Here is a 58,015-nt window from a genome sequence, read left to right on the forward strand (position 1 = left end):
TTCCCCCAAAATGGGGAGGGACCTTCGACCTCCAGGCGGCGCAGGTTCACCACTACTTGCAATGTTTTGCCACATTTCGCATTTGCAGGTACAAAAAACAAGATACATCTAACAATATAAGTAGCCCGCAATGGAGTCAACCCGAAATTAGCTTTGGGGGGGGGGAGGCGGCTGAAGGAAGGATGAGATCGGGGGTCGTCTTTGTGGGCATCCCCGTTGTTTCCAGGATTTGGAGAAAGATGGTTGCCCGTTTCTCCCCTTTCCTCCTCCTCCCCGATCTCCTCCCCTCACGCCCCTTTCCTTTCCTTGTTGGCAGCCCGGATTGGCAGAGGCGGAGCTGGAAGGGGGAGGGGAGAGGATCCGGGGGGAGGGGTCTCCCTGGGGGTGGGGGGAGGTGGTGTTTGCAGTCAGAGAGTCAAAGGCAAGTGAAGGTGGAAGGAGAGACCGAGTGGCGGAGCGCGGGCAGGGAAGCCGCTGCAGAGAAGGCAGACGGAGAGACACACGGACAGAGGGTATCCCAAAACAAGGGGGTGGCAGAAAATGTGGGGGAGGGGCTGCTAGACTGCAAATGTGACTGGGTTTTTTTTTCTCCCCCCCCCTTTTCCTCGTTTGCCCGTTTCTCCCCTGATCCTTTTCGAGCACCCCGAAAAACAGGGAAGGGAAATCTGTTGCAAGGTGCGTTAAGCCTTAAGGGGCGAGCGTACTCTATGTTACAGAACCACCTCCCCACCTTTCTGCTCCAACCCCTTCCCCTCAAAATCGGGTACCTTTCGTTCCCATAGAAGGCTGCCAAAAAAAAAAAAAAAAAGTCCTCCACCACCTCTCCCCAAGTCAAAACAGCCTTCTGCTCTAGGTGGCGGCCGTGATGCCTAAAATATTAATACTGGCATTTTTCCCCCCGTTTCTCTTAAGTCTTGATGGGGGCGGCTTCCTCTTTCCCACCCGCGCCGGGAGCTGGTTCGCGTTGATATCCTGCCCCGGTTCCTCAATTCGCTCTGCAATTGACATAATCGGCAAACTCAAAATGTCAAATGGAAAAAAGAAAAAAAAAAACCAGCAACACCCCGCATGGGAGGCAGCCTTTCCCGCCCCCACCCAGACCTTGAGGGGCCAAACTGCTCGCTTGTCTGGGCGGGAGAAGAGAACCCTTTCTCCCTGAGGGTGCTGGTGGGGGGGAGAGGCTGTCAGGTGGGCGCCAGGCCGGGGGGGGGGCGGGCGGGCGAGATCCTTATCTCCTGTGAGAGAAAAAAGATGGGAGGATTAATCGGATTGCAGTAAAGGGGAGGGGGGAATGTGCGAGCTGGCTTGTCTAGGTCTCTGGGGAAGGAGGGCCTTGTAGCGAAGAGGTTAAATGCAGGTGAGTGTGCAGACGAAATGCTGCTGGATGCTAGACCAAGCTATGAGAGTTGTAAGTGCTAATAGGCAGAAGCCTGCGCTGAAGCCAAGAGTTTCACAGGTTCAAGAATCCAGATGTGTGGGAGGGGTGACAGGTGGTTTCCAAAGGAGCTGCATTTAGAGTGGTAGGATTGGGAGCAGGATAATTCCTGTAAATGGGCTGCTGGCTAATAGGGTTCATAGACACACACACACACACACACACACACCCCAGTGAGGGAGCTTGGCTCTTAGGACTTTGGAGTCCTCTCAAGGCCAACGCAGTGTATTAGAGAGCTACAAACAGCAGAGTCTACTGCTAGGTTTCTGGGAGATGGGTTGAGTTAAAGCAGGTGGATTTGGGGACTCCTGCATTCCTTGGGAGAGGGCAGCAAAAGAGCATCAAGCAGGAACTGGGGAATTGTGTGTGGGAGACTGGGGAGGGAAACTGGATTCCTTCCACTTGCAGAGGTTACAAAGAGGAAGCATGTGAAGACGGTGGGTGCTGGAGTTCCTGGCTTGTTGAGGCTAGAGATGCCACGGGGAGCAAAATCCAAGGATTTTTATTCCTGCTTCTGGGCAAGGCATAGCTGGGAGATGAGAGAGAGAACGTTCTTATCCCCTGGAGCCAGGATAAGAGAGTGTCGTGCTGCCTATTTCTGCAGCCAGAGGCTTCACATGGAGGTGCCAGGGGGTCTTGGCAGAGAGCCACTCCCTGTGCTGGAATCTGTAGGCACCTGGAAACTTTCTGGCACTGGTTGCCCTGGTGGCCTACAAGCAGTTCCTGGTCTTGTGCTGCAAATAAGGGGGATGTTCCTCACACAAGAGTGAGTTGCCTCCAGCCGTGTTTCAGAAGGCTGTGATCTGGCCTTCAGCCATCTGAAGATGTGATGTAAGGAGTCGATGCCTCACTAGCCAAAGAAAGAGGTTGTGGGAGCAAGCCAAGATGAAAGGCTGTAGCAGTGACTGATTTTAGTCTGTATACATGTGTTTGGATGTGCCCCACTTGTCACATAGTTTCACTTGTTGCCATTTTGCATTTCAATCATAGCATATTTTTGTTAAGATCAGGTCTGGCCCAGAGAGCATCTGCTGTCACTAAACCTAGATTTGGGACCAAGAATATTGGGAGTGGTCAGCAAGCATATGTAGCTTGCTACAACTCGGGTGAATCACGCAATTTGTAATTCTTAATTTCTAAGTGGATGCTAATAGGGGTCAATACCTGTCTTTGATACCATCATAGAGGTAATGTGGGCTAGAAAGATGGACTCAAATGGTGCTTTTAACATTAACCAAAGCTATGAGGTAGGAAGGTCTTTTAGGTAGGAAAGGGAAGTTTTGAAGATCCCAATGTTGAACCACAGTTCCCAGCATCATAGGGTGCACTGGGAGTTGGAAAGCAATATCTGGAAGGTTTCAAAGATTCCTTAACCTTAGTGGATAAATTATTCATCTCAGGATCAAATATAATCAGCTTCTCTGTGTGTATCTGCCTGTGTGGATATGATTGGAGGGAGAAGACAGAAGATATTCACTGCTTACCACATAAACAATACTTAATCCACATCTTACATTTTGTGCAACACTGAAGATGCTGCTCAGACTCCTTTGGCTCAGCATATAGAAACCTTCTTCCTAGCAGGGCTTCTTTTGTATTTAACTGTTCAACAGGTGGGGTTTGTCTAGCAAAGCAGCCCTAGGCTACACAAACTGCACCTGTTGGTCTTTGGCTTCTTGTTGAGCTGGTGCAAAGAAACTGGAGCCCTGCCAAACCAGATGAGAAAAGAAAGAAAAAGGCAGCAATTTTGGAAAGCATAATGGGAAAGAATGAGGCAAAGAAGCCAAGAATCCTCAATGTCAGGAGCCCAAACTTAATCTGTTGAGCTAGAAGCAGGGCTGCTTTTCCATTTGCTCCAACTCCCCTAGCCCATGCTTTCTTTTGCAACTTCTTAACCAGGAGTGGTGGAGTCCTGATTCCTGGCATTAGCCTAGTCTTCTTTGTATAGGGCTGGGGGTATCTATTAAGTATAGAGTTGCTACGTCATGGAGGCTGGAGTCATGATTTCCTTGCTCTTACAGGCCCCATTAAGGGCCCCTCAGTGGCAAGGAGCTCCTGGGGAACTGGATGGCTGCCCATGTCATGGTGATCAAAACAGCTATTTATGGCCCAGGAGGGAGATCCTTGGATGGAGCCCAGAGTGGGAAACAGACATAGTACCTGGGGGGGAGGGAGAGACAAGAGGAGAAAGCCTGAGAATGGAAGGCTGCCTGTTCTTACGGGGCCCTAGGGAGCCTACCCCAGTGCCAATGAGGGAGCAGCATCAAGGGATGGAAGAGAGGGTGGGCTTGCAGCCATGCAGAGGAAAATAGCCTAGTTGCTAAGAGTGAAGGGGGGAATGCTTAGTCATCCGCTCGCATCCCTTCGCTCCCCTCTTTCTGCATTGCAAGAAGAATGCCAATGCAAAATCTTTCCGTAGTAGCATTATAAGGCATGTAAGTGTTCTCTGAACTATGTACTAGGAACTGGGGAATAGAGATGGGGAGAGATGGTGATCCAACTGGGAACAGATAGTGCTACATGTCTCTAATTGCTCTTTGTACAGGAATGGGCAGGTCCATAGAAGAGGCCTTCCCAGGATTCAGATCTTTACAGCTATAATTCAATATACTATCCTACTAGGAGCACATGTATTTGTACCTGTCAGTTCCCTGTTGCAAGTTTCCCTTGGGGCAAGAGGAATCCCGGTTCCGTTTTTTAAGCTGAAAAGACTCACATGTCTGTGTTGGCAGAACATATGTGGACACACCTCTAGCACGGTACAGTTGATAAGTTTGTGTTCTGGGCTTGTACAGGTCCATGTTTTTTAAAAAAAGTCCTCATAACAAGGCTATAAAGTAGATGCGTAATGACTGTCCAACATTGGGTTTCAGCATCAAAAGATGATGTGCAGGTATCAGGATGTGATGGATGAAATGGTCCCCACATTCAGATGGACCTTCCGTATTGTATTTAGCAACTGCATCTTTAAGTGGAGTGCTGTCCTTTGTATGATTCATAGTTAGGATATAGTTCTAAATATTAAGGCTTCGTACACTCAGAAATTATTTGGAATAGGGCTTTGGACCTCAACCTAGAAAAAATGCATGAAAGCGTGAAAAAAAAATATGGAACTACTTTAATGCATACCAGAGAGGTGCTGTGGTCTCACACAGTCCAAAACACTTCTGAATCATTTTCAAAGCATGCGTAGCCATTATAAACATATGAATGAGAACAGTGATTCCACCACATATAACCATCAACAGTTGTGTGAGCTGATGTGAGCAGTGAGGCCCTGTGGGAACCATGCACACTTTATCCTCTCCAGATGGAGTCCACAAAATCCCAAAATTAAATTGGAAATAATTATTTTTTAAAACAAAATTAAATGACCAAAGAGCCAGTTTGGTGTAGTGGTTAAGGTGTCAGTCTAGAAACTGGGAGACTGTGAGTTCTAGTCCTGCCTTAGGCCCAATGCCAGCTGGGTGACCTTGGGCCAGTCACTCTCTCTCAGCCCTAGGAAGGAGGCAATGGCAAGCCACTTCTGAAATCTTGCCAAGAAAACTGGCAGGGACTTGTCCAGGCAGTTGCTAGGAGTCAACACTGACTCACAGGCGCACACAAAAAACAAAGACCAAAAGCTTGCAAGATTGTTAAATCTGATGAGATTTATCCACATCTTGCAAGGTTAGGTTAAAAAAGCTAAAATTCGTTAAAGTTGGTGATATTTTGGACACATATATCCTAATATGATATAATTTTTTACATTACATTAGTGCCCATACCAAAGACTAGGGCAGTACCCTGATAGATCATCAGTGATCATTGGCCTATAGGTTAGGAATCATTATTCTAGTGAAAAAGCTTCATTGGACACGGTGGGACTTGCTCCATTCATTATGTTGCATTAGCGATACATGAGCACGTATGAATCACCTCTGAAGCAAAGGTAATTTGCCCCAAACTGCCAAGTGAACAAGATGGATAGCTTTAACCAAGGTGATTTAAATATTCAAAGTTAAAAACTGATTTAATTTAAACTTCCCACTTTGAAATGCATGTTTTCTGAATAAGCCCAAGCACATTACCAGATAGCTGTAACACAATTAAAATATACCAGCTCGGTTTCACATCATGCATGTGGTGTGCTTGGTTTTAGCTTGATATATTGTTTGAACACCAGCCACTTTGGTTTGTAAACAATGGTTTGTTGCTCACCAGGCTTATGTGAGACCAGCCAATTGTCATTTTAAACTAAGCCATGGTTAAGCAAATTATGGCTTAGCACAATGTATAAGCCTAATCAGGGAGTAGGTCAATACATCATAACAAGCTAGAGCAAGCTATTGTTTGGTTTTAGCTCAGTATTTTGTGTTATGTTTATATGTAAAGCATGATTAATCAAATCATGGCTTAGCATATGTGAACCAAGTCAGTTTGCTCAAATTAATCTTATTCTCTCTTCCTGCGAGTAAAGTGGTGGGAGCTTAAAATGTGTTGCATGTAAGTATGTGTCCTCTGATTCAGCAAAGTTAACCTACCTTAGATCTATCCTGCAAATTGGCAGGATATTAAATCTACATGTTTGGAGCACATTCTGAAATATATGATTGTGTCCCCACACACCATGCAGATTCACCTATGTTAAAACACTGTCTCTTTCTTGCAAGTTAAGGATGCAGACCTCTACACATGTGTATTTAAAAGGCCAAAATAGGATTTTTCCCCCCTCCTGAGGAAGCTTTCACATTTAGAAGTTAGGCTATTGTATTAGGCAAATAACCTGAGTTGGGAAGTAAAGGGTCATCTTGTTTACTAAGCAGTTTCATAGATATTCATTGTTTAGGATCCAAACACAAGGTAGTTGGTTGCATAAAGTAGGAGACAATAACTCTTATGGTGTCCTTGGATGATTGTGGCCAGAAATTTCCTAATTGCAGGGACAGACAACCTGTGCCTTTGCATGTTTTGGACTTCAACTACTATTAGGGGCCTGGCATTATAGACCATGACATTGATTGTGGGAATGGTGATCCAAAACATCTGGAGAGCTCCAAATTATCAGCTTCTGCCCTTGCATTTATAGTAATTGGCTAATGTTTGAATCCAATAAAACATTCTAGCAGGAAACAAAATGCAGGTGAAATACATTGTATCGTAATACTTAATCTCAAAAGTCGGGTGTTTTTACTAATAGTTTTCTTTGTGAAGAAAAGAGTCTTCAGCTGAGTAGCTGTCAAGATGTGTTCCCATAATCCACAACCAGTAAATTGGCTGAGGAATTATGTGAGTTGAAAGCCACTACATCTGGAAGGCAACAAGTTGGACAAGGCTGTTTTAACTTGGCCACTCAGAAAATGGACGTGTCTTATGTCAAACAAACCTGCTTATATTTACATTTCAATCTGAATCTCTTTTATTTCAAAATGAGCAGCATTAATGGATCTGAGGTGCCTTTATCACATTAATATAAAAATTGATTTATATGCAACCTGCATGGGGAGAACTTTTCTTCTAGAAATGTAACCATCTAGAAACTGGACATATCTACTGGGAGAATGATAGAGGAAGGTTTGAGGAAAGGAGCAGGTGGAGAATCCTGAGATCTGAAGGAGGTTTCCTGAAGAAGTTTGAACCCAGCCTTCCAGCTTTATGCATCTGACCTTTTTGCTGCTATGGCTACTAAGTTCATATTAGATTGGGCTGTATAAAAAACAATGGGCTTCATGCATTATTACATGGCTAATTCCAGTGGGGTGTGAAATAAGCTGCAGAATTTTCACTTAACAAAAAGAAAGAATCAAAGAGCATCGAGGCCTCTCTTGGAATTCTCTTGTCATTACTATGCTACTGGTAAAGCACCTGTTACAGTTCTTGATCACCTGCTGCCATCCTAGCAGGAATGAACATTGCTGGTGCTGGTGTCCTTGCAAAGCGAGCCATGGCGTTCTACAGCCACAGGCCAGTTGCACTGAACAATCTGTAGGGTTCATTGGCCATTCTTGTTCAAAGCCACCAAGAACAATACGGTGCTGTTTTGGAGCACTCTCAGAGGTGCCTGATCAGAGAATTGCATCTTGAAACTTGCTAGAATATTGTAAGAGTTCTGAAGCGTGTCATTGCAGTCTTTGAAACTTAGTGACAACTAAAGGAAAACTGCAGCTCAATGGCAAAGTGCCTGTTTTGTATGTGGAAGGCTACTGATTCAATGTATGGTATCTCCAGGAAGGCCTTCAAAAAATATTTTCCATCTGTGGGTAAGGGGGAAATGGGCATACAGTTGTCAATATCAGTAGATGGACAATAGAGGACCAGCAGTTCAACTCAGTAGAAAGCAAGGGCTTATATTCCTGTGTCACTAGACTGGTGCTGGCCATGTGCCAAGGTGTGGCTGTTTATATGAAATCGTGCCTGGTTACATAAGCAGAGGGTCTAGATCTAGATGATCAGGGTTGACTTCTTCACCTCTGTTGTGGCATTCTCTCCCAGCTTTGGTACCCTATCAGCAGAAAGCAAGGTGGCTTTCTGAACTGTAATGTGGAACAGAAAACCACCCCCAACTCCACAGAGTTAAAGCCCCATTCAAATCAAGGCATGGTATCTCATAAACACCACAAAGTCACAAAACACCCAGCATATCAGCCTGTCTGCAAAACAGTCTGAAAGATTTTTTCAAACATTTGGCCCATTAAAGGCTGTTAAAAAAAGACTCTATTTTTGAGGTGATAGACTGACAATTTGTGTTATATTTTACTTCAAGTTTGTTTTGGAGAGCAGCCATCATTGGCTTTTCCCAATCAGGCACTTTTCTGATGTGCTCAGACCACAGCTTCAGAACTCCTAAGAGCTGTGCTGGTTTGGAATTCTGGGAGTTGTAGTCCCAACCCAACTGGAAGGCAGCAGGCTGGGGAAGGCTGATCTTAAAAGAGTATAAAACATATACTGGGAAAGGCTATAAAGATGATGTTTTAAAAACAAGATGAGAAACTGTCAGTTTTCACAATTAATTGGCCATTCTTTTGCATGTCTAATGCCTCACATTTACAGCAAAGATAAACGGTTTCAATGCTGATTTTTAATATGCCCTGTTATACTTTATAACATGTTCATAGGTGTGCCACAGTCCAGAAGAGGTCCATAAGCAGTTAAGTGTTGTTCATAGTAGAAAAATACATTTGATGGATGGCAGTGTCCACCTCTTTGTTAGCTTAAGGCCAAGGCAGTTGGATGGTTCACACATGCATGTTGAATTCTTGATGATCTAGTTTCTCTTCCTGAGGACGTTTCATTACCTAGCTAGGTAATCATCAGTCCAGAGCTACTAGTATTCTCCACTATGGTTATACATGCATGACCTAGCATTAACTTGCTAGTTGGCAACTGAATGAGAGAAAAGATGCCACATTGGAAAGTGCTCTATTTGGGTGCTATGGAGCCTTGTCCATATTCTGTCTGTTTGTGTTAGCTCCATTAAAAGTCAACCATATGTGCAGTCATCATTTGATGGTGTCATGATCAAGTGAGAAAAAATGCAAATGTGAAACCACCCAATCAGTGGCTCGTTCGTATATAGATTTCCCCACGTAACATATCCCCTGATGTCTTTGTCTTTTGCCCCAGGTGCCATGACAGAACTCCAGGAAGTGCAGATCACTGAGGAAAAGCCACTACTGCGAGCCCCAGGAACACCTGATCCGGGCAAGGTCAGCACAGAGGGAGGCCTCCTCTGTCTCTCCCCATCCTCTTGCTGCTGCTTTTTTCCCTTCTTACCAGCGTGCTCCCAAATTGTGTCCAGTCCCGCTTCTTTCCTTCCTTACTGGTCCTATTTCTTTCCCATGTTTGCAGAGCAGTTGCATTCATAACTGCCTTGTTCAAAGCCTATCTTATAGATTCATCAGTCTGGCAGTAGTTTTCCAGGTTTTCAGGCAGAAGTCTTTCCCATCACTTAGAGCTGCAGCCTTTTAAAATGGAGATGCCAGGGATCAATGTTTATTTGCATGCTACCCTTCATTTATTACTAGCTAAATGTGCCATCCTTTGTCAGGTTGCAACCTTTAAAGGGCAAGATCTATGGGTTGTCAAATGCAATGCCTGTCTCTTTAAAGGAAAGGTAAACAATGTGTGTTTTTCTTTAACATTGTTGAGTTGCAGTTCCCCATCATTCCTTATCATGGCCATACTGTCTGTGGCTATTTGGCAATGTTTGGAGAGCAACTTGTTGCTCATCTTTACTTTAAAAGTATTAGAGGGCCAAGATGTAACAGCTGTTATGCTCTTATTGGAGAATGATCAAACCTGTATCTAATTCCAGACCAGCAGTATGCAATAAATTATAATTAAGTATATATCTAAATATAATTCATAGCTGAGGACTAGTGAACCCATGACCTTCTTGAAGTTGCTCTACTTCAACAATCTAGAGTCCCTGCTAGCAAGGCCAGTTGGTGTGAGATGGGAGGCAGTATAGTTTAGCATATATCTGGAGGGTCACAAATTTTCCACCACCTTATAGCTACCAATATAGATGTTATGCAATCACTGGAATCCCATCAAACATGATATACTAATATTCTTAGATTCTTTTGTTGCAACATTAAAAGATTAAAAGCTACTTGGAAGTACTGTTGTTAGCTGATTAAGAGAGAAAAAAATCAGCTTGACCTATTTATGTTCCTTTAACAGCTATTTGGATATACAGAATTCAGATAAAGCTTTCCATAGCCTAGATGCATGTGCAGTGACCTGTAAATACATGCACATCATGGCTATTCAAGACACTAGTACAGAGCCTATGGAAAAACTGGCAGTTGTTCTCCAAGCAGTTGCTAAGGGCACTGCCAGGAGTAAGACTAATCAATCTGCCAGGGTCCTGCTTCCTCGAGGCCTATTTTTGACTTTCCCTGGAATTACCTCTTTTGCTACTCAAGCATTCAGACAATACTAAGGACAGAAAGTAAAATCTTCCAATTGCCTTGTGTTCTTCTAGTGGGGGTCAGCAAATAGGCAGCAATGGGGCTGGCAAAGAATTAGGCAGACCTCTTATCCAGGGGAGCCAGTAAAAGGAGGACAAGATGCTGCATTTTCCATAAAAGAGGACATTTCAGCAGTTACAAGATTTTTACATGCCAAACTTGCTGAAAGTTTCTAGCTTCTACACAACTAAGAAAAATGCAGGAACTTTTTCTTTCATATCAGAATAAATGTGCATCCTTCACTCCCCCTTGTCAAATACCATTACAATTATTGGTAATGGACGTTGAATAGATTTGATCCCTAAATTGTGGCATAAGCCTCTGTCCTTGCTACACATATGCCTACATACGGTGGTTGATTGCCGATGAACATATAGGGGCTGGGATTTTGAAGGCATGCAGTACAACTTTGCTGAGATTAAAGTTGGGGAAGGTGAAAATCCAGAACACAGGGTGTTATACACCTTGCTTTGAGGTCTCAGCATGAAATAATATAAGCAAGTAAACAAATGAGAGTGCATGCTTGCCCTTCTTGGTATGTTTTCAACAGTGGAAATTTTGCACATTTGTTATTGTAATGTTGTTGAGGAAGACCAGTAGGTGAAACATGATCAGCCTGTTGAAATCTTTTGGAGCAGCACAAACTAGGAGGAGTGGTAATTTAAACTTCTTTGGCAGACCCCTTCTTCTAAGGATTTCCTATTAAAAGATATAATTACAGTTGGTTGCTACCAATCAGGTTGAGCCCCTGACACGCCCTAATTTGTCTAGCTAGGGAGTTCTGAGTCACTTAGCTGGGTCTGTGAAAACAGAAAAAAAGGTGCTTTGAATCTTCCTGCCCAAAGTCAGTGATGCAGAATTTAAAAAACATTGTGCCAATTCTGTAACACAAGGTGTAGCTGTGTAACCATGCAGTGTTATACATGGAGAAGGTTTTAGCAAGAAATTCCCTTTTTAAGGCACTTTAAATGAAAAGAACGTTATTGGGAACAGGGAATATAGGAGAAATAAGGGAAGCTAACAATCACACATGCAGGATTCCAGAAAGAATCAATACAGCCAGCCTAACTAAATTAGTTACTATCTGCTTGTATAAGGTCTTCAGCATATGTTGGCTGTTCATTGCAGAAAAGATGGCTGGAGAGAGATCACCTGAGCCTGTTGTTTGGATGTTGTTAGGCAGGCCTTCATTACCGCTGCTTCCTTTCTCCTTCTCCATGAACACTATCTTTGGTCTTACAGAATGTCAAGGATAATTGAAAGACATCCTCTTTGGAAAGGTTGAGAGCTTTCTAAATACTCCATCTGTGATGTCATGATCTAGCCAGCAAATCAGGAAATTATAATCTGGTGCCTGAACCCATGTTCCTAACAACTCAGTGATTGGATGGCAAAGGTGCTGAATAATTTTCACAAGCTGCACAATTGTCCAAAAATAATTATATGGGAGAGGCATTTTTAAGAAAGATTAATTCTGTTTAGGCCTCTCAGTGTAGATCAATACGAGAGGTTTTATGTGTAACATCAGATGCATTTCTGTAGTATCAAAAATGAGGGGTTTGTCACACACTGCAAATCATGAGCATGATACTATATAGTATTTGATCAGGCTTAACATTATAGCATGATATCTGTATAATAAACAGCCAGGTGTTTATTTGATACACATCTAATCATTGCTTCTACATGCTGTTACAAAGGAAATCCATTTGCAGTTATTAACTCTTCATTTCTTTATTCAGCTCCAAGCCTTTTTTCAATGACAGCTATCACACCTGTGCAACTACTGAAAGGCATAGGAGGAGCCCCATTTCTGGGGAGAAGAACTACACACATGCACACAGAGACATTCTACTAATTCTAAGTATCTATTAAAGGCAATTTAGCCATTAGGAGAAATATTGCATAAGAATTAGTACCACTCACTCCCAGCAATGGTTCTTGAATCCAGGGCATCACTTTAATTAAAGCTCCAATAATAGCAGATGTTCCCAATATGTCATGGGACATGAAGCTGGGAGTACAGTTAGTGCAGACACACAGCTTGCCCAGGAAAAACAAAGACAGCTGTGTTGGTTCAAGAGAGGGGGGAAAAAAGTCCAAAATCCATACCAGAAGGGCATCAAAAACTATATAAGCTTCTGAGTTCTCCAAAACTTTAAACCAGGCAAAGTGCTACAAAAGACAACAGCTCAATGTGAAATGCATTGTATTTTTACATGCAGCTGGTCTGAAGTCATAAAAGTTTCACAAAGAATGAAAACAGGCAGGTTTTTCTCTTTGCCAGCGGCAAGCATTTGGCCTCCTCAGTTGAGTAAGTTTCCAGTTAAAAACAGACTCAAACACGTGAGTTCTTGGATTGAGATGCTGCAGCTCTACAGCACAGCCGCTCTTCCAATGAATTTATTTGCTGCTTGCCACCCATGCTGTTTTTTTTAAAGGTGCCAACCAATGACAAAAGGATTGCACTCTGCTTCTTCCCCCCTATCCTTCTCCATGACTGATTCTTCTTCCTCTTACTTGCTACCTTCTTGCCCCCTGTCTGTCTCTTCCCCTTCCCCCTTTCTTTCTCTGTGTTCTAGGATGCTGAACTGATAACAGCCAAACTTCTACAGGAATGTGGCCAGGTAATATCCCCACCTCACCCCTCTCCTCTCCATTTTACTCAAAAGGGCAGAACCCATGCCTTCCCCCTGCACCCCTTGGCCTGCAGGAACCTCTAACTTCAGAAGAGGCAAAAGGGCCCTACTGGAAACCAGTATCCATTCTTTCTGTCCTTCTTCCACAACTGAACAATAAAATGGATACATGCAGACCTAATATTATATAGCACCTGCTTTCTTAAAGGAGGAATGGCCTAAGTCCAACTTTCCCCAGCCTGGAATTTGAAGGGAAGGAGAAAATTACTGTCAGGTAGATAAGCCGTAATGGCTGATTCTTCACAGGGAGGGGGAAAGATATAACCAAAGGGTTTTTCCTCCTTATTTGTAGTGGAAGACAGAAGTGTAGTCCATCTGGGTAAACTCAGCAAAAGCAGCAACTTCTCTGTTCAACAGGAGATATTCCTGGAACAGAGATTATGAATCAGGAACATTTTTAGAGCAGTCCCTTTTTTCCTGGCAAGACACTTTTTTGCAAAAGAGCCGACGAGTTTTCTGTGTAGCTTTGTCTCCGTGCTGAGAAAATGGCTTTATGTTCAGATAAATACTCAGATCAGTATTATCTGTTCCAAAGATGGGCAAACCTTTTGGGAGGTCTGTGTTGGTCATGGCTGGCTGGGGAATTCTGGGAGTTGAAGTCCACACATCTGAAAGCTGCCAAGGTTGAGAAACACTGGTCTAGACCAAAAATGGTAACTACAGGGAAATTATCTACTGCATGCTATCATGCATCATAGACTGGGATATATGGAGTTCACAGGTTAGTTGCATTCAATCAGAAATTCTAATCTCTCCTGCTAAATCTGGCAAATGGAATTAAAGACCCAGGTCCAAAACAATTAATGAATCCTCCTGTTTTATAACTGAGGAATACGGAAGCAGATGGATAAGCAGTGAACGAGAGATTAGCTATGGCAAAGACTGTTTTTGGTTTACCATATTTCCTAGCAGGAGATCCCATTTAGGCCATTAGACCCTGGTCTTCTCTCTCTTGGCTGGGTTCAAACATTATACTTTGCCATCATGTGGTTTATTAGTTTGGGCATAGGTTGCTAAGTGAATCTAGCCATTGGGGTTTATAAATTATGATTTATGGCTTAGTGTGAGGTGTGAACCTAGCTGTTTGTGGCTTATTCAGCAAATCATGGTTTACCACACTCTATTAAACTATCCACAGACTGATAACAGCTCTCTGTGGGTTCAGATGAGGCTTTCCCATCCTGGAGATTCAAAGGACCTTCTGTAGTCATTGTGAATGCCCTGCCATGAGCTTTCCCTTTCCCCCAAATTGACCCATTATGCAATTGTTAAATATACAAGAGCCTTGCCAAACAAACAAAACTGAAGTAACAATTCTCCCTAGGAATCCTGGCTTTAAGCCAGCCTGTTCCTTGTTTGCTGTTACTACTTTGTAAGATACACAGTTCCAATAGTAGTATTCCAACCACTATACTTACTTGCCATTTGCTTATTGGCCAGAGAATTATGGCATAGGAAGTCAACTTCTTTGCTTTGTGGTATGATCTTAAATAGTTGCACAATACCATGAATTTCAACCCTAGCAGCTTCCCTCATCATTATGTGGTGGGGTTGCCAAATATTCCAAACACCCTTGCTTTTGTGCTGGTAGCAGCAGCTTAAGCTGTGGACACGAGCAAGAGACTGCTTATCACTTCACTTTATCCCTGAATACCAGGCAACTTTCAAAGGCATAGGAGCAGACTGAGCTGTTTATTTGGTCCATTCGCAATTCTGTTGCACCATCATGCACCTGTTGGAATGCCTGTCTGTCAGGCACCTAAAGAGATAATTACTTAGTCATGAACCCATTGACAGGACTATTGTGTGGCCTCTCTTTCCCCATGTTTACAATAGGAATATTTACATATAGGGTTATAGTAAGGTTAGATGACACAACAGATTTTTAAAAAGAAAGAAAAGAAAGAGAAGACCTTTTGCCTACTTTGGATACCAATTAGCGATATCTCTTTCTTGTCGCAAATGTTTTATTACATCATCTGACCTCCTGTGAGGTGAGCCCGTGCCCATGTTCCAAAGCAGAAGACTGAGCTTTAGACATTTGGCTGGCCCGGCTTTGCAAGCAAATGCCTGCTCCTTTGAAATGCTTGGCCTTCTTGCATTCACATTCCATTCAATCTCATCCCATCCCCTGAACTAGAGGGTGAATCCAGGAGACTTTGTCCCCCAACCATTACCAGCTGTTCGAGTCCTGCTCAATCAGCTACACATTTAGTTTTATTTATCATTCCCTCAGACAGTAAACGGTGCTGTTGAGGGCCAACAAAAATGGAGCGAGAGTGATTTCATCTTAGGTTTGGAAACATCAGAAACAAGCAAATAATCAGCAATCTAAGCATGGATACAAACCCTCCAAAACATCCGACCTGAGAACTTAGCATGTTTGGGAGCGACAGAATGTTAACACCTAGTTGGGAAAGAAAAATGAAGAAAGATTAGGGAGAGAAAAGAGTTTGGGGAAAGCATAACTAGGATTTGGATGGGAAGGGAGGGGGAAAGGTTAGAATATAGCACAAATTTTTGTCTATGACGGTACTGTGCAAGAAGTCAGCTTATGGCATCCTGCCAAGATGGCAGTGAAGCTTAGTGTTGGCTTTGGGTATTTACTAAGGACCAGCCTTCCATTCTGAAGAGAAGCACAGCGCCAAGCCAAGCCAAAAAGGGTTGCTGCTATGGCACTCTTTTAATTCCTCACAATGTTTCAAAGAATGTCTCTTGAAAAGGGCTCTTTTTGGAACTCAGATGCACCCTGGGTGGACAGAGGCATCCTCAAGGGAGGGGAGGCTTAAAAAAAAGTCAAAACCACACAATTGTGGCTATCATCTTGACTTTTTTGACTTGCCCTGTGGGCACCCCTGCAGGTGGAATAAAATAATTTAGGCAACTTCAGTAGTGTTTGCTAGTGAAACTGGCCGCATTCTTTTGCCTCTGCTGATGCCTATAGCAAAGGAAGGGGAAGGAAGGAGAGACCATTAGAACTGGTGGCAGACCATCCTTCGCTGTCTGGAGACAGAAGGCTTTTACTAGCCTCACCGGTCTTACCCCTATCTGGGGACTTCACTGGCTTTTCTATTTGTGGGGAAGTGGCTTCCTTGGACCTGATGAACTCACGCAGAAAGGCTGCCAAGGGCCCTGCCAAATTGGCACCAGATCTGAGGCTAGTCATCTAGAGTTGCTACAAAAGTAATAAAAACTATAAATGATAAAATGGAATGCAGGAGAGGTGATATGACAACCCAAGATTAGATTATACTTCAGTCCTATAACCGTAGCTGATGTAAAACATCCAAAGGAAGGTGGGAGAAATAACTTTGCAATTACTCATGTCAACAATACGCTGGGATATGGAATGGTTTTCACCTGCCACCTAAATGGCTGATGAGACTGAAACAAACTGCTTGAGGAGATGCAAGTTTTCATAAATGGACAAGCCATTAGCTGGGAAGGGTTCTCTTGTACTTTTTAAAAGGGACAGAATGTTAGAACTGCAACCTGTCTCACTGCTGTACATTATGGGTTCCTGTCTTTATCTTTGACCATTCTTGTACAAGCTAGTAGAATAGTTGACCCATCAAAAGGAACACTACTGTCATTTTTAAAAATTTCCATGAGGGTCTGCCTGGAACTTTACAGTCATGAATATTGTTATGTGCCCATGTGGGTTGTGTTGTAAATATAACTATACAGACTCCCCACTTTGATCTTCTCGATGTGGACAAACTGTGCTGCAGGGCACCATTAAGTGCCATACCAGAGAGTTGTCTATATAGCCAAATTAAATAAAACTGGTATTTATTACCAAGTCAAGCAGGAACTGTAGACCATTTCAGAAGTTTCAGAACATGCTTATACATCTCAACTGTTGGATAATGGGCCAGATATGCAGGGCTGAGCCAAATATGCAGATGTATGAGTTCTTCTCTTGGAAATGCTTGAGATAATTCATTACATGGTTCATTTCCCCCAGTGTCGATTCATCCAAAAAGATTGCCTGTATATGCAATAGTTAAGATACAGTGCATAAGTAGTGGCCTGTATTTGGCTTGGTGGAACTATGCTATGGTACTCTATCGCTACTTATAATAATTACTGTTTTCTGCCTTTCTCTGTGAAGTCATGTCTACTGCCAATTTACCCCTTTCCTGTGAGTAGGTTGGATTGAACCTAAATTTCTTCAGACCAATCCAACACCTTAACCACTCCATGAGCCCCTGCTCCTTTAAAAAAGAAGGGGGGGGGGAAGCAAAGCTAGTTAGCCACAATGCAGTCAGCCTGCATTTCATTTGGTGAGCTTATCCAAGGCTATTCATCTTGGTCCACTAGTTCCCACTCCTTTTTTTTCTTTTGTGACCACCTTCCTCATTGTTCTCATTACATCTAAGCTTGCTGCCTGTCTTCCGAGCTGCTTTCTTCATTTCCTGCTTTCCCTCCTTTTTACGCCTTGTGTTATTTTGGTTCTGGGAAGAAATATCTGTGGATGCCAAATGGCAGAGCCCTTCTCTGCTTCTCCAGTTGCTTTTGAACACATTGTGTTCACTTCTGTGCCATCAGAGAAAATCTTAGCAGGAAGGGCTGGGAGAATAAACAATGAACTTAAAGCAAAACAAAACAGAACTTGATTGTTTTTTTTTTTAATATTGACCCAAGTTCTTCTCTGGGCATTATGGAACTACAAGATGGAGATGGTCTGTTCTCCAGGGTGAATTGAGCACTTGTTCTGAAATGTGGTAGGAGAGACAGCATCAACATTACAGCTGGCAAATACCAAGCAAGAGCTGCTCTGTCAGTTGCACCTTCTAACCTGCCATGTCCTCCAGGTGCACGGTGTTTTGAAGATAGGTTTTACTATTATGAAAATACACAAATATTCTTATATTGAAGGGTGAAAACTGGCATAAGGACATTGAACTGAACTCCAATTAGGAATAAGAGGAAGAATCACCTTGGTTCAATTTATATCCTGAAAAACAGGCTAGCAGGAACTATACAAATGAATAACAGATATGGCTGTTTAGCACAGTGTTTCTCAACCTCAGCAACTGTGGAGCTGCAACTCCATTCTGGCTGGGGCATCCTGGGAGTTGAACTCCACACATCTTAAAGTTGCTGAGGTTGAAAAACACTGGTTTAGCCAAAAAACAAAAACCCTGCCAAAATAGAGATACACAGCTATAGTATTGATTTAGATGTTTTCAGTGAGGGATGGAGGAATTCAGCACTCCAACAGTAACAGTTTTCATTAAAATGGGATTCTGGAACCAAGGTTCCAGCCCTTAAAGCTGGAAATATAGATGGTGGGAGGGAAGCAGGAATGAGATACCAGCTGCCCTGTAGGCTGCGTCTTTTAGCAATAACAGGACAACATGCAGCTCATAGAAGGGGGATAATGCCCAGTACTATGAAAACTTCCCTTCGACACAGGATTTTTAAAAAATCAGACTTTCATTAAAGATACAGAAGTACTCCATGTTGTGTTGTTTGTATATTTTTGTGGGGGGATAGGGCAGGAAGGTTTGGATGACAGTCCTGGCACGGAGATACGAGCAGGATTTCTAGCAATTTGACTAGACTGAACAATTGGAAGGAGGCAGATGTCAATTTGCTTCTTTCTGTTACATGGATAAGCAGAATACATTTTGCAGAAATAAGCTAATTCATATGCAAAAGTCAGCTTTTTTACATTCCCGTATGGTACAACTTTTCATATAAATACTCGCAGCTTTTATATGCAGACGCTTTATTTACCTAGCCTCACATACATAACTGGCTTGGCCCTGAATAATGTTTGAACTTGTGCCAGTTCTGTGTTGTCTCTTGGCCCCAGAGGGCTTTTTTTCCCAGCATGCAGTTTAGGCTTCTTACATGGAAAAGCTGTGATTGAAGCTGGGCTCCATAGGAACTGTTTTTTGTTTATGTGTGTATAAATGCATACAAGCTTTATTTACATAGAATTTGGAGCACCTCAGTTTGTTGGATCCCACATTGCAGAGTGAGCACTTGCACACGTGCAGATTTTTCCCAAATGCTTGAAGGTCTTGCCCTCCCTCACAACTTAACTTCCCTTTCTATGAATTCAGAGTTACCCTCATTGCAGTTCTTCACACAGTGCTAGGATCTTTGCAATCTTCCATTTGTTCATCTTAGTCTCTTTTCTTCTTCTTCTTCTACAGAAACACACAGTGGAGACGCCTTATGGGGTTGTGACCATCACCATCCATGGAACACCCAAGCCCAAACGTCCGGCCATCCTCACCTACCATGATGTGGGACAAAATCGTAAGACCAGAACATCCACTTGGTTGGGGCTGTGGGTGGTGGGAAACAGGGAGTTTCACAATTAGCACAGTTCACCAAGAGAGTATATAGAACTTCAGTGAAACTCATACGTTCTTTAAAAGATCTTATTGTTCTGGAAGAATCCCAAGAATTTCTCATTTTGGCAAGATCAGAAACTTACGTATGCATGTGCATGCAGTGTTGACTTTGTGTTTTATTAAAAGCTCAACTAAATTGCTAGATTCCAAGTGGTAGCTGAGGGAAAGGAATGGAAATGGAAAACAAGTTGTCGTTTGCAATTTATGACCTACACGCTGAGATGACCATACGTGTGTGTGTGTACAAATGTATATCTGAATTATTACAAATTGAAGATTTTCATGATTGGATTACCTTTTTGTGAATGCTATTGTTAAACAATTGGGATTTGGAGGCCCTTGCTGGCATGCTGCAACTTGACCTAGCAGTGATCTACAGATAGCAGGGCAAAGAAAGAGAAAGAGAAAGAGAGAGAGAGGGAGGGAGGGAGAGGAAGAGAGAGAGAGAGAGAGAGATCTGCAGCCCTAAGTGGGATAATGTTCTACTTTCTTCTGCCCTCTGTCTATATTCTACCAGACTCACTCAGGCAAACCCACCTCTGCCACAACCTTTAGTAACACTCCAGAGTTCCAAATCTGCTTGTTGGTTGATCTTTGAATGAGGATAGTAGGCAGGGGATCCTCAGCCTGCCTGTCTGCTTCAAAGCCTGATCGTGCATGCCTCTCCAGAGCCCTGTTTACTGCAGACTCCTCCACCAGCGTGCAGTAAAATCTGGAGATGTTAGAAAAGAGAAAGAAATGCTGCTGGCTGAATTTCCCCCTTAGTTATCACTCCTTATCTTAGCAGCTAATTTTCCATCCTCCTTTTCCTCCTCCTTCCAACTACTGGAAAAAGCTAGCCACTTAGTAAAAGAGGCAAACAGGAGACAAAGGAAGGAAGCTAGCTATTCTTTCTCCACCATACTTAATATTTTTATTCCGTCTGCTATTTCTGCTTATGGGTCAGGAAGTGTTCAATTTCCCAGCAGAGGGCAGCTATCATTAAGGCATGTGTAATGTGGAGTCAAACATGTCGTTCTCCCTTTGGAAAACAGGAACGATAACATTGTCTCTCATAGGATGGTTGCAAGAATTACACATGCGTTATGATAGCATTCCTTCCACAATCAAGAGTGTAAATGATCACAAAATGTGTTTGTTGATTTATTGAGTTCTTTGGGCCCTTTGGTAGTACCCACTCAGAATTAAGAGTACCAGATCTGAGCTGCAAAAGACTAGATAGTCACTAAGTGGTAGAAAGGAGTTACAGAAAAGTAACTTTTTGCTGGCCTGACCAAAAGTGCAATTCTAAGAAAGAAAGAAAACACCAATTCTACACCAAGTTTCTTCACTCTGATATCCCCCTCCAGATGTGTTGAGGCCCCTCCTAAAATTCAGTTGCAGCACTTCTGGAGGACTTCAGGTTCAAAGAAAGTTGCTCTATCAGAAAAGTACTGATTTTTGCTATTTAAAAAAATGGATTTACCCTTTTTTTAAGATTCCAAATCCAAACTCTGATATGACATTTTAAAAGTGGAATCTTTTATGTTTTTAGAGATTTGTAGCCTCTTCTGCAGTTCTCCCTCCACCCATTTGGTTGAGTCATCCCATTATGGCTTCCCTTCTTCATTTTTTTCTTACAAGGAGTGAGTGGAAGCTCCCTAACTCACATTTGCCTACTCTTCTGAATGCTCCGCTTTCTTATCAGACATGTTTGTGGCATATACTGCAATCCTTTACATATTTCCTAGATGCTGGTGAATACCGGAGGACGTTTTTCTCAATAAACATGCATAGGACTGCCTTGTGAAGCAGAATATTGAAGTGGCACATTCATTGGCACCCAGGAACTTATGCCTGCTTCCCAATAAGGCTGTCCCTGTTTTGATTAGGCCTTGCCCTTCTGATGGCATGACCACTTGCCCTTCTGCAGCCTGACACCCCCTTCTTCTGTCTCCTCATCCCCACCCCCACCCCAGATCATTCGTGCTTCGACACCCTCTTCCACTATGAGGACATGCAAGAGATCATAAAGAACTTCGTGGTGATACATGTGGACGCACCTGGCATGGAGGAGGGGGCCCCGGCCTTCCCTCTGGGGTGAGCCTTGCAGCCTCCATTCCTGCCCCACCCGCAGTGTTGGGTGCGAAGGGGATCAAGCTGTCTAATGCAGCCCCTACTCTCTGCTCCCTTTCTAGGTATCAGTATCCTTCTTTGGACCAGCTGGCTGACATGATCCCCTGCATCTTACAATATGTCAAGTGAGTCTGGAGAGGATGATGTGGCATGTGTCTGTCAGGGTGGGGAAGAAAGTCTTGCAGTGGATTCCTCGCGGCTACCCAAAAGGAGATGAATGGAGAAAATCAGAGGATGCAGAACCTTGCATCAGAAACAGTATTCCTCCAAGCAAACACAGTCTAAAAACCAAGTTAAAAACTAACTGGCCTGCTTTCTACCCAGTTCTCCAGATAGTTGCCTTTTAGCATGTTTAATTGCTGGGCCAAAATTCATCAGACACAGCTTCTCTAATTCTAGAGAAGCTTTGGGTGGTTAGATGTACCTGTTGAGTATTTCCTCTCATATCGCTGCCAAAATAGTGATCATCTCTCAACAAGACCAGTTGCATGCCAGGCCTGCTCTGTTACTTCTTGCTTTTCACTTGCTGAATTCCATGCCATCTCAAAAGCTGGGAAGAGAACTTGGGACCACTGGCTGCAAGCATGAAATCACAGCTAGTGCTCATCCAAGCATTAAAATTCATTTTCCAATTCTCAGTCCTAGAAATTCCTCAGGTTAGAGCCAGAAATCTTGCGCTCCTTGGGAAAGCACGAGGTCTTTTGGCTGCCTGTTGCTCATTCCCCAAACCTAAAAACCTAAGAGCTGTGGCAGAAGCCTATGACCTTCTAGACCTCTGACCTAAGAGCTCTAACTTTTACATCTTTGGATACCAATCAGTAGGGCAGCTACCAAAGTAGTAGTGCAATGCTTTTAATTTAATTCCAAAATGCTGCTGTGGAGCATGTGAGGCTGAAAACATATCTGTCTGCAGGTGTTTAAAGCAGTCATGTCTTAATGTTCTTCATTTTCTTACCTGGAATCACATAGCAGCTGCAATGGGCAACTGAATGATCTTGGGAAAAGAGGTGGCTGCTTTGAAGAGTTGAAGACAGGTGCTATGCTCACTCTTTGAAGCATTGCACAGCCCAACCAATTGGTATTTTACTGCTCCTGAAACATAGGCATAATAGTTCATTACAAGATGGCTTCAGGGCATCTTAAAACCTGATGCATTTATTATGGTCTGGGTTTCCATGGTGAGTCCCATGCCTAAATGAATGTGTAAAGGGGTTGAGTAATTTTTGGCCAGAGCCCATTTTTTGTTTTTGTTTTCTGAGTGGGGAGCCAAGGGCTGCAGTGAAGGAAAACATTGATACGCTTATAGGTAAGACTGAGGCTTCATTTTTCATAATGGAGGGCCCATTTTTTTAAAAAAAAACAGTGTTAAATCTGTTTTAGGGCTTATGTTACAGTTACATATACATCTTAGAATGACTGAAACTGCACCAATGATTTCAACTAAAAGGGTATCTGAAGCAGCAAAAAACAAAGATCTGTAGCCACAAGGCCTCCCAGGCTGTAGTTGCCAACCCTTGCTATGAAAGAAATACAGTAAATATAGACAATAAGAAAGAGTGAGAAAAAAAGGTAAATTGTGGGGCTAAAACTGCACAGAATGAAAAGGCACAACCTGTGACATTTCAAACTCTGCAATCAGTACCACTTACAAAGGTACAAAATCAGCAAGTTCAAAAAAAATGTTGGAAGCTGTTTCTCCACCTGAACCTCCCTGAAGAATCTAGAGCTCCAAGACAGCCCCTGTTCTACTGCCCTTTGCAACCTTTTTTTCCTTTCCACAGCTTCACCAGCATCATTGGAATTGGAGTTGGAGCTGGAGCGTATGTCTTGGCACGCTACAGTGTAAGTGGATCGGGGCCTAGCATCTGTCCTGCAGGCAAACATGTTCAGCATGCCAAAGGGGCATTATCATCTCTGAAAGTCACAGGCCTCTGAGCGGCTGGTTTCTGGGTTCCTGACCATAACAGGATTAAGGAGGGAAATAATCCACAGTGAGGTTTTAGTTGTTTGAGCTGGGGTGTGGTACCCAGTTGGGTCCACTAGAGAAGTATTGCCTTGTCTTGTAGTGCTTAGGAGAACGAATCCAGGAAAATCCACAAAAAGAATAAAAACACTCAAGATGACAACTGGATTTTATTTCCCCCATGGGTGTCCCTGAATGGGTTGTAAAGGCAGAAACTAAGTCATGATTTCAGTGGCTAAAATGTACATCTTGTCAAAAAGTGGTTGATTTGTTTTGACTTATGGATTGAATGAATTGTGGCTCGTATATCATATTTTATGGGTGAGCTTGGTGTGTGAGTCCAGCTACTGCAGCTTATTCAACAAACCATAGTTTAGTGAAGTACATAAAACCAATTTCTGGGTTGAATTAGATAAATCACTATTATTCACTTCAGGCATAAGAACCATATTCTATCATATCTGACCAACTATGTATTTTGTATCTTTCATGTTCTCCTTGAGGTGATGTGCATAATCCCCCTCTTCATTTTTTATTTTTATAACAACTCTTTGAGGTAGGTTACATATTGAGTTTCATGACTGAGTGGGGAATATCTAAAGCTAGGTTGCCCCAAGCCTAATATGAGACTTTTTAACACTTAACACTGCCTCCCCCTTGCGAAAGATTTGTTTCAATAAAACATAGTGTCATTTTAGTGTTTAAGAGATTGTGAGAATCTGCATGCATAGTGGGGAAGAGAGTGAAAAAAATGATCTGGTTGAAGACTTTTCCCTGTCAAAACCAAAAAGCAGAAGAAGAGTACTGTTGTATCAGATCAAGGGTATAGCAAGTGCTGCATCTTCTGCCTATCCCAAGTCTCAGGTTGCTTCTGTTACCTGATAACAGCAGATCTTCTGCTGAACATCTGTATCATTTCAGGAGTTAAGGAGGTTTGATTATCACAGCCCACAATCCTTGGTAGACTTATTTTCCTTTTTCCATCTCCTTTAATTACATGTTCTTAATTTGCTTAGTTGTTTTCTGTGATATCCCAGATCATAGTAACCAAAGCCACCAGTTCTAAACTGGCAGCCATCACCACTTCCTGTGTGGTTGCATTCCAAAATTTAACCACGCTTTCTGTGGAATAAACCAACAGTGCTTCCTCTTGTCCATGCTGCATCTTCAACGGATCAGTTTCAGTGGGCATTCCCAAATGTTCTCATGACAGTGAAGAAGTGTTTCTATTTATTTTCTGATGCTTTTAATTTGATAAAACTCTCCTCTTCCCTGCCAGTTGTCTTTCCCATTGCCGCCAGATCCACTAACTAAAAAGTCTGCAACATACCAGCCAGGGATATGCATCCATACGTCATTCAGATGTTTTGAACTATAATTCAATGAGAATTGAAGTTCAAAACTGTTGGAAAACATCAGGTCGCATAACCCAGTTTTAGCCTTTCTATTTGAAAAAGGTATTTTACACCACTAGTCATTCTAGTTTTTCCTTTTGCTTTTTCCTGTATTACGATATCCTTTTTCTGATCAATGGCTAAATCTCACGACAATAGTCCAAATTTAGCTATAATGTTTTAGTTCTTTTCCCAACTTGTTGCCCACTTTGTTGGGCTTCAGTGTTTTTTATGCCTAAACAACATCTAGTGGCCTTATTATTTTCAATAAATGTGGTCAGTATGTGGTGTCAACTCAGGCCATTTGGTGAGCTTATGGTTCAATGTATTGTGGAGATTCAGAAAGTGGATTAATTCAGTAATGAGATTAAGCATGTTATGTGAAGTGTACATTGAAGTTTGGACATGGACATTCTATAGTCTGCTTCTACTGTGTGTTTTGGCCATGTCTGAAAAGATACATGGAGAGCGTGATGAATGCACTAAAGCACAGTTGAGCTGCATCACTGAGATTAAAATAACATCATGGTTATGGTTATTTCTAATTGTTCTTATTTTCCCACAGCTCTCTCATGCAGACACTGTGGAGGGGTTGGTTCTGATCAACATTGACCCCAATGCCAAGGGCTGGATGGATTGGGCTGCTCATAAGGTAAGGCTGAGGAAGATGCTCATAGTTGTCAACAAACTGTATACAGGACTCTGTTACGGCAAGGAATTAAACTGACTATCAGTCTTTGGTTTAAAGCAGGGATGGTCAACCTGGTACCCCCAGAATGTTTGCACTGCCTTGCTATTTTTCACTTATTCTCTAAAAGTTTTAGTTATCTTGTTCAGGATCTGAAACACCTACATGCCTGCCTGTCATACTTCTGCTAAAATTGTGATATCGGTACAGTCATCCGGTGACATGTTGGCCAAATGGCTTGGAAAGAAGAATCAGCAATTGCTCATGTGCATGCATCAGCTCACTGCTGGTACTTAAAAAAACTAAAAATAGTTTGTTGTTTTCACATAGATATATACTGATAGGTTGGGTGGAAGACCTTAGCGCATTTCATCAAGTATTAGGAGACTTCCATCTCTTCCAGTTCTTAGCTTAAGCCATCTAAATGCTCATCTCTGACTCCCCCCAACAGTTTCTGAATAATGAATGGAGCAGTTGCTATCTACTCCCTCCACCCCTTATTAGTTGATTAAATACATGCAAACAAAATGGACACATTTCTCATTGTTTAAAAATACATACTTTATTATACCTTAAGCCTAATCCTAATCCATTGTCCCTTCAAAAAAGCAAATCACTTAACATCTGGGCAATGCACCATAAGTTATTCTGATCTTGTTTCCCAAACTTTTTGGGAGACAGAACACACACACACACACACACACACACACACACAGAATTTAAAAAGTACAGAAGTGGGAAAAAGTATCTAAAAGCTATCTCTCTCAAACAGAAGGGCAACTTCTAGATCGCAGGAATTTCAAAAGTTGAGTAATTCAAAGGTGCAAGAAAATAGTTTGCATATATTCAAAAGCACCTTTTCTGTGGTGCTTTGCATACTGGCAGGGTCAAACTCTGAGTTTGAGCATTGTTTAAGCTGTGGATGCATAAGTCAATGACTATAGTTTCAAAGACCTTCACCTCTTCCTGTTATACAGATATCAGTTTTGCCCTTTCAGAGCAGTATCCAGTTTGTCCTCTGATCCCTTTTTGCTTTTCTCTTAAGCTGAGCGGCCTCACCTCCTCCATTTCTGAGATGATCCTTGGACATCTCTTTAGCCAGGTAAGTGTGAACTGTAGAAGAATAAAGGGATGTTGGATGATATGTAAAGAAGCAGAGTAGGATAGTTAATCTCACTTCACTTCCAGCTCTCTGCTAATACTAGGACAGTGTATTTGAAATTCACATGTATTGAATGTTATTACTTTATTTCAAAAATAAATATAAAATAGACTGTGGGTGACTTTCTAATGCAGCTACGCTGGCTGGGGATTTAAATGATTCTTAGAGAGCAGCTGATATTACAGCGAAAAATTAAAAAATAGGAAACAGGAAAATAATTCCTCTTTAAAAAAGCAGCCTACGTCTATTCACTTTAGAAGTTTAGTTTTTGTCTATTATTTGCATTGCTTATTCTATTAGTCATAATTATTGAAGACAGAAAATCAAATGCTTTCAAACTAAAAATACCAGAGCCTCTTACTCTCCAAAAGCATAGATTCTAAATTTCCAGAGATGGGGAATTTTCAGAAGAAGGAAGGAAGAATATGCATAAAGGGGAAAGGGTATGTAGGAGGTTACTACTGTCCATCATCACCCACCACATAAAATGATGTCTTTTCCAAGCTGATTCTCCTCAAATGTGTTGGACTATACATTATTGCCAACCATTATATACCACAGGCCTCTTAGCCAGGTTACACATTCTCAGTTCTGCGTCAGGAAATGGACAGAAAATGGACGAATTTGAAACATCCTCCTCAAAATTCCATTTGAATGCACTAAGGTTTCCACTACATGTACATTTCCATTAGGTTTGCACAGAAGAATATCTCACAGTGGATCTGATTGCTCCTTCCCAGTGGTGTATTTAATACTCTCCCAGCCCTACCTTTTGACAGCCACATTCACAACAGAACCATTGTGTGGGAAAAATAATGTTTCATCCACCATAGAACTTCCTTTCTTTAAATAAAAAATGGAGGAGGACTGTACTATTCTCATTCCAGTATTGCCTGCTGAAAAGGGGTTAAGCCATTGTTAGGGAAGAAGGGTGCACATTGCTTGAGACTCTACGGATAATTGAGTTGGTTGTGTTCAGAATCAGAGTAGAATGACACAGAAAAGAAACCCACTGCAAAGTCCAACAATCACACTTAAATTCAAGGGCTAGCATGCTGTCCTTTTACGAATTTGATGAAAAGGAAAGTAGAGGGTTTTCCTTTGTCAAAAAAATAGTGCTTAGATTTGATGTCCGTTGTGCACCTCAACCTATTACCTTAAGATATTTCATACTTCTAGGTTTTTCAGGGGAAGAGCTGGTGATGGCATTGGTATGGTATTATATGACTTCCTTTGCATTTTTGCAAAAGAATAATAATCATTACAGTTGGCTTGAAATAAAGTGGTAGAAGAAACCTGGATCTATTCTAGTGCCTTTAACATCAGTTGGAGGTGTAGAAGTCAACAGGCACAAATTTTCTTAGCATGGAGAGCAGCAAATCCCCTGCCAAAGTAACACTCTTCTTCCTTCACAGGAGGAACTTTCCAAGAACACTGAGATGGTGCAACAACAGCGGGATATTCTGAGTCATGCTACAAATTTACCCAACATTCAACTCTACTGGAGCAGTTACAACAGGTTGTGGGGACAGGGAGGCCAGGGGAAGGCTGAGTCTAGCTTAAGCTCTCAACAGCTGCCAGAATAGTCCTAAGGGTAGAAAACAAGCTAAGACACAACAGAGAGAGGATGTCCAAGCAAAAGACCAACCCAAACAGGAAACCTTTCAAACACTTTCCTCTTGATGGCTAGCCTAAGGGAGTAGGCCTAGATCAGGGTCTGAGAAGAATGTACATTTAACAGAGATGCTTCAGCTGTCCATGGTCTGCATCTAAAATAGGCAGATGCAGACCTGTAGGTTTTCCAGGTAGGCCTGAAAAGGCCCCCTACTCCAAATGAAGCTGAGCCTGAATAGGTCTTTCAAGAGTTCAAGATTCTGTAATTATTTAAGTAATTGATCTTTTCCAGGCCTGTTCCAGGAGTCCCTTCATAGTTTCCAGCTTAGGGAATTGCCATTTTAATAGGGTTGCAACTTTCATATGACTCAATCATAAATTTAGTCTCTGTGCTGTCTTTAGAACCTTGGCAAAGTTGTGCTCTGGAGATTTGAGCAATGTGCTGATATGCTGTAATGTAAATCACTGTATTATTTATTCAGATTGAAAGGTAGATGACTTAAGCATTTATATTTTATTTTGATTTTATGGAAGCTATCCTGTATAAGATTGCAAAAAAACCTGTATACTAGTGTTTACTATTAATAATAATAATAATACAGAATAGATCAGTGTTTTTGAAATTTGGCAACTTTACAATGTGTGGACTTCAACTCCCAGAATTCCCCAGCCAGCAAAGTTGCCAAGTTTGGAAAACACTGGAATAGATGAATCACTGCATCATTTCTATTCCATTATGTTTATCCCACATATAGACATAGTTAACCCAGAGAAAATAATATAGGACATAGCCAGGGTTACATATATGCTACATCTCTGAAGATGCTTTCCTGAGGCTACCAGACCTGGCTGCAAACCTCCACACAACCACTAGATGGCAGCAAGGTTATTCAGAAGGTATATTCTGTGCTACCATCTAGAGGTCGCCTTGATACTTGCAATCCAAATCTGTTTTTCCCCATGTGAAAAGATTAAAAACCCTACCAAATTTGTGACCCTGGAAACATTCATTCGGAAGACTGAAGGTTGCATTTATCAAAATATGTTAGGTTTCTAGATCTTGTGGATGCAAGAATATGGTTGCGGTTATGTAGAGTACACCAACAACATCAGAAATAATCAGGGAAAGCTTGTAGAAGGTTAGGTTATGAGATATTTGTGGAGAAAATGGGAGAAAGGGACCAAGTGATTTGTGTAAGAAGAGCTACCCTAATGAGGCTGAAGCAGTGATTTACAATTGCCCTCTTTTTTCTTCACAGCCGCAGAGATTTAAGCTTGGAGCGTGGAGGAGATATCACATTCAAGTGAGTACCAACCAGTCTTTGACCTTTCTGCATCTTCTTGAGCTCATGTATTTCTCCTCTGCCTATTCCATCCAAAACTGCCACTAACATTTCTGACAGAACTCACATGTAATTCACTTATGTCACAACTGAATTCTTAAAATGGAAAGCTTAGTAAAGGGGTGAAACTATGCATAAAGCTTAGTCTAGTTCGGCACTAAAAATCACGGATGTAAAGGGGTTGCCAGCTAATGAAAACTACAGGCTGATTTGTCCTTATGGAGTTTAATATCCTGCAAATGAAACTTCTCACTGTAGGGAGATGAAAATGATGGTTTCTCATTGCCAGAAAAAGTGTAGTTTAAAGCATTAAAACCCAGCAACTCTTTATACAGGTGTTTGATGTGTACACACCTATACCCGGGTTTGTGGGGTTGAAAATCATTAGGAAGAAAAACTCAAAAAGTTTTTTTTTTTTAAAAATGAAGCAGTACCCCCCCCCCGCTCTTTTGCTTTTTATTCTAATTAATTGTATTCTAATTAATCTTAAGCGTCTTTATTTTTCAATCTTCTTCATTCCTCATTCTGAAGCCTCAGGGACTTGCTTGCATGATTAATTAATCCAAAATAAAAGGTGTCACCATTTGAATAAGTTTCAGAAGCAGCAAGAGGGAGGCAGAAATCACACTGCTAGCTCAAAGAGAGGGACTAAAAAAAGACACGTCTTAAGTTAGGTCTGAATGTAAGAACTACGGCAATTCTTTTTCCTTTCCATGGGTCTCTGTTTAGAGGGCTGGATTGAAAGGTTACTGTTCTTTGCCTGCTACTGATATCGCTGCTGTTAAAGTCCAAATGCCCAGTACCCCTTCACTATTCCTAGCCGTCACCTCCTAGCTTTCTGGGTGATACAGAAAATGCCTGTAAAGACAAGAAATCCCCAAGGAGCGCTAAGGGAGAGGGCTATTGCTTTTCTGTTTGCACAGCCCCAAATCCAGAATTTATATAAACTCAGCAAGACATCTGTTCAGGTGTTCATGCCAGCAACTTTGTTAGAATGCAGAGGAGTCCTTTGATCCATGTGGGACTTGGTTCTTCTGCCAAATTCAAGAGGGAGTTGGGCCTCCTGGTTCTATATTTTTGCTCTAAGGGAAAATTAATTTTGCTGCTCCTGTCATCTTCTATGTAAGTCGTACATAGAAGAGGCCAAAAGAGGGGTAAGGAGGAGCAGCAAAATAATTTTTTTCTCTCGGTCAAGGCAGCCACAGAAATTCAGCAGCAAACCACTTCAACAAACATAAACAAGGCTGGTTCATTTCTCTTTGAAACTGTGATTTAAAAGGAAGGGGATTTCTAAACTGAGCCTCCTCACTTATTGTCACTGTTGCAGCTAGGACCCACAGAGTGTCTGCTTTAATTTTTCAGAGGCGATGTCATGCAAAGAAAGAGAGCATCTGACTAACATATGATTGATGTCCCTGCCAAAACTCTGTGGCAATACAAGGATGCAACTTTTGGGGCCACACCAATTGGCCTGGCAACGTGCAATCGGTGGATTGCCCACCCCTTAAATGGGGAGAGGTTTTTGGCCTTTAAGGGTCTTCCAGCTGCAAGAGAAGGAACCAGTTCTGGGGAAATCTCGTTGGGACACTGCCCCTATACCCTGTTTTCCCAGGTTTCAAGGGGAATGTTTGTTTATTGAGATTGATTGATTGATTGATTGATTTACAGTAAAACTGTCATTTGGAAGTTTGAGACTCTTCCAGCAACTATTTCTTGAGCTGTGCTAAGCTGGCTGGGCTCATGTAACACATAAACCCAAACTTTGTTTACCAATTTGTGAGTTAGTTTGTGGCATGAACCCAGATGTTGGGATTTTTAAACCATGGTTAAGCAAACCAAGTCATTGTCTGAACATGATCAGTGGAGAGAAGTCAAAGGCACCCTCAGACAGAAAGAGATAGGGGGAATACAAATAGCACACAAGGCATGCTTTTCTCCAATCTCTTGTTTATCTCTCCTTATCTCACTTTACATTAACCGCTAATGTTCCCCATGCCTCCCCATTCTGGCACAAGGGAGAAATTCGTCACTAGAAAGAGAGATAAGGAGACGTAAACAATAGAAGGAGAAAAGAACAGATCTGCCAGCTATTATTTTTTTGTGTCAAGGCAGAAAAAGGAAATGATTCAAGTCTTCAGCAACTACTTTAACTCTTGCACAGCAGCCGTCCAGCGGTCTGAATGGTAACGCCAACAATCTACCTTAAGACCCTTACAGTCCATAGACACGGGCTGTGCTGACACACAGCCGGCTTAACTAGGTCACTAGAGAGAGAATCATGGGATGCACTGGCGCTGCATTCAAATCTTCGTTTTTTGTGGCTTAGCATGATGTACCAACCTGAGCCTTTCCATTAGTTTCTGAATCAAGGTATTATATGATTCTAAAAATGGGTAACTTGGTAACCAAGTGCAGTTTTTGTAGGAATGCTGTCTCTGTGACTTCAGTTTTTCTCTCCCTTGGTCCCTCCCTTCATGTTTTGCTTAAATCTTCCTGGTACTACTTCCAAATGTTTTCCCCTGTAATTCCCAGTCATCCACATACTTGGAGAGAAAAAAAGTGAAAGCTTACTTGTTCTTGTTTTTTGGTTTTGACATTTTGATTACTCAGTTGCTTTTTCCCCTGTGATCAGACTATTTATGTTCTTTTATATAACTTGGAATCAGTCTCTAAGTTTGTAACTCCAAAACTGATTACTGCGAGCAATTTATAGTAATTTGGCCTTCAGTTCTAAACTTCCACTGCTTTCCTTTTCTCCTGCCCTCTTGCCAGATGTCCTGTAATGCTGGTGGTGGGAGACCAGGCTCCGCATGAAGATGCTGTGGTAAGTGATGAGAGCCTCTCTTTTTTAAAAGCTTCACAAAACAATAGAGAATTACTGAATATGTCCTGTCGGACCACTAGTCGATTCCTTTTTACTTAACTAGAAGCCAAGATGTGTTCTTTCTTACCTTGTGTACATTTTAGATTCATGCTATCTGCCTTTCTTCTCTTTCCAGGTGGAGTGTAATTCCAAACTGGATCCCACCCAGACCTCTTTCCTCAAGGTAAGCTATGCATTTCAAATGTATCCAAATACCAACTTGCAGCAATTCTTTCTAGGATTGTTTGGGGCTAACCTGACCTGCCTTAGTCACCCATGTTGTCTGAGTACAAAAATAAAGGGTTAGCAAGTTCTGCCTCCTCTTGGCACACACTTGAAGTTTACACTTGACCCTACCAAAAGAGATACACTCTATAACTTCGCCTCTCTTTTCATTTATTTTTCACTTCCCGTCCCTGCAGTTATGTGAGATGGTAAAACTGGCAGAAAGGGGTGGAAGTTTGGTAGGCTTCCACCCAGCCACCCATTTCAATTACCATTTTGCCTCTGGTGCTGCTAATCTTGATCATGCCGCCATAGATTATTTTTCGTTCTTTAATTTTTTTTAAAAAAGCAGAAAGTGGAAACTTTCCAACTACTTTTGAGCTGCCAAAGATGGGCATTCCCCATTTGACTGTGGCATCTAGGATCGTATGCTGCCAACCCACAGGATAGCTACAGACCAAGTCAGCAGTTTTGTGTAAACACACCCTTCTCCAGCTTTCCCCAACATGGAAGAGTTCCCAGCCCTGTCAGTCAGCACCAAAGACCACCAGATTAGGGACAGTTACCCTACTTTTTAAGCAAGTCCTTATTTAGGTTTCTCTTTCTTATCTTGCAGATGGCAGATTCAGGAGGACAACCACAGCTGACCCAGGTAAGATATACTGATATAACCCAGTGCTCAGAAAGAAGATTCAGAAATGGAATTAATTTTGCATTTCAGAATATTAAAAGAAAACAGTGCTTTGTTTTCTTAATATATCATTCCTCCTTCTGTTTGAGTATTTCAAAACTTCATTTTAATGTGGCTGCATTTATGTCATATACTTACTTATGGTTGCAGACCTGTAATATATTCAGTTAATCCTGTTTTCTTCACTCTCTTTCCGCAAATCACAAAACCAGAGTCCATTGGAGTTGGGCGGCTAATAAATTTATATAAATAATAAATTTAAATAAATAAATAATAATGAAACCATTAGCCAGTCACATTTAAATCTAGCATTTTGTATAAACTCAACCTGACTTTTTAGTTTATGGTTCACTAGGTAGTCTGTACACAGAAAACTGAGTTAAAGTATGATTGTATCAACGCAGAAACATTGAATTATAAACTAATCTGAAGGGCTCAGTTCACACAGTGCAGTAGACTGAAATACAGTTGGCTAGTTTGTACTTTAGTTTGTAATTCAATACACTTGTAATACCTTTTTTGGGAAAGTGGAAGAAATAGTAGGTAATTGCTGAGATGTTGTACACACCAAATTAAAATCTCATTAAAGAAAGTATCGGTTTTAGTTAAGGGAATAACCTCTCCTTCTCTGCTCTATTCACTCTAATTTAGCCATGCAAACATATGTCTGGAGCACTGCAGAGGGAAAAGGGGCCTGTTGAAATGCAGAAGCAGACAAGGAACCTATGGGTGTTTCTGGACAAGTATTCCATCCCAGTTTGAAAACATCACATATTCCCACATCAGCAACATTGGAGAACTGAGCTGAATGATTTCCAACGCAGTTCTGCAATGTAGCTGAAATCACTATGCAGCTAGTGTCTCTTTCTCATCTGAGGGGACCCTTGCTTTGCTCCCTTTTCTTGGATCTTGAGTTTCAGGTCTTATATGGGAAAGGTGAACTGGATGGCTTTGCAGCTCCCTTCCTCAAAGCCCAGTTTAAAAAAGCAGAAGAGAAATCCAGAAGAGTTTTAACAGTTCCCTCAAATCTTCAGCACTGGATTAGCCCTTTTCTAAAGCACCAGGGTCCTACTTTTGTTTTTGTTTTTCTGTTCTTTTGTGGAAAGAGATTGAGAAGATTTTTGTTGCTGTAGAAGCTGCAGGGAAGTGAATTTCACTTGTCATTCTTAGCATTTCAACAATAAAGACCAAGCCAGGCAAACTTTCTGATGCTAAGGATCGAGCTTTTATTTTAAAAAGGACCTGGGGGTGGGGGGATGGCAGTGACATCAACAGAAAAGATGGAATGTGGATTTTTTTGGTTTGTTTTTGTTTTGTTTTAGGTTTAAGGGGGCGTTGAGCTTTTTCAAAAACAAAGTGTGCTAAATCTAAAAAAATGAAAAGTCTCTTTCAAGCTGAGCTCATTCTTGGTGACTTCATAGAAACATCCGTGTGGTTTTCTTGGCAACAATATGGAATTGTTTTGCTATTGCCTTTTTCTGGGATGTTTCTTTGATTTCTCAGTCTGACCTATATCCTGTAATTCCCTGGTGGTCTCCCATCCATATGCTAACCAGGCTTGATAGCTTAGTTTTTCAGTGCAAAGCTCTCTGGTGAGTGGGAGCTAAATCTACCAGAGGTTTAAAAACATCAGTTTTAAGAGCTTAACTTGCTAAAAGCGATGTGCTATTGATTAGGCAACAGGGAACTGTGGGAATTACAAAAATGGGCCTGGAGGAAGGCACAAGGACACTATGTTGCTCACCTCTGATTTAAGAACTTCTTTTGTTTGTTGAACATTTTCATCTCTTCCCCAAGTACAATAAGACATGGAGAAAAAACAGGGCCACATTTTTCCCAATCAGCATGTCTTCTTCAGCATTGCCTCTCTGCTGAAAGAGGGGAAACGTCTGAAGAGACCCAAATCACATGAAGAACCTAATCTTGTAGTTTAATTTTTAAAGAAACTTCTGGTTCTATGAAGTTTTCAGTTATTCTTAGAACTGGCAGTAGGCTACCTGAGGCTGTTCCTCAAACATACTATATCAAGCACGGCAAACATGGCTAAAATACATTTCATGAATAAAGCAGCTGGGTTCTCACCTCATGCTATGTCAGAGTCTGCACTTTGCTGAATAAACCATAATGCCTAGTTTCACACACTATACTAAGTGATAACCCATAGTTTACAAACCACATCATGGCTTAGCAAAAGATGTGTACAATACAGTAGTGTACACATCTAATCTAGTGATGAAGGTGCTGGATTAAGAGTGGGGAGACCCAGATTCTCATCCACCTTCAACCATGGAGTTTCACTGGGTGACTTTGGGCCAGCCATTCTCTCTTAGCCCAACCTAATCCACAGGGTTGTTGTTGTGGGGAAAAATGGTAAAAGGGAGCACTCTGTACTGAGTTCCTAAATGAAAGGTGGAATATAAATTTAATAAGTAAATGAGGTAAGAGTTCAACGAGTATCTTATACTGTAAATGCAAAATAGAAAGAGGGGGAGGTTTGGAATAGACCATTTCCCACAGTATAAGGAAATCAGAATTTGTTTTAATGGATTTCACAAAAAGTGCTTTGGAGGGATCCCCATGTCAGATGCTTTTCTAATCTTTGGGGGTCCCCCTCCCCACAAATGTACTTAATAAACAGTAATTTGGAAAAAAGAAAGCAAGTAATTGAGCCATAAGGGTTTTCCATCCCACCCCCTCTTTCCATATATGCGCTTTTATTAATGCTTTTCTCTGCTCTTTCTTTTCTATCCTTCAGCCTGGGAAACTGACGGAGGCATTCAAATACTTTGTGCAAGGAATGGGCTACAGTAAGTATTGGATCTGAGATCCTCTGTCCCACTCTGTGCCCCCAAAATTCATGAGTTATTGGGCTGCAAAGCCTTGTATTTCATCTAGCCAAGAACAGAGGCATCACTGACGAGGTCTCTTGTGTACCCTAAAGCTGCGTTCACGCATCACACTGAGTCTTAGTTTGTTTAGCTGTGGTCTACTGAGTAAACCATAGTTGAATAAGTTTGCATAACACGTGAAGCTATAAGTAATGTCTCACAAGCCGTAATGGCTGGGATCACAAATTAAACGAGGAAAAAAAAGACATTGTGGGGAGCAAAATCGTACCACCTGATTACTGGGACTACCCGTCCCTTCTTTCATAGCCAGCCTTAACTGCTGCCTCCAGTTTGGCTGGGCCTTGCACCCAGAATGCTTCACAATAACTGAGGTTGCTTGGCAGTTCTCCTTCTCTTTGGCCTCCCTAATCCCCTCTTTCCTCCCTACTTGTACATCCAGCTTTTCCCCATGAACAACAGCTAATGTGGAACATTCATTCCAAGGACAACTTCTTTGTCAGTTTAACCTAAGGGTATCCTTTCCTGTTTCTCCTCAGTCCCTCATGTACTGGACAAGAAACTAAGTCAGGGGTCAGGTACCTTCTGTGGAATTTCTCTCCCATCACCCGTAATCCTCTGCTCACCCTTCCTGTGGTTCCTTCACTCCCCAATGCACAGCCTCCCCTTTCCATTAGGAAACACTGAGTTGTTTGCCGTGGTAGTAGGAAAGCAGAGATTGCTTTGTTTGGGTTTCTGTGTGTGCCGAAGCACTGGAGATGGTCCTTGGTATGATATCATACAGAGGCTGCCAGCAATCCTGCACTATGGTTTGATTTCAAAATAAAACCGCTCACACAATTAACCTTTTTATACCAACGTACTAATTGCGTACAAATGATCCGTTGCACTCCATACCTTTAAGAGGCTCTGCTAAATATTGGGGAAGGCGGGCACCTTCACTGTTTAGGGCCAAAGCCTGCAAGCCAAGATGGGGATAAGTGCCAACTGTGGGGAAGAGAATGTGCGATTGCAGGCTGTCACTAGAAAACGCTTGCAAATAATCTCAAGGCCTATAATTTTTCTAACTCAGGAGGGTTAGAAATCTTCTCCTTGATCTTTCTCTTGCACATAAGAGATCCAGATAGGCTTCTGTTGAGAGGTGCTTCCCTTTCTGGGCCCTAAGCAGCCCTCACTTCCCCTTCCTTGCTCTCTAGATCTCAATTTGCAAGGAATGGAGTTGGGCCAATTCTAGTCCATTCTCTGATTGTTCCTGGTATCTTCCTTGCGATGCTCCCTCCTTCCCACACAAGGGCCACTTGCTCCATCATTGGCTCAATTCAGAACAAGGTCTTGGCAATTGGGGTTGGGATGGGGATTAGCCTTCTAAAATATTCAAGAACTTTATCTAACTTTGCCCCCCCCTTTTTTTCCCTCTCCACAGTGGCTTCATCCTGCATGACGCGCCTTTCTCGCTCCCGCACCGCGTCTCTGTCCAGCGCCGCCTCGGGGGACGGGAATCGCTCACGGTCCCGCACCCTGTCCCAGAGCAGCGAGGCGGGAGCCCCCCAGCCGCCTGCCCCCACCATGGAGGTGTCCTGCTGAGCTCCAGGCCAGGGGATGAGACCGCCTCCCACCTCTGAACAGGACTCCTTCTGCTATCCCACAATGCACTCCGGCCACTGGGCCAGGTGACGATCTCCCCTAACGGTACTAAAAGTCCAAGGAGGCCCAGATGGGATGCGACTTTACTCTTTTTAAAACAAACATTAACTCCCCCAACCTTTTAATCCAGCACATCATACACGCTGTCCTTGCCAGCCCTGCCTTCTTTTCCCCCATAATTTAAAGCTAGTGTTGTCAGCCTTTGGTATTTAGTGATCCTCAGTACCTAGAAAGGTATGGATGGAAGACTACACATTTTCTAAACTATTAGATACTCAGCACCTCCTCTGATGTTTCCCTTTGCCCTCCAATCCTCTTGCACATTTAGCTTCCTTGATATGGGAGGTCTGGATTATCATTGGGCATTTTTCCCCCCCTGTATAATCATAACTAACCCCTTGTTCCTCCCACTAAATCTTGAGCGATATATTCTTGGAGTAGCCAGATGGCATCTCATTGCCTTGCTAGCTCTCTTTGTTCCCTCCGGAGTGTACATAGGAGGGGGAAAAAAAAAAAGCGGACCTCACAAGAGAGATGCACAAGCCCCAGTAAGGACTTGCCTTGCTACTGTCATGCTGACCTAGTGATCCCAAGTGGGAGTTGCTTTTCCTCCACCCAACTCATTTCTACCCTTGTACTTGTCTGCCTTGGTCTCCTCTCTCATGACCTCCATCCGTCCAACCTGTCCTTGAGGTTCTGATTCCTTCGAGGGGCTTAGACACGTTTTTGTTTTCCACTCATCTTTTAAAATAAAACTCAACCCTCCATTCCCCCCCCCCCCCATGATCTCTCTTAGCTTTTATTTTATATCTTTCCCTCCTGTGCATACACCCTTCCCTGGTCAAAGGGTACATTTCCTCTTCTTTGCCTTCCTTCCCTTCCACTTTCATAGATGGTAGCTGCTCTGTGGTGTGCATTTACAGTTCCTGCTAAGACAGCAACTGTTTTTGGCGATTAGGGGCATTGGGAGGCTGGGCAAGATTGAAATGGGGGGCATTGGGGAGGGTGGGATTGTTCCTTTCGGGAAATGCTGGGGGCAGCGGGAGGCTTGAGACAGATTGCACTGTTGCAGCTGTGCCAGGCACAAATGACAATAGCCAATGCTTCTGTGGTTTCACATAAGATGAAATGAATCTGACCGTCATTGGCTGTGATTCTTTTTTTTTTTTCTTTGCACCAAGCGCTGATTTAGTGGGTTCTGGCTGTTGGCTTTGAGCAGGGCTCTTGTAGTGCCATGGAGGATGAACTCTGTAATCGGATTCTGACTGTATCAGTTCTTTGAATGTTACCAGCTGTATTAAAAACCTAAATGCTTAGATAATGTTTGCCATGTTGATCTCACAGAATAAGGAACACAAGCTATTTTAAAGGGTCAAACTTTTAACTTTGGACCAGCTGCTGAAGGTGAAGGTATTAGTATGTAAGGTTTTGAATGGTACACAATCCTGAATAGGGCCATAAGGCATCCAGTGGAACCTGAAAGTTGTTGGTCCAACTAGAAGATATCTTACTTATTCCCTAACCTGAACAGGCACTGGGAGTTAATCGCTCAGTTGCCTATAAAAAGGGGCATTGTTTGAAAAGGACTCCAGCTGGAGTTTTAACTCCCACATGTAATGGGATCCTTGTATTTGAGAATGTGTGGGCTCTGCTTTATTTTTCCCAGAGCAGTCAATGGTGAATCCCTACTCTTAACAATAAAAATCTCTAGAGGAATGAGTTTTTGCTTCTTTTCTTACGACAGAGGTAGTCCACGCATGCAGGCACAGGCCACAACAGCTTCTGTTCAACAGGGAAGCTCACCAAAGACTGCTATAAAAATCCAAGATACAAGGAGTCAGGCTGGATGTCAGATCAGCATTTGGTATTTCAGGGATAGACAATTTGGATGCCTCCAGGAAATTCACAACAAGCAAGATAGATCCTCCTAAATGAACTACAGGGTAAAGGCTAACCTCTGACACCAAAACAGGGTCATAGGAAACAAGAAGGAATCACTGTCACAAGAGTTGGAAAATATTTTTATAGATTAAATGAGGAGTTAGCTTCCCTGTCTTGGGGTGGGGGGGAACAGCCCTGCAAGGATTGGGGATGCTTAGCTACTGAAAGATGTCCAGCAGAAAGGAGCAGAAATTGGAACTCCTTACAGATTACAAACTGGATACACAGATTTAAAGTAAGCTGTGGTTTGCTTATATACTTAGTAAACTATACTTGGTTGGGTTCATGAAACATATTAAGCTATAAACAAAGATTTACAAATCACAGTGACTAGAGTCATCCATCACCCCAAGTCAAAACCAGACAAGCCACATGATGGCTTAACATATGTGAACCTAATATGGCCATGGAGGTGTTGGAAGAGTTGGCTAAGATCTTCTTGCACTAGTAATATTTCATAGTTACAGGATATTCACATACAAGTTGAATAATGCATGGAAGGTACATACATGTTATCTTCTTACTGCCAATGAGCTGAGGCTGAAAGATACTCTCATGCCTATAGATGCCCAGTAAGTTGGCAGCAAGGATAAGTGTTGGACTGCCCTGCCTACACATTCCACTTTAATCATGACATTCTAACAGATGCAGCTTCTTTTTAGAGAAACTTTTTGCTCCAGCCACCTTGGCTCCAAGATTCTGTAATGAGAAAAGAAATCCTTTGGCTGTGGACCAAATCTAAAATTAATCACTGCTTGCTACCATTAGAATTCCCACTTCACAGCTAAATCTACCCTGAAAGAATTGAAAAACCTGTTCCAAGCAGCTCTTCTCATTGAGAGGTCTGTATTTACTATCTGTATCAAAGCTATCTCCTGTCCTCCCATTTTTTAGATCACAGCTTGCCACTGGCCCTGCTGATTCAGGTGGATGAGAGCAGAAGGCCAACGATTTGAAGCCACCAGGTTGTCTCTCTCTGATTGACAGGTTATCCATATGCAGTGTGATGCATCAGAGGAGGTCACAGACCAGTGATTAGGGCCTTGTCTTGTTCATACTGCTTCTTTTGCTTTTACAGCCTAGAACTTAATGCTCTGGGAGATCATGTTGAGTGCTTTCTGGTCATTTCTTTACTCTTCCCACCACCTACCCCAAGTTGCTGTTAGCACTGAGACGAAAGCGAGTACAGTACAGAAGTCACTTTGATTCATTTTCTCACCCCACAAGAAATTTAATAGCAACTTCAGGTGAGGCAAGTTTGGTTTTATGTCAAGAAAAAGGTATTAGAGGGGTAAAAAAGACCAGTTGCCTGATTGTATGTCTTAGTAATTGACACGCTGATGATAGAAACCCAGAGAAACTGGAAATGTGAAGATCTGATCAGATTAGACCAAGTAACATTCTGGACTGTACCATTTCAACCTGCAAAGGGAGGTTCAGGGCCACCCAAGTCATTTTTTTTCTGCAAGACAAAATCCAGTTAGCACCATCGATTCCACATTCTGAAGTTAACTGAATAAGCAGTTGCCTACAGCAATGCATCTCTGCTCACCCCGCAGAAAAAGCAGCCTAATTTAAGGGGTGCAGCAAAGGCTATGTTCCCCCACCACATACCCACACTGCTGCGGTTCCAATACATGCACACCATCCCCTTCCACACTCCATCCTATCTTGAGCCAGATGCATTGCTCTGTGCAAAACAGGGCCAGTCCTGCTTTTCATATTTTGTAAAAAAAAAAAAATGCAAGACAAAAAAAGCAAAAAAAACCCAAAACCCAACCTTCTTCCACATTAAAAAAAAGCTCCCTTCAAATGGCAAACACGGTCAGAGAGAAATGGGTTAATTTATTACAGATGGTGCTTTTTAAAAAAGGGGGTGAAATGGTACCACCGTGCAATGCACCGAACCACCTCTCGCTAACTCGTAGCACAACCTTCTGTCCGAAAACCTCGCGCCCAAACACGCAGGGAAGGGATTTTTCAAGACCCGGGAGGCAGGGCTGTTTTCCACCCAAACGTCCCGTCCAGTAAAGCTGACCTTTTCCCCAGCGCCGAAAGTGTAAATCTTTCCCCCTTTCGCAGCAAATAGCCCTAAGATCAAAACAGCCCGCCCATTGCCAAGTCCTCTCCCTCCTTTCCCGCGAAAAAGGACCAAAGCCTTTTATTGTGAACTCTCGGAGAACAAAAAGAATATCAATCTCTGCGGAACCGAGAAGTTCTCAACCTGTTTCCGCAAAAGGCCTCGGCCCGGCGCCAGGCCACGTGACCGCGCCCGATGTTTTCGCTCCAAACCGAATTCGGGTCCGCTCTCCGATTCCGCCAGAGGGCTGCTGCGAGGCCCTTTGTTTGGAGAGGCGGCGGCACGGGGAGCGGAGTTTGCTATGCAGCAGCAGCAGCCTCGGGCAGAAACCCTGCAGCCCACTGGGAGGGGGATCGGGGGGGGGGTGTCAAAGTGTCCCTTTGGAGGCACGCGCGCCAGGGTGGGACGGAAACAAAACCGCATCTCCGACGAATAGGCCCAGCCCAGGCTACTTCGGCTCTGGGTTCTGGCATCCATTTTGAGGGGTTTAAACGGGAGCCGGACTAATTCGCGCAGGAGAGTAAGGGTCGGGCTCGGATGGCTGTTTTCTAGCTCCAGAATCACAGGAGCCACGCCTTGAATATGGAATCCCAATGCAGAAGGTGTATTACTCTCCTGCCCATCCTTGGGGACTTCCTGGATGTCCCTGATGTGACACACAATCCTGGACTAAACGCCGCATTGGCTTGATCCAGCAAAGTTATGCAGTAAGAGCATGTTTACCCAAATGTGGATCTTCCTGAACTCACATCCCCCTTAATGAGATGTGTGGCCAGAAGAGCATCCAATTTGGCGTCCACAGGCTGCTGTGCAATGCCTTCAGACCCAGCGATGTGTATCAGAAAGCTGTCATCGTATAATCTGCATTGCTTCCATTGGCGTGTCCGTCCAAATGCATGCCTACGTCTTGTCCCAATTATTGACAGGTAACTGTGTGCAACCCCAGCACAACTGGGCATCAGTTTCTCCCCATCATCCCCACCCCAAGACCCTTGTGATGCTAAAACTTAGGCCTGCTATGATGTCTTTTGGGAAGATTGACATAATTATTCACTTTTAAACACATTGGCTTAGTCTCTGTTAGGCAGGATGAACAATTAGTGCTGTGCCCTGACACGTTTAACCATAGGATACTGACTAGACCACAGCTGTCAAGATTCTCGTAACCTATCAAGCTATAAATGGCAGCTTTCCTACAGTGAAAGAGGGCATCCCACAATGAATTGCTCCTCTCGCTTGCTCCAGTAGGACCCAAATCTTTTTATTCCATGCTGGGGAAGGAAATACAACATTCCATTTCTTCCCTTAATTCTCTCTCTTTACACTAAGCCTGGGAAGTCATCAAAAGCCTACCACTTCTGCCGAAAGCCCCCGACTTCTGAGGATAATCACACCTAAAAAGAGGCCTCAAAGGTAGCAGGAGGAACAACTGCTTTGGCACAGCAGATCTCTCTCCATTAGCAGCCTGTACCTCCAGCTGTGGTATCTGAGGCGCCTTCCGAACTATGGAACTATGACTGGCTCATTCCTTGGGGAACTGGCAACAGAAACAATCCAAGCAGGTTGCCAACTTCCCTCCCCCCCCCGCCGCCATAATTGAGGGAATCATGTTGTAGTCATGGCCCTTCAAGTCAATCCTGAGTTCTGATAACCAGGAATCACAGAATTAAAAATGATCTTAGAGATCAACCCCCATTCCCTGCATCCAGGATTCTACAACTGTTAACACTCTATAACTGAGTTGCCTCCTGCCATTGCTCAAAGGTTCTGTGAGTCTCCAGAACTGGGACCTTAGTGCTCAGGAATGCTACAAGGAACCCTCCAACCCATGCTGCTAGGGCTCACCATTTCTGTACAGAGAAAGATAGGGAAAGCATGCAGAGCATAGATTTGGGGATCTTTCTGACCCCTTAAAAATAGCTCAGCTCTAAATCACATGATTGGGAAGAAAGAACAAGTGGGGCATAGAATGAAGGAGTCAGTACCCAATTGCCTCTCCCATGGGGATGCATGGGGGGGGGGTGTTTTTCTCCTCAACCCCAGGCCGGATCAGGTCCAGTTTCATACTCAAGCTTTCTTTGACTGGGCTCTCCCACCACCCCAAATTTGGTCCAGTTTTGTTCTGTTTTCAGAGAGTTTCCTTGCTGACAGACAAATAGTGTCCCAATTCCTTTACATAATTTCTTTCCAACGTTCTGTTGAGCTGCAAAGAATAAAAGGCAAGAGTTGCCTTCTTTGACCATTCACTCAGCACCATCTGGTGGCCAGCTCCATACAGGACATTGAGACTTGAGCACAAGTGTATGAAACTTCCTCCAATTCATCTTTTCCATCATGTTTCAGGCATTCCCAAATTTCTCTTAACGAAGAAGCATTTCTAAGCTTGGCCTTTGCAATCCAGGGAGACTGTAACACCATTCCAGAGGGGTCTGATTACACTCTCTCCCCTCTCCCTACTAACAGGAAGACATGGAGGAAGCAACCAAGTTGTTCTTAATTTCAAAATTTCACAAAATGCTGGGCATCAAACAGGATGCTATTGTCCTCTCTGGACCCCTTTATTTATTTATTAGATTTATTTCCTGCTTTCCTTCAGAAGCTTGAGATGATGTACGTGGCACTCCCTTCCCCAATTTTCCCCTACAGTAACACTTCGACTGGGCTAATAGATTGGCTCAAAATGAGGTTCTGTGGCTGGGTAGAGCTAAGATCTCCCCATTCCTAGTGGAACCCTCCAACCACTATATCAGAAGGATTTTTAGCTCCTCAGCGACAGAAGCATTGCAGCTTCTATCAACATTTTTCCATAGGAAGTAAAAATTGAATTTTGTTTGAATTGCCCATTTCTAGAGATTGCTTTATGCCTTCTCCAGTTTCCCACTAATTGCCCACTGCTCCAGACCAGAGAGTCTGCAGAGAGAAGAGAGATTACCTGCATCATCAAACTGGCCAGGAGATACTAGTTTTCTGATCTTGTCACTTTTTTCATCAGTCCACCATAATTTTTGGGGTCTGTGTTGGCAGCTCTCCTGTCCCGAGGAGAACTCCTTCACTTGGAGCTGGCCCAATTACAGTGTCATACCCTGAGATTGAAAGGGATCACTTTGCCCAGCTAGAATGTAATTCTCATTCAAGTAACAATTCTCATCTCATGCTGCTTTTCCACCATTCACATTTGCAAACTCATTGAAGAGCATTTTGTTGATGTGAAAGAGGAAGGATTTCTCCTTTTTTTTTTCAGCAGTCTCAAGCCAAACACTCCATGGACACTTTTCTGTGCTGTCTTCAGTTCTACTGTGACAGTAGAGCAGAAAGGTGAATAGCCAATAGCCACCCATTTATATATCAAAGATTTCTGTGTAGGGTAATATTCCTGAAGCGTCCCTTGGTGTCCCTTCTGGGGACTTCAGTTTGGTTCTAAAGATTCTATTGCATCCTCCATGGGAGCTTCTATAGTTCATGTCCCTAAAGTCTCTGTCTTAGGAAGTTGTCTTCCAAGTAGCCTTTATTTTAGCCAGGAAAGTATCTGCACTGGCCATCTGATCTCCCAAAAAGCAATGATGTGTCATACTTACAGACTCTGTTTTACTAGGTGGTAATCTTACCTTCTTCCTTCCATTATAACCAAAAGCTAGTTCTGCCTTCCTCTCATCCTAAGTGCAAAGAAATACGGTGACACAAGCTGCTGAGCCATTAATATTGACTTTTGAGAATTGATCAATTCAGACTGTCTTCAGCTGCCTACCCTGAGTTGCGGTTTCCCTGGGAATTATATCTATGTCTATCCAGGGGTGCCTTTTGCTAGCTTACGGATCTCAGGTTGTTGCTAAGTGGCTCCTGCCAATCCAAATTTGGCTGCCTTTGCTGTCAGTGCTCTCTCAAGGGATATTTGGAATCTGTTTCATCTTTCATTATGCACTTTGCTGAAGCCTCTTTCAGTTGATGGGTCATTTCAAGGCATAACTTCGATTTTGTATTGCCTTCCTAGCTGGACAACTTTGCTAAGTCCCACTGTAGGGCGTCAGCCTTTACTATAGGAAAATGGAACATTGAATTTACTGTCCAAGTTTCTTTTCTGCAACAGCGAGTGCATCTGTCCTCTCCCTGGTCTCAGTTTATTATTTTGTGAATTTTGTTATTTGGGGAAGATACATGAGTGCATATCAAGAGTGGAAGTCAGGCTTCCAGAGGTTGAAATCAGTGATCTTTAACCTGCTTCATTCATTGTCCATCTGTGGACTTCATATTAAAACATTTCTCAACACTTATCTCTATGGGTTCTTAAGTCAAATGAAGAGTTACATGTACAAAGTGAAAATAATGCTGTTTAGTGCTTGATGTCAATATTGTGCAGAGAGTGATTCAAATACCTTTAAATCAAATGTACTTTGCAAATCACAGGAATGTTTTAAGCAGTACATCATTAATCAGACCATTGCATCTATACAGATGCACTTGAAGGTACCACTAAGAGATATGAGATAACTGGCAAATGAATAAAAACAATATTATTCATTGTTAAGAGGGAAACTGGCAGATTTTTGTTCTCCATTCTGATTTTTCTAGCAATGCACCAAAATCCAAATATAGAATCCCAGCCTTGGATGAAATCATTTAAGTTCCTGAATCCAATTCCATGCTCAGGGCTGGAATCTGAATTAAAGCCACCCTGAACCTGTTGTCTAAGCCTCATCTTGAATACATTCTGGGATAGATGGAAACAGCTCACAGCCTTCTGTTTTAAGTGACACCCTCCCATTATGCTTTTCAGCTATGCTATCATATCCCTCCTTGTTCCAGTCTTTTCAAGGTTAAGCATATCCAGGACAGAGTCCACAAGAATCTGCCTTTTAGTCCTAGCCCCATTGATTGGTTGACTTGATGAAACTAATTAAGGCTGTAGGTCTAGGGACATTTACTAGGTAGATCTATGGACAGCCATCCTCTTAAAGCTTATTTGTGGACTGTACTTTTGAAGAAAATGCACACAAATCTGAGTAGGAACTGGGGAAAAAAGGATAGAATTCCATCTAACATCTATATTTTTTGTAATGAGAGACAGATCATTGGTTTGTCTCCAGGATGTTGGCATCTGGTGTATTATGAGCACCAGAATTAAGTGGAGAGATTCAAGAAGTCCTAGAAAAGGAACAAGATGTTCTGAGGTGATGAGTTTGGGGGAGGAGCTGGCAGCTTAGAAGTACCAATCAAGAAAACAAAGAATTCATTTCTGAAAATAGAGATCACAGTTGCTTTATGTCAATTAAATATGGAGGCAAAAGTGGATAAATGGTCAGTATAATCTAACTTGTAAGGGTTTTTATTAAAAAAAAAAAAGAATTTTTTGAAAAATATTCTAATGAACATGATAAGAAAAGTATTTTATTTCAGTACTAAAGAGCTAATGGCTTGGAAAGCAGGATTCTTAGTCAAATCCTAATGAGGGACATTGACTAGATGAGAAACACACTGTACCAGCTCTTCCTATGGAACAGGGAGACAATTTAGGATAGACATACTTGATCATAATACTGGAGAACTTAAGTAGTATCTGTTTCTCTGTTTCAAAGAACCCTGGGAGTTTGTGATGGGCTACTGCTCTCTGCTGGCCATTAAGGGAACTGTGCAATATGGATGTTTATTGATTAAGTACCACCTTGCTGCTGGTTGTCCTCTTCTCTTTCCTTCCACCTTTCCCAGCATTACAGCTTTCCCCAGAGAGCTAGGTCTTCACATAAGGAGTCTGAGCCTGGTCATTTGGGCCTTGAGTGAGAATTCTGGGTTGATTTGTTTGATAATCCATTTGTTTTCTTAAATATTAATGATATTCTCAGGAGTCTTCTCCAAAGTTCAAAAGTGTCAATATTCTATCCTGTTTCTTCAAAGTCCAACTTTCACTTCCAAAGAGTATCATGGGGAATACCATTGCCTGCGCAATTCTGATCTTTATAGGTATAAACAAATCCCAGCATCTGAATATTTTTTTTCCAAGGCCTTCATGGCTATTCTCCCAAGTGCTAGTCTGTGGTACCTTCTTGGAAGTGTTTACTATTATGCTAAGATCTCTTGCCTCATCAGTCACTGCGAGCTCTGCTCCCATTAGTTTGTATGGGTAGTTAGGATTTTTGGCACCAATGTGCATCACATAATGTGCATCAGTAAAACATATGACATAAAACAAATCCATGCTGTACTTAAACAGCACTGGGAGAAAGTTTCCAAGAATATCAAATGAGCCCAGGTCATTTATCTTCTATGTTTCATGCCTTCCCTGCAGAAATTTGAGCTACAATAAATTAGGGCGTAATCCTATAACTGTTTATTCATTGGCAGTAAGATACAGAGCTCTCCATGAGCTCAAACAAGATTTACAAATGGGGCACTGTTGTTCCTTCTGTGTATTCTCTAAAGACTAAACATATGTTTAAGAAGTCACACACTGTTTCTCCCATTTTGGGCTAGTTGTTCCACTATTTCCTGGCTAAGAACAGGAAACAGACTCATCGTACATACTGAGGTAAGGCTCTAGAAGCCCTGGTTGACCTAGTCATAGATCTGGTTCAAGCCTAAACTATGTGGAACATCCAATCAAATTAAGTCACAGTGAAAGAAGGGGGGTTCTTCAGTAGGGTGTCTAAAAGATGGAGTTTCATAGTCTATACCAGCCAATTCAAGTCTGGGCCAGGGAATTTAGATGAAGAAATCCAGAATGACAATATATTTGGTCCTTCAGAGTTTGGCTGAAAGAGATAATGGCATTAAGTGGAGGACTATAGCCTCAAGGCTTCAACCTTATGCACACAGATTTAGAAGTAAGCATTACTGAATTCTGAGGGCCTAACATCTACATGCCTAGAATTGGCATATTTCAATATCCCATAGGTCAATTTGACAGCTCAGAGTTAAGCTTTGTAAGTGGAAGATGCAAGTTTATTCTTTTACCAATAAGCTTTTTAGTAGAGGCCTGGATGAGAATCTGCAAGAAAAGTACATTAAAAGCCAGCATGAAGAAACTCTTGTGTCTTTGATTTTGGCAATGAAAGGAAATCAAGCACAAGTATTAAAATGTTGACATTTTCTTCTATGCATTGTAGATTAAGACATGGTAGATAATGAAGGGTCTTCCAAATCAAGGGAAGAATTCTAACCCTTTCCTCATTTTGATACCAATCACATGCAGTCCTACAAACACAAAACAAATACAATGATTTAGAGCAGGTGTTTATTGGCCTCTCATTCCAAGACCAAGAGGACAGGCAGGGTTTCCAGGAGACCCCATCTCATATCTAGTGGGACTTATCATATGTCCCAGCTCCCTTATAAGCCCCAACATAGCCGCTGTGGTCAGCTATTTCTTCACGTCCAGCTATCCCTTTGCCTTTGCCACTTTCATCAAAGCGTTCCTTATGAGAACCTGTGTATTTGCTGGTATCTGTCAGTCTGTCTACTGCACCGGCTGCAACAGCTTTCTGCAAGACAATTAAGCAAAGTGTTAGCTGCCTGCTGATGGTGGAGGGTGGGGAAGGGAAGATGATGGTGGCAAATTGATTCTAACACATGGGAATTTCACAGGTCAGAGCAGATGAGCCACAGGGATAAACAACAAGTGGGTACATGGCCTTTATTCATACCAAGAGGATCTATATCTTGAGTGAATTTTAGGTGGCTTACATGAAGGCATCCTATATTCTGAATTTCCCTAATCTATTCTGGGAGGAATTTTAATAGAGAAATCATTCTAGATTATGGGATTTTTTTCCCCCACTTTAGGGCCAACATATTTACATATATGTATGTATGTATGTGTGTGTGTGTGTGTGTGTGTGTGTGTGTGAATACTCTCATTTGGTTACTGATCATTTGACTAATAGCTGAAGGTACAGGGCAAAATCAGTGAAATATATTGGATTAGAGGAAATGTGGTTTCTTCTGAGCATCATGTGGATTTTTTCTAAAAAAGATTTCACTGTTTTTGTTTCAGTGCCATTTAGCCAGCCAGAAATAAGTGGTTACAGTAGTGCCACTTGTGATGGACCACCAGGAAGAAGTCCAGAGCTTGCAATCCATAGGGGCCTCCCCTGCAGCTATGATGTGACCAGTAGCTTAGTCCAAAAAAGAAAAAAAAAAGAGTAGGAAGAAGGAAAGTGAGTACTGGGAAGAAAGGAAGAACAAGAAATATGGGGAGAAGTCAGCTGTATGAATCAATTAATAAACAAAAATAAATTAGGTATGAGAGATTACAGTTAAAGAATGAAGGGGGTCTCTGAACAGGTTTTGCTCAGGTCCTCCTAGCAGCATCATTGATTGGCTACACCCAATATGTGTAGGGAGCTCTTCTTAACTCACCGTCACCCCTACGCTGCCTGGTTCCTTGCCCTCTATCAGCTGGTGAGTGGCCTGCAAAGCCTCATCAGGGGACTTCCCTTTGAAGCGTTTAGCACTCAGCTCTTTTATTGCTTCTTGGAATTCTGGAAATGTGATGTTACGAGCACCCTTGGTCCTGGGAACATATAAGCACATCAACTCCGACACTTAATACAATACAGACCCTGAACAAGGCATCCAAGAATCTACAAAGAAGATAGTGTTATAAACAACACCTGAAGACAACTCTCCCATAAATAAAACAGAAAAAAAAACCCCACAATTATTTGCAAACAGAAGATGGCATATCAGGAAGGTAACTTCTAGTGCTGATAACATTCTGTTGGATTACAGTACGCTTCTACTAGCATGAAGTTCTTTTTAATCAGCCAGTATAATTAAAGGAAGACAATGGTCCCTTCCTGTAATTGTATCTGGGAACGACCTTGGAAGACAGGAGGAAGACCCGCAGCCTAGACAAAAGACTGAAAAGAGAGGAGGGGAGAAATACTTTCAGTCTTGCAAGACTGATGTCAGCTTTGCAAGGCAAGAAGCACACCCAGATGAACTAATCCTACTTTATTGTAAGGTTAATTAACAGAATCTTACAAGACTGAAAATATTTCTCCCCTCCTCTCTTTTTAGCCTCCAGAAAACAAGGTAAGGTCCCTTCTAAAATGCTTCCCGTGCTTTTCTCCCACCTGCGAACAGAGCTGTGTCTTATTGCCTAGGCTGTGGGTCTTCCTCCTGTCTCTCAAGGTCATTCCCACATACCGCTACACTTCAACACAATTCTACTGACTCAGAACACCACATTACTTTGCTTCCTGAATAGATCTGCCCTCAGCTATTTATGATTACACGCATGGGTTTTCTGCCAGCTCATATTGGCAAGATCCCAGGCACCCCCATGTCATCACCCTGGTCACTGTCAAAGCCCCACAGATTGTGCATTTATGAAGATTTCTATGGGGAGAAGAGGGAAATGCCACTTTAACATTGGATCAGATAAATGAACTGAGGTTGCCTCAACTATGGGCTGGGGATGAGGAACAGGCTGTGTGTTTTGGACATGTCCTTAAGGAATAGCTAGCAAGGCATCTCTGAACCACAGTGAAGGGACATGACCATGTGTCTTGAGTGAAACAAAATTATCTGGCTCACAATTTAAAAGGAAGAGAAATATAACAGTAGTAACTCTTTACTTTCACACAAGCCTTATTGAGGTTGGATGCTTGTCCACAAATATATATACACACACACCAACCCTTCAGCTCACTTGACTTTATTGAAGACAATGTCCACATCAGTGCTGGTCACAGCTTTGCCATCCATTACACCACACTCTTTCAACATCTTGGAGAAGTTCTTGCCTGTCATGTCATGGCCTGTAGCAGCTGTGTCTCCGTATACGGCAAATTTATGAAAGGCTTTTTCCAGTTCTGACATCCCTCCTGCACTTGGGAAAAGGAAACAAAAGGAGGAAGCAAGAAGACTTGCAGTTGCTTCAAACAGAAGGGAATTAGTTTCATAAGCTCCCCCCATGGCCAAAGCAAGGCCAGGAGGTGACCTAGTTACTAATTATGCTATCAGGGTTTCATAAGAGATCGACCACCTGGATAGCAGTGCAGTAGGAAAGTAACTGAGATTGACAACCTGGTGCCCTCCAGCTGAACATTTCTGAGAGCCCCAGCCTGGAAAATTCTGCAGGATTTGATCCCATATGCATTATGCTCATATACAGCTGTGCACATAACTGTACATTAGTGGTTCTGAAGTGGCAGAAAGTGTCAGAAAAAAGATGAAGCAAGTATTCCAAACTGGAGGCTCCTACAGTGCCCATTCCATCAGGATCTTGAATATTATAGTCCATTAATCGCATTTGGGTATTCCTTCAATCCAAAAATAAAGCTATCAATTTATTATAGAATTCTTATGGCATACAAGGCAACTGAATTATCAGGTGGTATTCAGCAGTAATTATAGTTAGCAGTTACACAAAAATCTTCAACAGTTAAGAGTCTATAGGGAATTTAATACATTCAGTTGAATAAGAGAAAGCGTTCAAAGAAACGTGGGGGAAGCAGGTGATTTTGAGAAGCAATTCACTTTAATGGAGCAAATACAGAGTTCAGCTATAAATGGGCAAAGCAGAAAAATAAAATTCAAAACAAGTAATGTTAAAGCTTCTTGCCACAGTAAAAAATATAGCATTCACACATCCACGTATGTGCTGGGGGGCACTGGGTATCATTTTGGTCCAGAACAGAGAAAAATTACTGATGAGAAAGGAAAAAGGGATTTCTAATTTAGGATGATGGGAGAGAGAGAAAAAAAAAAATATTTACCTTTCTGGGCAGTGTTTGACGTGATGGATGATAGTTTGGCATGTTCTGGATAAAGAAAAAGGGATAGAAAGAAATAGGAAAAGAAAGAGAAATGTTGCCCACTTGAGCAGGAATTCATAGTCTTCTCTTGCCTGATGGTTGAGGGTCATTTCTATACTTTCCTTAGGGAATTTAGCAAATTAAATCAAACTAAATTCTCACTTCATGACTTGGGAAATCATTTTATAAGGTGTCAGGTGGAGAAAAAAAAAATCTTTTCTGATTTCCTGGGCTGAGGGGAGGGAGAAAAGAAAAGCAGGAGGGGGTCTAGCAGAACAGTTTTAGACAGGATTTTGTCAAAGATTTTATAAAATAAAGATTTTACTAAGTGATTGGATTTAGCAACAGAGAGCAGAACAAAGCTGAACAATGGAAAAACAGATTGCTCCAATTTCTCAAGATTTGAGATTTGATTGAGATTTTCATGCTCAGAATCAGAAAACTATATAAGTTCAATCTTCCTCACAATTCCTTTTGTTATAGCAACACAGCAACCTGCAAGAATGTCCAGGAGACCAAAGCTCTCCCATTTCCTCCTATAATCACTTTGATGGACAAATATTATCACAGTCAGTTAAATTACAACACAGTGCATCAGGCTGAAGGAGTATTTTTCACCAAAAGGGATCACAAACTATTTCTTCTTGGGTTAAAATATGATTAATTAGTACTTATCAACATGATCAATTTCTAATATTGCCTCAGTTTCTAAAGTATCTTTTGCTGCAAGGAAAGATGAAAAGGATGATTTTAAGGGCAGCCAGAGAGTAAACCCAAAAGATAGCAGATAGGAGAAAGGCTGTACTTAAAAAGAGATTCTAATGTGAAAGTAAAATTATTGAAATCATTATCAATGAGGAAAAGCTTATATTTAAATAAGCCATGTTGTAGAAGATGTGTGGATATACATGACAGAATTCAATGTCTGGTCTGGTCATGAATGAAGGATATTGCCAGACAGTGTTGATCCTTAAAGTCATGTCTACTTGGAAGGTCATCCTGCAGTTCTTTTCAATAACTTGGGTCTCATGACTTTGACCAGAGTATTGGGACTTAGGCAAAGTTGAGCCAATTGGGGTGCAGTTGGGGAAGAGAGCAATCAGGTACCATGGGCATGCAGCTGCTATAAAAAAATAGAAAAGAAAAAGCAAATTCCATGCATGATACTGTAAGGAAGGGGACTGAAAATAAAACAGCCAATATACTGTAGTAAAGCCCTTTTATCATCTATGGTGAGACTACTGTACACTTGTCTCTCAGTGTGCAGTTCTGGTTGCCACGTCTAAAAAAGGATTGGTAGTGGTCAAAAAGGTGCAAAGAAATGCAGCTAAACAATTTGGGGGCTACAGCAACTTCCATAAGAAAAAAGACAACATTGCCTGAAGCTTTTTAGGTTGGAGTGAAGGCATGAAAGGAGACATCTCATAGAGCTATATAGAAATCATGCATGATATGGAAAATGTAGATACAAATTTTTCTCCTCTCACAGTGAAAGAATATGGGCTCATCTTTTAAATCTAAAGTCAAGGAGATTTAGGACCGATAAAAGAAGGGTGTATTTTCAAATACCACACATAGTTAATTTGTGGAATCTATGGCCATAGGATTTGGAGATGACATCAGTTCACCAGCATCCACAGGAGAAGATCAAAAAAGGCAAGGTAGAGGAAACAGCACCACAGTCCAACCCATGACCTGCATATATAATAGGAGCAGAGCTTGGATCGTGGTGCTCCTTCCACCATCTCGCCATTTTTGACGCACCCATTCAGAAGGCTTTTAAAAGGAGATGAGACCATTTCATGGAGGACCTGGCTATCAGTGGCTACTAGCTTGATGACTGCTGGGTACCATAGTTCGAATATGAGCTGCTGGACAGCAACAGTGGATGAGGCTATCAGCCTCACATCTGTCTTTCTGAAAATATCTGGTTCCCCATTGTCAGACATTAAATGCCAGATTAGAAACACCACTGGCCCGATCCAGCAGGGCACTTCTTATCTTCTGGTGGACTCCAAAGCATCTGCATAGCCCTAGTGCTAAAGAAAAGCTGTCAAGCACACTTTGATTGGCAGTGTTAGGACTCTCTGGAATAGAGGTATTGCTTGTATATATTGAGGTGTGCTTGTGCAATGTGCATGGTACACCTCATCTTCCTCTAGCATATATATAGTCCCCCCAATGCACTTTTAAATTTTAACAACACTAAAACAGAGTGACTCTTCCAAGTTTAATCTGTGAGTTCCATAGTAGAATGGTAATTTGATTCTGGATCTCATCACTCCTACTACTAATTGTCCAGCATAACCAAGAAAAATAATTCCCCCTCAAACAACCAGGGCAGCATGGTCTATAACTAAATTCCACTTAAACAAATAGATGGCCACCCTTTTCCCACTTCCTTAATCCTCTGCACAACTGATAATTGCAAGGGGTATCACATAATTTTAAGTGGAACGGGGGCTCCACTAGGACTCAGAAAGCACCAGTGGACTTTTGACTGTGAGAGGAGCTGGACCCAGTCTGCGTATTTTCTGCCTTCATAACGGTACTAATAAGAATTTTGAAATAGCTGAAAATGGGAGTGGCACAAAATGTGATGCTCTAGCTTTGATAGCCTTGCTTTAAATTTGAGAAAAGAGTCAGCAAGGCATACAGATTTTTCTTCTTTTCTTGTGTGTACATCTTCACTTTCTTCAAGCATTCATGCTGATATCCATGGGTCTTGCTCTTTTTCAATTCATAATAATCATGTAAGGTAGATTGGATAGGAAATGTCTAAGTGTAACCAAGAAAAAATACCTTCAAGACCCTTGGATATGCTAGATTATATATATCATTTCCTGGCAGCAAGGCTGTGAAATAAGTCCAGTAATAACTCCAGTAATAATTTGTTTGAGGTTGGGCTTACCTGAGTTACTAAAAGGCCTTGGGGCCCCTGCCTTACTCTGTCTTGAATATATTCCTCCTAGGAAGGACAAGGCCAGCTCTGAGCCTGAAGCACCAGAGGCTTAGGAGTTTACTTTACAGTAGGAATTGTGACTTTATCAAGTTGTCTATGACATCATGGCTGATCTCACTTTGGTAGCCTGACTGCCTTTCGGCCACAGATGGCCAGTGGCAAGAAATTTGACTAGCTTCAAGATTTCTTGCCATTTCAGATCCAGTATCTTATCATTTTCTAGGAAGAACCTAGAGAAACGTCACCATGATAAAATAAGGTAACTCATCCATAACTGGTGTCATACATCCATGATAATGAAATAGCATTTCAGTGAGTTATAGAGATCTCTGTATGCTAGCTTAAAAACTCTTTGAATATTAATATTAATATTAATATTAATAATATTATTATTAATATTAATTATTAATAATATTAATAATAAAATATTAGTATTAAGGCAAAATAAACCCTTTTATTTTGGAGGGAAGGATGGAAGGAAGGACAGAAGGAAGGAAGGGTTTTAATTCCGTGTATATAATTGTTCACAATGGTTTATGTTCTTTTATTAATGTCTGTAGTAAGGGGGTTGGGACTTTGCTATGTGAACAGTTAACCTGAAAAAGAGATGGAGGGTGGGAAGAATAAATGGGGAAGGTCAGCTGACAATTTTACTGCCTGCTTCATTATGACCAGTCAGTCTGGGTTCACATATCACACTGCACTCTGTTTAAATGGTGGTTTGTTGAAGAAGCCACTGTGCTTTGCTTTAATCATAATGGTAAGCCATAATTCAGAATGTACTCACTACAGTGACTGGATTCACACATCTCATTAAGTCAAAAGCAAAGCAGACACACAGACAAAACTACTTTGTGTCAACTGGAAATCCATGAGTTCATGATAAATGTTGCGGCTCCAACAAGGTCCTGAACTATCAACCTCTAGCTAAGGACAGGACAGGACAAGCTTGTAAAATAGTTAGGATTATCAAATTTTTTGCAGTAAATAGATGTTGCACTGTTAGTATGACTTTGTTGTTGTTTTTTTTAAGGGTATTTCATAAGTGATGGAATGAAGTGGGTAAAATCAAAAGAAACAAGGCTTTCTGGGATGAATTTGGGGGAAGAGCTTTGCTTTCCAAATAGCTAACAGCAGCCCCAAGTAAACATACCAATAAAAGTCTTGTGAAGCCAACCCGCTTTCACAATACTCCAGACCAGTGTTTCTCAACCTTGGCAACTTTTAAGATGTGTGGACTTCAACTCTAAGAATTCTCCAGCCAGCCATGCTGGCTGAGGAATTCTGGGAGTTGAAGTCCACACATGTTAAAGTTGCTAAGGTTGAGAAACACTGCTCCAGACTGTCAGCTGGAGAATTACATTGCTTTTGAAATTCAGACTTCCTCAACACCCCTCCTTTTCTCTGGGAGAAGAAATAATTTATGTCCTCTTGAAAGCAACCAGAATTTGGCTACCAAGTCTAGATGAAAGGATAGAAGCAACATTAGTTCTTGATTTAAGATTAGAGTGTAGAATCTGGAAAATTCAGGGGATGCAAGCAGGAAATGTATGCTGCAGTGATCCTTTTTTTTTTTTTTTGAAAAAAATGGTTAAAAGTCTAGCTAGAAATATTGTGTAAGATTACCTTTCATCTGGAATGTATGTTGCTAATTAAAGCTTATTGTCTCAAGTATATATTGTCTCTAGACAAGTTCAAGTTATTGTGTCTTTTTGTGTAACCTGAAACCTGTTTAGAGTTCCTTATACTGTAACTGGAAGCAAACCAGCATTAACTTGTGATCTTCCAAACTTCATTTTCCTATATATTTTTCTACAGATGTTGTAATTCTAATACTTCTTTCACCAGCCATTTCATGTTCTGCATGCAACTACTTCAAAGGAATTTTTATCTTTTATCTTTTTCTTTTTTTAATAAAGCTTGATTCTGTTTATAACGTGTGACATTGAACATCCATCTCCCAAAGGAGTAAGGGTGGAGCCTGATTTCCCTAGTCACACCTCTCAAAAATACAGGGCCAGGAGGTGGCTATATAATTTATTTCACTCTCATCTTTTTTCCTTACTTGCCAGTAAGATGCCCAGCTTGTGGGAGCCCTTATCTCACACATGTCAGAGTTAGGCAGTAGACACCAGGTGAGACAGTCCCCAGGACAAGTGGTGGCAGCAGTAACTCCCAAGCATCTCTGCCAAAGCCGGAAAATGGGGGCAGAGTGTGGAGACACAGAGGGCTTGTGGGAGAGGAGGCTGGAAACCTGCATCCTGTCACCCC

At 42.0% G+C, this 58,015-nt stretch overlaps 2 protein-coding genes across 5 annotated transcripts; one reads left to right on the forward strand and one right to left on the reverse strand.

The window, feature by feature from the left end:
* Positions 1-384: 384 nt before the first annotated feature.
* NDRG2 (NDRG family member 2) lies at positions 385-39,726 on the forward strand. 4 transcript variants are annotated; one of them, XM_007437330.3, is made up of 17 exons: positions 385-512; positions 9,038-9,120; positions 12,972-13,016; positions 19,259-19,364; positions 21,421-21,541; positions 21,640-21,702; positions 23,359-23,419; positions 25,500-25,586; positions 26,668-26,724; positions 28,200-28,303; positions 29,658-29,702; positions 32,514-32,565; positions 32,741-32,788; positions 33,446-33,481; positions 36,276-36,327; positions 36,906-36,944; positions 37,790-39,726. In XM_007437330.3, exons 2-17 carry the CDS (start codon positions 9,043-9,045, stop codon positions 37,948-37,950), a joined length of 1,155 nt encoding a protein of 384 aa, XP_007437392.1. In that variant the 5' UTR covers positions 385-512; positions 9,038-9,042; the 3' UTR covers positions 37,951-39,726. The 4 variants fall into 4 exon arrangements, with proteins under 4 accessions (XP_007437392.1, XP_007437394.1, XP_007437393.1 ...); XM_007437329.3 differs by having other exon boundaries at positions 432-512; positions 36,906-36,939; XM_007437332.3 differs by lacking the exon at positions 36,906-36,944.
* Positions 39,727-39,863: 137 nt separating this feature from the next.
* TPPP2 (tubulin polymerization promoting protein family member 2) lies at positions 39,864-57,619 on the reverse strand. The gene is made up of 3 exons (XM_007437335.3): positions 51,675-57,619; positions 50,378-50,531; positions 39,864-49,500 (listed from the first exon to the last, which is right to left on the reverse strand). The coding sequence occupies exons 1-3, from the start codon at positions 51,938-51,940 to the stop codon at positions 49,318-49,320; spliced, it is 603 nt and encodes a 200-aa protein (XP_007437397.2). The 5' UTR covers positions 51,941-57,619; the 3' UTR covers positions 39,864-49,317.
* Between the last annotated feature and the right edge of the window lie 396 nt (positions 57,620-58,015).

This window comes from Python bivittatus, unplaced genomic scaffold (assembly GCF_059951505.1).
Source record: "Python bivittatus isolate LINGU-HERP-01145 unplaced genomic scaffold, Pbiv_v1 ctg000440_np1212, whole genome shotgun sequence".
Taxonomy (NCBI): domain Eukaryota; kingdom Metazoa; phylum Chordata; class Lepidosauria; order Squamata; family Pythonidae; genus Python; species Python bivittatus.

Excerpts from the sequence above, each read along its gene's own strand:
- NDRG2 (XM_007437329.3), top strand. The coding sequence starts at position 9,043 with ATGACAGAACTCCAGGAAGTGCAGATCACTGAGGAAAAGCCACTACTG. Across the intron at positions 21,703-23,358 it reads TGCATCTTACAATATGTCAA|CTTCACCAGCATCATTGGAA; the intron begins GTGAGTCTGGAG and ends TCCTTTCCACAG. Across the intron at positions 29,703-32,513 it reads GGAGGAGATATCACATTCAA|ATGTCCTGTAATGCTGGTGG; the intron begins GTGAGTACCAAC and ends CCCTCTTGCCAG.
- TPPP2 (XM_007437335.3), bottom strand. The coding sequence starts at position 51,940 with ATGGGGGGAGCTTATGAAACTAATTCCCTTCTGTTTGAAGCAACTGCA. Across the intron at positions 50,532-51,674 it reads ATTGTCTTCAATAAAGTCAA|GACCAAGGGTGCTCGTAACA; the intron begins GTGAGCTGAAGG and ends ATATGTTCCCAG. Across the intron at positions 49,501-50,377 it reads CAGGCAGCGTAGGGGTGACG|AAAGCTGTTGCAGCCGGTGC; the intron begins GTGAGTTAAGAA and ends ATTGTCTTGCAG.